This window comes from Homalodisca vitripennis, chromosome 3 (assembly GCF_021130785.1).
Source record: "Homalodisca vitripennis isolate AUS2020 chromosome 3, UT_GWSS_2.1, whole genome shotgun sequence".
NCBI lineage: Eukaryota > Metazoa > Arthropoda > Insecta > Hemiptera > Cicadellidae > Homalodisca > Homalodisca vitripennis.
This window is the reverse complement of record NC_060209.1, coordinates 32,747,693-32,819,781: the sequence shown is the minus strand read 5'-3', so window position 1 is coordinate 32,819,781 and position 72,089 is coordinate 32,747,693. Positions and strand designations below refer to the sequence as shown.

At 34.4% G+C, this 72,089-nt stretch overlaps 1 protein-coding gene across 1 annotated transcript; it reads left to right on the top strand.

Annotated features, from left to right (window-relative positions):
* The first annotated feature begins 15,091 nt into the window (after nt 1–15,091).
* LOC124358138 (cilia- and flagella-associated protein 61-like) lies at nt 15,092–67,095 on the top strand. The gene is made up of 25 exons (XM_046810432.1): nt 15,092–15,219; nt 16,387–16,559; nt 18,441–18,575; nt 19,721–19,878; nt 21,936–22,074; nt 22,178–22,310; nt 26,963–27,153; nt 28,644–28,918; nt 30,152–30,311; nt 31,465–31,576; nt 33,765–33,835; nt 34,770–34,952; nt 37,191–37,407; nt 38,892–39,139; nt 39,470–39,664; nt 41,769–41,909; nt 42,694–42,818; nt 44,538–44,680; nt 46,551–46,749; nt 48,005–48,174; nt 51,123–51,326; nt 54,182–54,292; nt 54,998–55,186; nt 61,069–61,146; nt 66,943–67,095. Exons 1-25 carry the CDS (start codon nt 15,109–15,111, stop codon nt 67,093–67,095), a joined length of 4,014 nt encoding a protein of 1,337 aa, XP_046666388.1. The 5' UTR covers nt 15,092–15,108.
* Nucleotides 67,096–72,089: the final 4,994 nt, after the last annotated feature.

The following is a 72,089-nucleotide window of genomic DNA, read 5'->3' as shown; positions in this document are numbered from 1 at the left end:
TATTGGAAGTTTATTTTTATTTAAAAAATATATATTTATAATGTTTTTAATTCCTTTTTTTATGATCAGGTTTTATTGAAATTTTACTTAATTTTGTATATAGGTCATAATTGATTGTAAACAATTCATCCCAATAGCATCAGTGGATCCTGTGAAAAAAGTACATAAGTAATAAAAAAATGAGTTTTCGTAAAATCACAGTTAAAGCAAATTAATTTTACTTATGTGTTATTTCTTCTCTTATAGCGCCCAGATGAGTAGGAAGGGATGTCTGGGTCCTCTTGTTTATTTGTATAACGCCTCTAGTTTTCTTACTGAAGCTGTTCTAGATTATCGTGCACTTTTTGTAGCTCAAAAATGTGTTTCTCAGCTTTGCGTATTCTATTTAGGTCTTTCAACTCCTAAACACAATGTTTGCTGACATTTATGCCTATTTTTCTAAAACAACAAGCACTTAGCAAGATTGCCTTTATTAAATGTAGCAACAGCGTCAAATGCACCAAACTTCAGGAAGCAATCACATTTTAAATTTTTGTAAGTATAACTAAAATCACAATTCTAACAAAAAATAACATTAACCATATTTCAAGTCACAACAAAAAATCAAAACAACTCACAGATGTGAGATCTGCTCAGTATAACAGGTGGTCATTACCAACAATAAGGAAATAATACCCTTTATCAGCAAAGTGATATAGAACAAAAAATGCCGTGGTCAATCTTGTCATTGCAGTTATTTAAGCTTAAAACTGTATGACATTGTTGCTCAAAAATCTATCCAAGTTTTTATACCAAAACTTGTTCAAACATAAATACACGTTACATATTGTTCCTTCTTATTGGTAATTTTAATCCTCACAATTTTAAAAATATGTCTCATACTTGAATCTAGCAACCACCCGTATATGCATAAACTACCATATTGTTAGATCCATAAACATTTTATAAATCGTTTTAAATTCAGATTGTATTATTTTATTATATTGTTATTATTATTGATACATATTATATAATTATATTATATCTGATTTAATTATTGTTAATTCTATTGATTAGGTATCACATACAGATTGTTTAATTTACTAAATTTGTTGCTTACTTTATAGTTTACTTGTTTTTTGATCAATGATATGTTTATCATTGTTATTATTTAATTTATGTAGGTCCTAAGCATGCTTTGTCGTTATTTAAGTTATGATTTTCTAAGTATTAGTGTTCAACAATAGTTGATGATTACTTGTTATTTTCCAATATTATTTACTAAGTTTGTTTAATGCAGTAGCGTTGCCGTTGAGAATTAAATAAATAAATATGTTAATTCCTAAATAGTGTAATAATTGTACATACTTACTATAAAAGTGCTAAAGAAAAGATTCTAAAAGTCAATCTGAGAAATAAAAATGTAAAATTAACATATATTTTCTTTTTTTTTTCAAAACATACAATGATATATTACTAAATTATTCACAGTCATATTTGTTTTTGCGTGCGACGATACAAAATACAATTCTCACAGGAATCAATAAATAATATATCTATATTTTAATATTCCCTGTCCTTGCAGGCAGTCCTCTGCCCTCTGGCCATTCATTGGTGGTGGTTCGGAAGACACGTTTAAACCCATGGTCCCTAAGTGTCGACTTTTTAGCCCTAACTTCGCCTGGTGAAATAATACATTTCTGACCTTTTACCTTTATAATTCAGCTCTAGTCTGGTATCCTCGAGTTGCGATCTCTTTCAGCTGGTAAATTTTAATACTGTCTTATAAAACGTACGGGATGGAAAATTTCTGAAAGTTATGTCAACACGTTATATGTGCGTCTCATCGTATATCTTAACCTGGGCGGACTTGTGAGTTAAATCGAGATGTTTCATTACTGACCTATGCTTTTACTGCAACTCCCAAAAATAGTTTCAAAGCCCACAGTGCCAAGTAGTTACGCAGGTATAAATTAGACGACAGAGGAGCTTGCCAAAGAGGCGAAGATTACTGTCATCGCCGCTTACTTCGCGGCCTAGTCATGGAAGTTCCTTGAATCTGTTCGTAGTATTTTTTTTTTCAGACGAGTGGCAATATATTAAAATTAAAATAATAACTAGAGACCTCCAATTTTACACATTTTTAATGTGTTAGCGGAATATTCATGCTAAAAAAATAAACAGAAATTTATTTGTAAAATGATAAAAACATGTTATCATTTTTGTAATAACATTGTTATATTTTGAAACGCATATTTTCTCTGGTTCAGTTCCCCATTCAAATTATTTAATCACATTAACATGACGGAAGAAATGCTAAGAAAACTTCTAAGGGACTTGTCCTTATGTATATAAAAGTAATTTATTTTCACTTTAAGTTAGAGTTAACAAAACTTATTATTGGAATATTTATAAATTATAAATTAGTATTATTTAATTATTCCTATAGTAATATAATTACTATATGAGCTTTTTCTATGGTTTTTAAGGACCAGAGTAATTATCGGTTAGTTCCAATAATTGTTCAAAAATTCTTAGATAATGAGTAGATTATTATCGATGTGAATCGGTTTTTTGTTATGCTATGTACAACTTTTTGTTAAACTTTAAAGTAAAACATTTAAACTAAAAATTAAAATAATTCTTCAACTGAACATGAGTATTACTACTAATAAACATACATAAACTTCCACGATTAATAAGTTAGTATTTTTAGTGATCTTCAGTCATTACCACAAGATTTTGACGCTACGCCATAGAGAGGCGAATGCAATCGATTTGCTTTACTGCTGCTTGCCTAATATCTATGGTGAGTATACGAGAACTACGAAATTGAATGAAAAAATAAATATTCATTTGTGTTTATTTCTGCAACAACTGCTCCTTTTAAATCTCTGCGGAGATCCGTTTCCTTTTTCTTTTATTACACATTTTACTACACTTTTATGCTTTATAAGTGTCGTTGGGAAAATAAAAAATTCCATTGTCGCTCTGCATGCGAAGGTTTCGACTTCGCATGAAAAGGATGAGCTTTTCATCGTAACCGTACATGACGGTGGACTAAGAACACCGTCTCTACGCAACGATGTTCATCATACTCCTTGGATTGAGTGCTGTGTTGTTTCAAACGGCCCGTTTGCAGCACAAGATTTGGCGGTCTTCGAAGGCGGGCAGGTCCGATGAGCCGTACTTTTTTACACATTCATTCCATCAACCTGCGCTGATGCATTTATTATTGAACATAAAAGTTTCTAATTTATATTATAAATAACAGCATAGTCTTGAACTGAAAAAATAGTGGTTATGACTGTGTCGTTTTTTTTTTTCAAAATTGAATTTATAAATTTAAATTTATTTAGGCAAATTAAAATTGATCATATATTTTGAACACAATTAAAAACATAAAATTCTTAGCAAACGAGTAACCGTTTTTAATTTTTTTTTGTTAGGAAAAACATTTCTGCGGAAAAGTTTTACATTACATATGAAAAACTGACGATACCCCACGCTGGACGCTCGGCCGCCCAGCCTCAATTATCAGTTTGGCGGAAACTCGTTATACAAGCTTTCAGGTATTGTCATTATAATACACTAATATAAGTTTCATAGCCGCTGTATGCTTGGTGATTGCCACCCCCAAGTAATCACTTCCCTTAGGAGCACGCACAATATTTCTAAACATAATTTTTGAACTTATATTGCTCATAAATTCTAATGGAAAGAATTCCTTGAATGTTTTAATATAGAACCAGCTTTCATTTTCTGAGTTCAAATAATTCATACGACTCAAAAAAATGTTTATAAAAATTAACATTTTCTGGTTTAATTGGTTTTTTGAAACCAGTTTCTTTAGTTTCTCGAGACTAAAGACATTAATTTCTCGAGATATTAATTTAAAACCCAAAGCATCCACATTCAAAGCCTGGCACAGTATATACAATATCTACATAATCGGCCATTATCAGAGGTGTTCTCGTAAACGCTCCAATTCCGGAACGTTATGTGTGGGGGTGGTTCATGCAATCTCACGGAAAAAAACGGGATTTCAGATCCTCCCGTGGGAAAATTTTGATAACATAACCTCTAAAAACATGATTCTATCCATCCTTAGAGGAAGAATTAGAACTATAATACATTGTACATGTTAAGATTTGTTTTAATAAGTTATTTTAGTACTGTCAAACTCTAAATGATTAAACAAAAGTAAACAACCTCTGATATGAATAAGACATAACGATCTTAATACTATTACAAATATCAAACTCAACAGTTAAATTGCGTATTATTATGACTGGAACATTTTATACATATTTTAAATGTTTCTTCCAAACATACAATTTCTTCAGTAAGCCACTGATCAAATTCGAGCATTATTAGGTTATCTAATAGATTCGTAGGCCGTTTGATGAAACAGTGTTCTGGACAGACGGGATTAGTGGTTTGAAATCTATGTGAATACACCTTCTGGCAAGTTGTTCTGCAAGTTTTTAATTGATGCTTGTTGCCACATGTTTATCTTGCTTGTTGGAATTGCTTTGTTCTCTAAGGATAGAACAATACAATTCACTGATAGTTAATTTTGATTCTAAAGTTTCATTTTCAGGCTTTTCTTTATGGCCTTGAAAAATGTACACTTTTCCTATTTGGCTATATAGATCACAATTGTTTGCAGAGATTCTAAGAGCATAGACAACTCAGGTAGAATTTCGTATAGTATTGCTAATTTAAGTGACATAATGCAGATGAAGACAGATTACATTGCACGTTGTGTAGAATCTCCAGTTGCATCACTTTTGCTGATTCAAAGTATAATAGGATTTAGGACGTATGCTATCTTTATATGTTACAAAATGTATAATGCACAGTATGTATAACACTGGAAAATGTCCGAAATCCTTTATCCTTTCAAACCTTTCATCGAAAAAACATACTTCAGACAAAAAATTGATTCAAAGAACTTATACGTCCAAAGTTCTTCTTATTTCCAAAATACCAAAGTGGTTACTAAAAAGGCCCGTAGTTTCCTCAATAAAGTAGGCTGTTCTAAAATTATTTTCAATTATCATTAACTGGGTATTGCATGTATCTTAAAATGCATCGTTAATTATATATTTTTTAGCTTCAGAAGCGATTCTGTCCGCAGTTGTGTGACTAAATGAATGTTTGTGCTCAAAGAGCTTTTGTCTTAAAGACGTTACTGAGCAACTGGTACGTTGAAAATTGCCTAGTAGCTTCCCATCATTTGAACAATTGTGCTATATTTTTCTGTTTACACTGACAGACAGCCGCATACAATGACGAGATGAGAATGCGCTCACGTCGCAGTGCCGGGCCAACACTAACGAACCGACTGTACTCCGCGCTCAAGCAAAACAATCATTCGAATTCAATTTTGTTCTTGATCAGTTAAGTATTTATACGCTGACACTTGAAACAACAGAATTATAATGAATGAAACGTATACACCATAATATAATACCAGTTCCTTAGTGATTGGAACACATTTTACTTATAAATTAATTTTTTCCTCCACCAGAACGGAGGTATACCCCCAGTCATTGGTAGAGGCACTTCGAGTGTCACGCTTTTTCCCCTTCCTTGGGCGGCCAAACCACGGCAGTGGACCGTTTACAGAGCCGAACTGCAGACAGAGCGCATAATCCAAGGAGTATATCAAATATTTATGCCCAAAACATTGAGGGGTCTGGTAGTACCAAATCTAACCCTAAACGTATTTTTATGTCATCCAGAATGCTTCTATAAAGCCTTTCATACTATCCAATCTAACATTATAGTGTCATAACATCTAAAGAAACAAGCAAAAAAACCCCTATAGAACTTAAGGAATTTTAAGGACCCAAAAGGGCCTTCTTAAAATCGTTTAGTTTTTTGCCATAGGTTCCTCTTTACTTAAGGAAGAACCTAGCGTTCAAAGGTCAAAATTAAAAGTAACAATAGTATTCTAACATATTAAACATTCATCTTATTGATAAACATACAACCAATAAGAAAATCATAGAATAAATCAAATATAAACAAATTAAATACAATCACATGGGGTTTAGTATTTTAATATATTATCTAACACATGTTATGAACTTTGTTGGATAGGTTATTAAGACTATCGTTACATTAATTTAGTAACGTCTTTCGATTGGTACTCCGTAGTATCGATGTAATATTATAAATTTGCTATTAAACATACATTAAATATCTTTTACTTCGCTTTTCGCATAGGTTAGTATGATGAGATAATCATGATGCAGTGATATGTGTATATTTGACACCCAGATATAGAGAGTGCTTTTCGCATAGGTTAGTATGATGAAATAATCATGTTGCAGTGATATGTGTATATTTGACACCCAGATATAGAGAGTGCTTTTCGCATAGGTTAGTATGATGAAATAATCATGTTGCAGTGATATGTGTATATTTGACACCCAGATATAGAGAGTGCTTTTCGCATAGGTTAGTATGATGAAATAATCATGTTGCAGTGATATGTGTATATTTGACACCCAGATATAGAGAGTGCTTTTCGCATAGGTTAGTATGATGAAATAATCATGTTGCAGTGATATGTGTATATTTGACAACCAGATATAGAGAGTGCTTTTCGCATAGGTTAGTATGATGAAATAATCATGTTGCAGTGATATGTGTATATTTGACACCCAGATATAGAGAGTGCTTTTCGCATAGGTTAGTATGATGAAATAATCATGATGCAGTGATATGTGTATATTTGACACCCAGATATAGAGAGTGCTTTTCGCATAGGTTAGTATGATGAAATAATCATGATGCAGTGATATGTGTATATTTGACACCCAGATATAGAGAGTGCTTTTCGCATAGGTTAGTATGATGAAATAATCATGATGCAGTGATATGTGTATATTTGACACCCAGATATAGAGAGTGCTTTTCGCATAGGTTAGTATGATGAAATAATCATGTTCCAGTGATATGTGTATATTTGACACCCAGATATAGAGAGTGCTTTTCGCATAGGTTAGTATGATGAAATAATCATGTTCCAGTGATATGTGTATATTTGACACCCAGATATAGAGAGTGCTTTTCGCATAGGTTAGTATGATGAAATAATCATGTTCCAGTGATATGTGTATATTTGACACCCAGATATAGAGAGTGCTTTTCGCATAGGTTAGTATGATGAAATAATCATGTTCCAGTGATATGTGTATATTTGACACCCAGATATAGAGAGTGCTTTTCGCATAGGTTAGTATGATGAAATAATCATGTTGCAATGACATGTGTGTCTTTGACACATAGATATCGAGAGTACTTGTCGCATAGAAGGTCGATTCCTGGGGAAATCTTTAAAGTGTGTAAAAAGATAAAACTATGAATTATTTAGATATTCAATCTTAGAGCCTAGTCCTACTTCAAAATTAGTCAAAACCCTTCTTACACTGCCTTTTTATTGTGTACTATAACTAGCAAATGGCTCATGATGATCTGACTGTCACTAAACGTATTTCTTAATGAGTTTGGACTCTATATTCAAGCTGCCGAAAGGAATCACGACAAGGTCATTCGAGGATCAATGAAGCGTTGAATTTTTCTGTTTTGAAAAGGAAATTGTAAGAGTGTGTTGAATCAATCCGTTTCCTGTCGTATATACTGTATGGGATTCAAGTGAATTCATAAACTAGGTCGGATCTGAGTTATAAGAATTTATTAAAATTATTTAGTGTGAAAATCAGACGTTGAAATCGTAGAACAACTCGAGACTGTACTCTAGTACAAGCTCGTTTGTACGGTACAGAACGCGCCAATGTACGTCTGTCATACTCACATACACAAGTATAAATACTACTTACTAACTGTCGTTTTGTTATGGCTAGCCCTCATATATTGCGCTTCAACCCGACGTGTATACTTCACTGTGTAGTGCTAACTTTAGACTGAGAGATGTGACTTTCTGAGAATACATAAATCTTCGTTCGTCAGTAGGCGTTATATTTGTAAATCATTTGGGATTTGTCACAAATAGTATGAACAGTACAAAGCGTGTGGTCATCTTATATATTTATTTCATTTCATATTATCGTTATGTAAATATAAGCTTTAACTTGTTTAACCTTAGTATTCCATGTGGATAGTTTACCCAGTGCGTACTAATCATGTTGTTAAAACCCACACTTCATGTCAAAATAAATATTAGAATGCAGTAATAACAACGACTGCACAACATCATAAAGCAATAAGATGATATTAAGTCTAGGTTAGGTTAAGGTTATTGAATGCTATAATCAGAGTTGATATTAACTTCGTAATGTTTAATATACGGTGTATCCATAAAATCATGGCCCACATTTAAATACCATTTTTACAATAGTATATACGGCAAAGGAATGAGATTAACATTGGATTAAAGAGTACTTTAAACAGTTTATCTGTGCGCGTCATGAGCAGCATGAATAGTCCTGCAGAGGTCCAAGCGAACTTTCCATACTTGGCTCAGAATTTCTGGGGTAACAAACCCAATCACAGCTCTGAGTTCTTGTGTTAAGGATCAATATTTTGAATATTTTCACTACAAACTTAATTTTGATTCAGCCCCCAAAAATTAAAACCTAATGGGATAAAGTCAAGTGAGCGTCGTGATAGGCAAGCCTTCCATCCACCTCGGTTTTAAATTTATTGATGAGCATAGTGTTCTAGTATATCAAAATATTATATCAATCTGCTAATATTGTTTCCAACAAAGAAAATGGACCAATAACACAATCTTGGGAAAGACCACACTAAACGTTTATTTTATGTGAATTACGCTGATGTTACAAAATATGTAACTACACATTACTAAGTGACAATTGTTAGTTTAATTAATTAAAACACAACTTTATAAACAGCTGTTTTAATCTATATATGTTTTATAGATCTGTGATCAATATTTTAGTAGTTATAAGCAATAACAAGTGTAACGACTTTGTGACACTGTATTAGCAATAACTGCCTGAGAAACGCGTGTGTCTCAGTAACCGTGTGCTTTAAACTAAATTAAGAAGCCAATTGGGCAGAGCCCTATAGCATAACATAGAGTAATCCAAAAATCAGACTATCTCAATTGCACAAAAGACACATCTAAAGTGTAAGAGGTTTCAATTTATCCAAAATATGTATATAAGAGAGTTTTAATTTTAATTAACACTGAATCTCACATGTTTATTAAAACTAATTTTAAACAATCACTACTCCAGCGGGTCCTTACCCCAGATCACTCACGGAGTGTGCTACTGCTATACCACAGAGCCCTTACTTTTTGCCATTCGGTTATTTTATATTTAGCCGTTTCTGACAAAGATGTACTTAAATAACGAAACTAACATATGATCAGGAGACCAAATATTTGTTAAACAACTTTTTTAAACATTAATTACATATTTCGTATAAATAACAATAGTCTAAATTAATACGAGACATATCATGTCAAGCCTGGATTGTGACCAATAAACTATTTTTTATGCACTTAGGCCTGAAATACAGGGTTTAAAATTCGCATGAGCGTGAAAGATTAGTCTTACTATGAAACTAGTATAAAATTATTTACTGAGATCTGTTAACATCATTATAATAGTAATACCAAACGGACAAACTTGCAATAATGTGTGTGTTGTAATATATAAATTCCTGTACTAAAATGTACAAAACTTTAAGGAGTACTTTTTATAATATAAATAGCAAATAACACTGCGAGGCAACACAACGAATATTTTAACGCCTATAATTACGTTTCCACTATATACCGAATGTTTTGTAGAACAAAATGCATCACAACTCTGAAGGCGGGGCAGAAAATTCTGACAGTACATTGACTTTAAGTACTTTTTATAATATAAATAGCAAATAACACTGCGAGGCAACACAACGAATATTTTAACGCCTGTAATTACGTTTCCACTATATACCGAATGTTTTGTAGAACAAAATGCATCACAACTCTGAAGGCGGGGCAGAAAATTCTGACAGTACATTGACTTCACACTTTTCTTATAAAAAAAATATCAAATGTCTTAATATTTGTATGTTGTAAATACATCTGATTTGGTAGCACAATAAACTTTTGATGAAAAACTACTGAACCGTTTGATCAACATTTGACTTCTTTGCAAGTTTCCTTCTGCTTTGCTTTTATTTTCTACTTCTGTTTTAACTCTGGGATATACTTGGTTAAGTTGCAATTCTGGGATAATGTTGCTTAATTTTAATAGAATTTGTTTTTTTCTACACATGCAATAACTTAGTTTGAGCACCGTCAGGCCCAACCACATTCAGTCTGACTTTTATATGTGGGGAAAGTCACGTAAATGCTTCACGGCCTTTTTAAAGATTTTACAGACTGTTTTATTAAACCTAATGTGAAACGATTCTGCAAAATTTTCTTCTCAAGAGATGTTAACCAATATTAGTGTAGAGCCATGCAGTTCAGATTTTTCTTTACTCAAATCAAAATCTCTTACAAAATCATTTACCTCAGCCTATAAAACATATCAGGTTTTATCTGGCAAACGTCGGAAGTCATCAACATCAGATTCAACTTTTTCAGATTCAACTTCATCAGGTTCAACTTCATCAGATGCAACTTCATCAGGTTCAACTTCATCAGATTCATCTTCGTCAGATTCAACTTCATCCGGTTCAACTTCATTAGGTACAACTTTATCAGGTTCAACTTCATCAGGTTCAACTTCATCAGGTTCAACTTCATCAGATTCAAATCTCATCAAGAACAGTGTAACTAACGACCTGTGATGGCACAGGGGCCGTAGTGCTGGACTATTATGGATTGATCGGCCGAATTGCTTGAGGAAGTTTAGGATAGACAATTAACTATTTTCTGACTGTCACAATTATATCCAGTAATATCAATTCTAAAAATTAACCGTCTGAATATTTTTGGCTCCCCCATATCACGTGGACTGCAAAATCTATCTATAAATCTGGTATTTTCTTTTATTGAACTTTTCTAAATGTTTCAACACAACATAACATACCTTGAGTTGAACCTAAGTGTTTTCCTAATCACCTATTTTTATTCAAAAATACTCATAATTTACCTTTCTACACACTTCGACATTTTTTAAATGAACATCTACTACTTCGTTTTTGAAAACAAATCAAATGACTATTTGTATCATATTGTAATAAAGGGCGAATTTAGGGTCATAAGGCTCTGTCTTACAATTAACCCTAATCCGTTTGACCCGTTTTGGTACGTCGTTTAAAATGTATCCTTACATCACCTTTCTATACTGCAGGGAATCGTGCGTAAAGCCGTGTGTTACACCTAGTTTCAAAAAACTCTATTGGCAGCCTAGTCACTTGAGGAAACTATATAAGGATCGACCGTAAAATCGGATAAAGGTTTCCCTCATTTTCTCTAAATTGAAAAATGACGATCATAATAACGTACAATTAGATTTCCTACTACCATAAGTACATAGCAATAACGATAATTTTAATTTGTCTATCTTTGCATTTGTTTAAAATGTTTATTTCTAGTGTGCGATTTCTCCACTATAATATCAAACTACAGGTGATTATTGTAAACAATTTTTCAACATACAACTTTCTTACTTAACATAAATAACAAGGTGAACAGTTTGTTTGGTATGTTTAGTTTAATTTCTTATTTTCAAATGCTTAAAGGTATTTAATTAGACTGATTTTAATAAGCGGTAAGACATGTAAACTATTATTGAACAATGTTTTTATTTTGTATGTGCTGTTAGTTTTGTTTTCCTTACTAAAAGTTAGGTTATAAGAACTGTTTGGACTAAAAATCTTAAAGAACAATAGTTAATCAATAATAAGTATACTTTGTTTGAAGTTTGTTTTGTTTGTTTGAAGGATTGTGGAGGAAACAGGATTTTTTCGGACATTAGCCATCGTTCAGTGATACAGAAAATCATCTAGTTTGTAATTATGTGTTAGGTTAATTATTTACATGAAGAAGAGATCAGATTTCAGATCTCGAAATTTAGTGTTACTGATGTTTTTGTCTCAGTGAACGATGGCAAATGTCCGGAAAAATCCTGATTCCTTAATAAGGGTACTTTGGTATAAGAGTTTTCTTACCTAAAAAACTATCTTAATAGAAAGGATACATTTTATTTCACTTACTATGAAAAATACATGTCATTATGACGATCGGTTCTTGTTTTCTACTTCCCAAAATGAAGCAATGTCGGTGAGAAGGAGGTCACTCTGTATCTGTCTAAATTTTGTTTATTAGGCTGTACATACGCATTATAAATATAAAGATTTAACGAGCACTCACGCCATTTTAGCTTGAATTTAAATAATCGAGGGATGTTTTTCTACGCCAAAATGCGGGTAGGCGCCACTGACGTCCGCATTGATGGCCAGGGGCATTTGGTATCGGTACTTTCCCGACCTCAGATCCCGTTCCAAATGGACCAACGTGATCTGACTTCGACTTTGGACGATCAGGGACACCTTCGGCCCCATCCTGAACTTCTGACGAAAAAATAAAATTATCCCTAAAGATAGTACCGAAAGTCACGTGACTACTTAATATCACGTGAGCGCTCGTAAAAGTTATCTTTAAATTTGTTACTAGTAAATATTAATGATAACCTGATTTAAACCTACTTATATCACGTGATAAAGAATATTATGACGTAATTTTCGTCAGTCAAAGAGAGGTTTTTTTCTAATAATGTAGTTTTTAGGTCACCATTAAGAAAAACTCTTCCTAAAATAGTGGCCTCTGGATAGTGACTAAATAAGATAGGAACTCTTTTTTTATTTAGTTATTGATCATACATCCTGACTTTACTATCATCTATGTCGTTGCGATGTGTGTTAAACATTAATAACATTAGCATTTATACTTTTCTACTCGGAAGCCACATTTACACATCACGATTCGGCTTTAGCACGCAATATTTTTACAACTGAACCTTTCACAAAATTAAAATCACGCCGGATTTATTGAGTTAATAATAGTGAATGTACGGGTGTTTTATTCCATGTTTAACACAATGAGTACAGTCGCTGACCCTCATTCGAGGCGATAGCATATCCTACAGCAGTATTATAACATAGGAAAATGAGGGAAATAAAGGAACTCCCCCCTACTTCCCAAAAGAGCCCTGAATTAAATAAAATATTCAAATGACTTATAAAATATTCAGTCCAACTTCTCTGAAATGCAGAAGTGTAATGTTCAACCTTCTATTAGGCTTATCTAATTATTAAAAATCCAGATTCATTCCATACAACCCGGTGTGTTGTACTCATCAATAGATCATCCTCATTCCCTAAAACCAAGTCCTAGTAATGCCACTGATCTTCTAATTTGGTTTATTCCCCATTTCAACTACTATTTTCTCCAATTGGATATCAGATCTTGCGTTCACCTCAGAATTTGTAATTTCAAATGACTTTACGCACAGGAATGGTGACTGAAGGCGATGACTAATGACTCATTTTTGACGCGGTGAAGCAATGGCTCAACCTTGATTGAGTCTAAAGCATCCCAGATAACAACAGAAGATAATAAAACTAGCATAAAGAATAGTTTGGATAGATTATTCGCAACACGGTAATCTAAAGTAACAGCTGCAATGTGCTGCAAAGTTAGCTTCCGTTGCCGTCTCTTGGCAGCCCTCACGTTAACTATGATTGAGAGCGCATTAACCTAGACATATCGTTTTTCAAGGCGAAGTTTCACTATCTTTTTCAAAGCGCATAGTGGACTATTTCTTTTGCTTTTTGGTCTTTCAAATCAAATGACATATTCCTTTTTAAATAACATGATTAGTTTTACTATAATGTTCTTTTAATATGGAAAGCAAACATGTTTTCTCTTTATCTTTCCACTTATCATACTATTCATAACATTTCGAAAAAATTAACTAAATTAATAAAACTATTTTTAGTTAGGTACAGGAAGTCCATACTTCAGTCGAGTCTAATATATATTAATATTTTTTCTAACTCAATACATTTCATCATAAAATCAAAGTGAAAAGAATTTGGCATAAATATTATAGCATATACTGTATTTCGTGTCCAAATATTATTAAGAGCAGATTTCGGTTGTCTTTTGAAACTAAATTAAACTTTCGTTCGATGTCCCTCAGGGATCTATTCTAGGACTCCTCCTGTTTCTGATCTTTATCAGTAGATTGAATTCAATTAGTTTGAGAAACTAATTCAATACTACAAATGTATGGCAGTCAGTTTTAAAAACAGATCAACTCAAGAATTCTAAATCAATTTGTACATGAATACAAGCATTCAATTCACCTATAGGCTAAATATTAGTATGAGGAGATTTCGCTCGTTCTGTCAAAATATATTAAACTTTCACTCGGTGTTCCTCGAGGATATATATTAGTTCTTTTCCTATTTCTGAAAAAATCCTTCTATTTAGTTTTGAAAATTCAACTTATTTGTGAATCAATTCGTACTTGAAGATAAGCATTTAATATTTCTCTGAAAACGGACTATTAAGATCGAATCTCGTAAATTTCACTCTTCATCAGTATGACGCTCTTTTAGAAGATGCTAATTTCGCAAAGGATTCAGAAAATGATCCTAGGTAGGAAAAGGGCTAAGCTGAAGCGAGTATGTTGATATGGTTTGTGCTAGAGTTACCTAAGGGATCTATGCCTTGCGTACTCTAGTAGAGTTCTGTTCCCCAGGAGTTTAAAAATAACAATGGCTAAGTCTATTGACATTTTGATTATAAAGCAAGACTTAAACGAGATTGTGACCTAAACAAAATCGAGCGAGTTATTATGAAAGGCTCTCAGAATTAAATCTAAATTGTATGCTGACCACGAATAAAAATTCGTTTACAATACTCGTGATAGCAAAATAATAAAAGTCTTTTGTGTTCTTAAGTGGATTCGGAAACTATAAGTTGGACAATGACAAATTATTATTAACAGCAATACAAGATACAGATATAAGAATTCTTCTTTTGTACTCATTAAACAATGTTATTTTCAATGATAAGATAAATGATAAACACATATTAAAATAAACCTTTGAGTATAAGAATGTGTTCGTATATTTTCTGTGATTATAGAGAGTTGATTATTCTACTAGACAACCATGGCTGATCAGGCAACTGAGAATGCCGCATCGGACACTGTTTCGAATATAACCAAGTCAGAAGTGTCTGAAGGTGGCAGCAAATCTACGAGTATGTTGTCAAACATAAGGGTAAGTTATCTTTCAATCTGTAATTTTCAAAAATTCTGTTATGAAAAGGCCCTGAAGTTATTTATAATACAACTATAATAATAATTTAATAGTATCCATGGTTAGCCATGACAGCGTTGACTACATCGTTTTAAAAAATGGTATAAACATGATTAGACGTGAGCCACTGAAAATATGTGTAAGTACATAACACAGTCAGGAGACATTTCCTATAATTATGAGCGGAACAACAAAACAAGCGCTCATAAATATATTATTATTCTTCATAAGATATTATATAGTTCAGAAATATTATTTCCACGATACTTCATGATACTAGATTTTTTTGTTCAGATAGTTCAAAAAACCTTATACAAATCAATTGTTTATACGTAACGCAAGTAATCTATCAGGTTCTTTTCTGTTTTTGAGAAGTTATACAAAGTAAACTATACTTCTGTTACATTCCTGCATAAGCTTTGACCGTAACAGGCAACAGACATAGCACCCATAAGCGGATTGTGCGGTAACACTAGTTTAGAAGTTAGCTGGCCAATAAATAAACCTTGTGCTGTAAAACTAGTTTATAAGTTTTCATGGCTATCAAAGAAATGTTGTGCGGTAAAGCTAGTTAAGAAATGTGTTTGACTATTAGAGAAACTTTGTGTTGTAAAGCTAGTTTATAAGTTTATTCGGCTGTCAATAAAACTTTTTGTGGTAAAGCTAGTTTTGTTCGGCGATTTGGTGCTTCCTTGTGTAATCTTTTTTTACTTGCTATCAAGTTGCATCTTTTACAAGTATTAATGACTTCATTTGTACGAAAAATGTGTTAGGTGTTTTATTATTGTTAGACTTTACTCAAAAATAACATGAATGATACTTTTCTATCATTCAATCACTGTTTACATTCGTTATTGCTAGACAGTAAAATTTTAGCATTGGATCTTCTCACAGACTGATACATAATCAAATACGTAATATTATCGATCTTGTATTATTAAAGTATACATAAATATTGAGGAATAATGAATTCAAATAGGCCTACAGTGTCACTATATTATGTTCTATAACAGAGTTTGTATATCATTTTGTATAGTTTTTAGAATTAACAACTCAATTGACTCAATAAACTTCGTCTTTGCATTACGTTAGATCCTACAAAGTAACTAATGACGATAAGTTACACAGACAATTTACTCTTCTCTCCTGAGCACATCCACTGGTCCCTTTCCCGTCCCCGACCCCGTCCCCGAACTCTACGCGTGTCGTCAGGCACTAGTGTCGGACATCAAGGACATTGAGACTCTGGAGACCGCCTTGACCAGGGCAGTATTTGGAGAGGTCAACCTAGCACAGCTCATGTATGTAATTTGGCTATTCTCGTGTACTCATGTGACATTTTTGAGCTAGGCAGTTGTTTCATATGATTATTTTCATAAGAAAACCCGTGGCACGTGATAAAGGTCTGTACTTACGAGTACCTTTATGTGGTAATTTTGAATCTTTTATAATTACAAGGGCTTAATTTCAGAATAGAGATTTTTCTGCTGGTCTTGCAGACTTGCTAGATTTTCCTCCATTTAGGCGTTCTTAGTGATATATCTTGAATTTGAATGTTTAAACTTAATATTATATCATTAAACTAACTCAATCAGTACACATCATGACTTTTCTTGAAATCAATACAGGAACTTCTTCTATACAATAAATGAAACTTATAACGCACCAGCGATCACCAGTTTTTTGGTATGGTATATCATACCGAATTCAGTCCTACTTTTTTAATGGCCAGCTGTACTTGTCCTGCTCTCGTGGAAGCTCTCCTGACAGATGATTCTCCAACGCCAGGTTTGCACACAAAGAAATTCGTGTAGAGGAACTCATGTAAGTGTTAATACTATTAAGCTTCAAATAGTATTAATAACTGACTCATTTAATACAATACCTAATACACAGTCATTCTTGTTGGCATATACTAAACTCTTGATACTGTGACGTCACAAGACCAGTCCGACCTCTCCACTACATTCAGTGGAAATAAATGAGCGGTTTCATAGTATTAAATATTTCCTAGTTTTTTTTTTTTTTTTTTTTTTTTTTTTTGCAATCAAAGACCATGAAATTCCAAACTTGCTAGAGAACATATTGACTTTTTAAGAATAATTTGTTTATTAAAATAGGTTATATTTTCTTTTCACATTATGATTTTAAATTATATTAATACTTTTTAAACCTTTATACAGCAAAACAGTTGGTAGCAGACAAATAATAACAGATGATCGCGCGCTTCAATCAATCAGCTGTGATAAATACGTGAAGAGTACATGGCCGGCAAGACGAATAGTGTGACGTAACTAAGGGTAGTGGGGGGGGGGGGCAGCACTGTACTATAGACTAGTCAAAACTCCAGTCTTGACTAGTCTAATGAAACGAGTGCTAAAGCCTAAGGGCTCCCCAGTGCGGCTACTTCTGGCTGGTTTATACCTTCCTGCTCAACCAACAGTGAGTACAGCAAAAACCGATGTGTTGCTTAAATTTGGGCAACCTTACGGATGTCCAGGCGTGGCACATCACTAACCGCAAATATTGAGATTCTGGGGCGCAAGGGTAATTCGATATGCCTGATCTTTTGTAGGAGGTTACTGTTGGAAGTTGGTAGGGTTAGTTCACTAAGAGTTAAAGCCAGCCTAGACATAAGGGTGTGCATCCCCCTGCCTGCTTTGACTGTAGAGGCTGGTTCAGAGCTCGCCTCTCCTTCTTTCTAGGGGACATGACTTGAGATTAGTGCCCTAAATTTCTCCTCGTGAATCTCAACAGGAGGCGGCCTCTACCCCCAACCTTACCCATCCAGAATATCCTGTCCTTCCGGAAGCAGCGCAAATGTCCTTATAGTCAAAGGTGAAATTTTCTAAGCTTCTTGTACTACGAGAACAACAAACCTAAGGGATAATGCGGATTATCGTTGCAAAACATATTGACATATCAACAAAAAATGGATTGATGACATTAAGCAAGGTGGATTTTTTAATATTAATGGACGTATTTTATGAAACCTTTCATGATTCATATATTAGGAATTATTTTTATATCAGTGCATTAATTTCCCACAGACGTATAGTTTTCAATAAGAATATATTCAAAAATTTTTAATGTTTGTTTCTTGTAACTGTAACCAGATTACTATGAGCGAATAGCTTGTTTTGACAAAGAGTTATTAAAATGTTGTCATGCCTGTATTCTAGAGACAGAAATATCTGCAAAAGCCTATTAAATGTCGATAAAGAGTTAGTAGCCTTCATAGCAGTATTGGACCATCCCAACCTGGCCTTGTTATCCCATAAGTGCAGTTGGAAAAACTGGATCCGACGATACTACAGGTAATATAGACATTGATACCAACATAATACTTAAGCAATTTCAAACAATTTCGTCCAGTTACTGTGTCAAAGTGGTCTGAATGTGTATAAAATACTAACTGGTAAACAATAAGAGATGACATGGCAAAACTAGCTATTGGTATTCCCAGGACTTCCTCGTGAGCTTCGGTCTGACAAAACAAAACCTAATAAATCCTATGTTAATCATGGTGGTTGATGTTTTTTTTTTAATCTTTTAATAACCTTTTTTATGATTTTGTGTCCTAAGTTCTGAAAATAACTAGTGAGGGAACGTTTTATGTGCCTTACTTTAAATGTAACTTAAACTGTGGACTTTATAGAAACTTCAATCTTTAAGTGGCCATCAAATTTGATAGAGTAACATTAGAGGCCTCTAGTTTGCGCCAATCTTCTACTTTTTGTAATACCTTTAAGATGAGGTTTCACTTGAGGGTGTCTATTTAAAAAGTTTGACTTGCCCCAAAATACACCACTTTTGAGGGGGGGGGGAAGAGAGGAGTCAAATATTCTCATACATCATAAAAGTTTTCAGTTGGTCATATATACATCACTTAAAGTAAAATCAATCCATTTCTATTCATAAGAAAGTTAATTAAGGGAGTGGTCTTTAAGACACCCGGTATAGTATTTAAAGATTCAGTGACAAGAAATATTTCTCCTGTTTATAGCAATTTTTTAATAAAATATTTTAGCTTAACAGAATATGTGAAAATGTATATTTCGTATAATGTATGTACCTATGTAACCATGTTATATTGATAAAGGTTCCTTTAAATGAATATTATTACCCCAGTAAGCACAGAAGGGTCCCTACAGACAAGGGAACCATGGTGATTAGTCTGAGTGTATTGACCAATATCAATGAATACATAACTAGATTCATTGCTAATATTGATAATGTTGGTCCTCAGTTCTTGCTCTGGGCAACAATAATATTAGTGATAGTATCCACTTTTTATAATAAAACGTATTGCAACGATATATGCATATTTTCTACTACGTTATTGACAGTTTTCTATTTCCCGAATGTATTATAAGAGTGTTTACTAGAATTTTTAATTTTACCTTACAGTTGTAGAGATATTTTACCTCGTAATATTTATTCGTAAGTTTTATTTTTGTAGATTGGAATCTATCAATCCATGGAATTCTCTATTTATACATTATCTGGTTTGGGATAGTAAATATACCAATTTCTTGCCGACAATCCTGAAATCCTTGTATAAAAACTACGTACACGTTGAGAACATCCTGATGGTTATTCCACCTGGGATCAATATGTGTTAAGTATTTAAGTTAAACCTATACGCTTAAAACTTTAATATCTACAGGATAATAAGCTTTACTAAGTAACTAACCTTTTTGGTAAAATCCCTTATCTTTCATTTTGTTTTATCAGAGCACGAAAGTGTAATTTATTTAATTTTCATTGTTATAGGAACCAAAACACATCTACAAAGATTTTTTTATGTTTAATGCTCAGACATTGTTTTAAGAGGATATGTAAACAAAAAGTAGGAGAATGTATATCTTCTAACATCAGCTGATATAAAGTTTTCTCATTTCATGGCTATCTCTTTATTTGATACTTTGCTAGAGCGTTTAAAATTGTTTTTTATTATGCTCAAAAACAAGCTTGTGGCAGAAATGACTATCTTAGGACATTTTTCGTTGTCAGAACAGATTAAGGAATGCTCATCTCCTTGAAATTGAATGTCCGGCTGGACTGAAGGCTCAATATAGACAACTAAGACAAAGCATAGAAAACTTATCTCGCCTAAGGTCCAGGATAGCTGAAGAGACTATTTAGATGAGTGAATGAATGTTTATTCCATCAACTTTACATGAAATACACTTAAAAATGACAATAGCAAAGCACTAAACAGAATTGTTTTGAAAAGAATAGTTTACTAGTTATCTAGCTGAGATATTACTTAAATAATGAATGAGGAATAAAGCCTGCATGGGCAGATAGTATGAAACCTTTCTAATCATCAACAATATTGTATTGTTGATTTAGTATTTTCTCAGAATCGCCATCTAATAATGAGTGCTTATTATAATCTGGATGAAAAACTACACCTATGATAACATAATGTTGGTGGAACTAACAATATTTGCAATATGGCTTTTAAAAATGACTATCTAGAATTAATATTTATTAACGTTTTGACAATTATAGTAGTTTGCGATGATTTTTATATCAGTTAAGGAATCATTATGTTAAAATACACCTGGAGAGTAAATGCTATGTTGAATTTAATTTTAAATTGTATGATTTTGTTTTACTTATGTGTTGTTTGGATACTAGAGCACAAAACTGTAGGTTCCATTGTGGCATTAAATACTGTTTATGTTAACAACTGTATGGTCTGATCAGTAACTTTCAGTGTAACAACAAATAATACGGGTATAAAATGAATGCCTTCTGTTAGACCTTTGATTGTATGTTCAGATTCCGTTATATACCCCCAACGCTTAACCTTTTTTCAATGAACTTATAACGTTATAAAACGATGTAGTTGAGTAACAGAACTAACATTATGCCCCCAACGCTAATTCTTCATTTACGGATGACTATAATGAATTACAATTGGTTACTAGCTAAGAAAAGAGGGTACCTAATTACGTATTATATCGACCATACCTCTACATTTCTCCAAACACAAAAATTCAACAAAAACAACCAAATAAAAAACCGAAGGTGCTGCGGAAGCCCGCGCTGATGTCAACGAAAGAAAAACATTTAAAAAAGTTTAAGCGTTGGGGGCATATAACGGAATCTGACCATTTGTATTAGTTACACAGGAGATAAACCATTCTTACGGACGAGGTGAGCTGAGGTGCGGTGGATTATTTCAGTTAGTTCTTAGGTCTGACGGTAGGGCTGCGCCACATAACTTGATTGTTACCGTTAAAATTTACCATCCGAGTCTCTCACTACGCAGACGACAGTCTGCGAGCGCATTCTTTATCTGTGCCTCAATTTTTAGTATCGGAAGTTATCAAAGGTTAGAGTAAGTTAACATATCAATAACGATACGTTGGCATTTCGCAAATAGTTTATATTAAACAGTTAAAATATACACTAATAAAAGAAGTTCAGGATTTCCCGCCTCTTCTAAATAATTAAATAAATTACAGAACGCAAAGTAAAGAGTACAGCCTTCAAACTCACAGGTACAACTCAATTGCTTTGCATGTTTTCGCCATTATTTTGTTCACAAAGCTCACTATTAAATTATATTGTTACTTTAATAATATTGTTCGTGAACGTAATTTCAGTGTGGAAAAGTAATCAATATTAGGCATTAAAATGTATGTACGAAACCTTTTTAGTTCCAGAAATTTCCTTACACTTCACTCCGATCTTCCCGCAAGGAGAGGGCACTGAAAAATCGTTTAAGACCTTAACTCAGACCCTCTACCTCAACTTGAGGCTGGACGTTGTGAAAAAGCTGATCATTCGACGAGCTGGGTAGGTTTATAAACAAAGACAAGTTGAATTCTGTTTCAGTTATTGTTCTAAACTTCCACCGATTGATCATTGAATAGCTAATGTACAAATTTCAATATTTCAGGGAGGAAGACAACATCGACGTACAGCCTCTGTTGTTCCACCAGTACGACGTGTTGCGCTACGTATTCGGTGACTTCAAGCTGGGCGATGTAATTGACCTTGGTGACAAGAACAAATCCATCCTTGTTGCTGAGGTATGTTTGTGGGCCTACTCTGTGTAAATTTGAGTAGTCTTCTTAAATACGTCATTTGTATTCGCAATGAATTTTTTGCAAATCCGTGCGGGGAAGAAGACATCTTCGACTTTTAACCTTTGTTATTCGAACAGATACCTAAAACTCTCCTCTATAAATTGCCTTGACAAGCATACTATTTTGTATTCCTTTCTGAAAGGCAGTATTCCATTTCCTTTATCAGAACAAATCCTAGGGGCTAAAAGGAATTCTTACATACGAATCAAAGTTGCAGGATGTATTAGGGAATACAATTTAAATTTTTGGCCCCTTCGTATGAATCTGATTTTACTGTGTAGTCTGAAGTCAAGAAAATGTGGATTGAAAGATAAAAAGGGTGTTAGACTTTTACAATCGTTTGCGATGTGATACAAGGATGGAACACTAGATTGGAATTTATTCTCTTCCAATAGCTATTCTTGTAAAATATAAAGTTGGCAAATAAAAATATTCTTTTTTATTCAACCATCATCAATAGTTTGAATAAAGAAGTACATATTGTACTGAGTAGGGGTTTTCAATAATTAATAGAATTACTGCTTTAAATGTTGTAAATAAATATCTGTATAAACCTTGGCATGTTTAGCATTATCGTTAAGTTTTCACCCAAATTTCAATGATGTTATACTTTTTCAATTGCATACAATTTTTAAACTTATATAACCTTAACAAGCTTTTTTATTGTATACCTCTTAAGAGAATGTGAAAACATTCAAGGGTTGTTTGATACTAAAACGTATCAGAACCTACGTAAAATTATTAAAGTAAATCAATCGAATTGATTGTTGTTTATAAAACGATTTTCATAAAACAGAACCAAAAAATTTAGTGAATAATAAACTTTGGCCTTTCCACAACTCACCGTTACTTTTTACGTAATTTGAAAAATCCTAAAAATATATTTAAATACATATAAAGAATGAACTAAATGAGGAAACATAATGTGTAATTTATCAAATTGGCATTTTATCCTCCCCTTTGAATACGTCATTCAGTTATAACGGTTCTCAGCTCAATATGCGATGAAAACACCATCATTTCGTGATTAATGAAGTAACGGTAGGAAGGGCAATTAAAGCAAGTGTAACGTTTGTGAGAAATAATCTGCTGAGATGCCACGGCACCGCGGGCAACTCACTGGTATGTTTTGAATAACGAAGTCGATCATATACATGTATTCAGTACAATCAATATACATGTATATACATGTAAGTTGCAGGATTGCTGTATACAGGATAACGCTGCAATTAATTTATCAGCCTTGTTTCCGTCAACATCCACATTAGTGCCAATGGTGATGTGCTAAAACCAAGTATATGAAAATATAATTACTGAATGGGAATTGAACAATAGTCTGTTTTATTACTTTACTAAGAAATAAAATAGAAACCGCTTTCTTTTCGGTCTCTTTAAAGATGTGAATAATAATTTACAGTGAAACTCAGATAATTAGAAACTCAAGGAACCAATAAAAAATATAATTTGTCCTAGATTATTTTGAATTATGCGGATTTTATTTTTACTGTGCAGGAATTTCAAAGGACTAGGAAATAAGATTGTACTATCCAAAGTGTGTAATAAAAATAGTTTTACTATAATATAGTGACGACCTATTCTAACTACACAAAGTAGTTAATTAATTTTGACAATGATAATGGCCTCTATCGCAAAATTTCTTCGATACTCAAAAGAACATCCTAAATTAAAGAATTCGGCCTCACGTGGTTGGAAATAATTAACAGTTCTAGCTGTTACCCGCAGTATCGCGTAGGTGTGTACTTTTCTAGTGTTATAACAGAAGCCAGTCATACTATTTCAATGGCATCCTAAACGTATATATCACCGTACCCATGGCATTTTTTTTTTTTTTTTTTTTTAAGAGAGAACATTTCCGAATTAATGCAAAGCAAATGACAACATCCATTACCTAATTAGCATCGTTGGTGAACGCCTACACAACATTTCACGTTATTTACTTCAGTTTTTTTGTGAACTTTAGTGACCACTATATGTAACGTAAATTCATGCAAGCTGTATTAATTTTTTTCAGACATGAACTTATCTATTTTCTGAGATTTAAATTATTTTTAGTCGAAACGAGTACTGTCAGTTGGTTACAGCAATGAAGGTTAAGATCTAACTTTATTAGTGATTTCAAAGTCCATGCACAATTTATTACATTTATTATACATATACATTTATTTGGGTAGCTTAAGATGTATTTCTTAGCTAATCACTAACATGGATCGAAAGCTTCGTTCCAACAGTTTTGTGAAAACTGTTTTTTACAATACTTAGGCACTGATTACTTTGTTCAAAACTATAACACAATGCTTACAATTGTATTTAATTAATTATTGCTTCAAATACTGTTAACGTTTATGATTGTCTGAATAAACCTCTGCATATTTAGCCTTGCCGTTAATCTTTCACCTAGACTTTTTATGATTTTATTTTAAAACATTCCCTAGAATTTTTAAATGTTATATGTCGTTAACAAGCTTTTTGATTGCATACCTCTTAATAGAATATGAAAATTTTTAAGTGTTGTCCAATACTAAAACATATCAGTACGTAACATTACTAAAGGAAATCAAAGATAAGAATTGATCGTTGCTTATAAAACGATTTTCATAAAAACCAAAATAATTTACTAAATAATCAACTTGGACTTTTCCAAAACTCACCATTACTGTTTGGTTTTTAAATTGCTAAAAACACATTTAAATAAATCTAAAGGATAAGCTAAATGAGGAAACATACTCTGCAATTTATCAAATTGATTTTGAAAGCTGTGATTAAGAATGCATCAGCCAAACAAAGAAGGTTAAGGAACATATAGTTTTTTTTATACGTCCAAGAAGAAAGATCGGCCACGTAAAACATGAACTTAAAATTTAACACTGTTTATAAAATCTAAAATTATTAAAGGTACCTAATTCAAAATTTAAAAAAATCCTCTATGCTTATGAAATGATTGTTATGAAGAAGATCCAAAATAGTTTATTAAATAATGAACCGGTGCTTTTCCTAAATTCACCATTACTGCCTTCAATCTATTTAAATATTTATTTAATTCTTGACATACTACATATAGCTGTCCTCGTTAAAAACCTGTACCTAATTCTTTTTTTAGACTTGTTTTTATTTAAGTAAAAATGTGTTTGTTATTATCAAAACCACTTTTTTCAGTTAAGTGGGTCTGATGATATTTTCCTTCATACGAAAGGCTTTTCAGAAGTAGAATGTGATGTTTGGAGGAATAGAATTTTAAATTAACTAAAAAACAACTGAAGAATATTATGCGTCATTACTACACCACTTGAGCGAAGAAATTAAAAAGTTTAATATTTGAACAAGATAAAAGTCCTCTTCTGCCAATACAGTGCACGCGTGCTCAGCTACGTATTTTCAAAGGCCAAAAATGTTAAATTTAAGCTTGAATTATTACTTCATCACCGTACTTACCGGATTTGCCTCAAATGACGTTTTTATTTACAAACCTAAAAAATGTTTCGGTGGCTAACGATTCATGGCAAATAAGAAGTTCATCTCATAAACCGCTTTCTACTTTCAGGACGTCCCAAAATCATACTTTTTGTATGGTTTATAAATTAAAGAAACGTTTGAAAAAGTGTGTAAAACATATAGAGGGTTATATTCAAAAACATTTAAATCTATAAATATAATTAGTTTTCCATCTTTTTCTAAGTATTTATCAAACTAAATCCAAGCTAACATGATAAACACTATATTCTAGAATTATGTTACTTTCTTTATTGATGCTGTTACTTAAGGTCCAAATGTAGGGTGCCAATCCATTCAAGCTATTTAAAGTTAGACATTCAATGTTTCCAAAACTATTGTACAGGTGGGATAATCTTCCAGAGAGATTATCATGAGTTTTATACGAGTGCCCGGAAGAGAATTTTTTTAATTGTCTTCGACGGCCTTGTTTTACTGTGGGAAAGTTCGAAGCCGCTTGTAACAGCTGATAAAGGATGACTTTAAAAGGAACTAGTAGAATTGAGCTAACTGCTATATCTATTATTTTAAAAATCCGTAATTTTTAAGGCAAATCTAGAGTGAAACTATGACATAACATGTACTAAATCTGAAATATACTTTTTTTTAATGGCTTCATGAAAATGGAAGATTTGGACTATCTGGCACGTGACCTTAGGTCGGAAAAGTACCGATATGAAATACCACAGTTCATCAATGAGAGCTTCAGTGGCGTACTTCTGGTGAACAAAGAGACGCATTCCTCGAGATAGTACCTAAAATTAAGCTAAGATCACGTTAGCGCTCGTATAGGTTACTACTAACTCATTTTTGATAACCAAATCTAAACTTATTTGTACAGCCTAATAACAAATATTAGATAGGGACAAATTGGCCACCTTCTCGCCGTCATTACTTCATTTTGGGAGACATAAAAACAATCATAAAAACGTCACAATTGCATTTCACTTGTATAAAGGTAAATAAAATCTTGTATTTGTAATAACTTATATTTTTGGTCCCTGGTAAGAAAATATCTTCCAAAAACAGTGGCCTCCGGATAAAACTAAAGTACAAACATTTCTAAAATCTTTCAATTTGTGTTGTAGAAGACTAGTGAGGTAACGGTCGGTGCCATGGTGGTGACGACGGATGTTGACTATCACCACATCAACGAGTTTTTCTACTTACCAGTAGCTGACGTGCTATGCCACCTTGATCAGACCCGCTCCGATATCAGCAAGCAGACTCACGTCTTGGATAAGAGAGACTTTTCTATCGTTTTCACGAAGGAGGAAGAGTGAGTAATACTTCTTCCCATCACTATTTTCATAGAACCTCCTATGCAAGAACGTAGCCAGGAAACATTTGGAGAGGGAAGATCCAGACAACTAATATTTTCTAGTAGTGGATAAAAATTAAAGAACCCATTTTATTCCTTAAAATTTCTTGACACGTTTCTTTGTTGGAAACGATCTGAATTATTTAAATAATAATAACCGTTTACTAAATAAAATAATTGAAACTCCAACGAACTAGACTTGCCTCCTTGGTAACATACCCATATTATTCTTCATAACACAATGGTTCTTGTTTTTTTCAACATAATTTTTATTTATTTTACCTTTGAATTTTTTGGCGTTTTAAGATACAAAGTTTGTGGAATATGAAGTTTACAATCACCTCCCTAAGCAAAATCTGGTGCATTTAAAGCCTTTTTTGAACGGATAGTTATCGCCGCCACCAGTTTGTTGACACATGATCGTAGCATAGAGAAATACAAGAGGAGGTCGTAACTTTCATCGAAAGAAAAACGAGAAATGTAATACCATGTTCTGGTCCCATAATTTTTGACATGTTGACTCCCTCGAACAGTTCCTAATTTATTTCTCCACTTCCTGCATTATATTTTACTTTTTATCACAATTGTACTCTATTGCCTTCCGCTTGTTTACCTCTACATTTAACTCTCTTATAAACACTTATATATGATCACATAGCTCCTATTTCCCTTTCGTTTTGCAGCGTAGTCTTCGAAAAGTCGGATCATCTTTATTATACCTTCAGATCCCATCCGAACCTATCAAATCATTTAGGTTTTCAGATTGGTGTCTGCGATGAGCAGCTTTATGACATTCTGAACCTTAAACTATCTCAAAAGAGCGCCCAAGAAGTATTCCATTCATTTTTATGGAGAGATGTCGGCACAATAACTGGAAGTCAACTATTGATATTGGTGGTTCTTTTCATACACCAACCCGGTTTCTATAAAGGTTTACAACCTCATATGCCTATAAAGGTACGTTCCTGAGTCTCTAAAGTGGTAACATACTACCTGAGACTGACAGATGAGAAATTCTACTGCTTCAGCAATCCAAGCTTCCTTCGCTTCTTCTGATTCTCCTTCTAGAGGAATTTCAGCAGAACCCAACCCTTTGCACTAGCGAAGATTTCGCTGCAACCACCTACCCACTTGTGCTTGGGGTTCTATCTTTGGAACATTTGGGCGGAACCTTCCATCTTGCATAGATTAATCCCAGTGTACCTCTTTTCTTATTCCATTTACATGATATATTCACCAGGTCTATAATGGCACTGAGCAATGATATGATCCAAGCTTATTTCTCTAGAACCCTTGAATATTATATCCAAAATAACTGTGACTTTTTGGATCTGTGAAACAATTAACTAACAATTACTATTGCATATAATACTTACTTTTATAAAACAAATTAATTAAATTAAATTATGGAAATGAACAGGTCACAATAAGTGATTTTTCATTTTCAGTTTACTTTCACTGAAACCAGATGTTTTCCGTGAAGAGTCGGAGGAAGATACAGAATCGGTTGACAGATATGTCCCGTTTGGCGGAACGGATGATAAATCCGTATCCTCTATTTACTTGTATGACGAAGAGAGAGAGTTCAGAATAGTGGACCCTGCCATGGAATATCTGCTGAACAAGACAAAGCGGGGTTTTCTAGAGCAGCAGTCAAGCATTGATGCGAACTATCCCAGAGACTCCATGGACTCTTCATCTTCGGATATTAACGCCTACTATGGTTAGTAACAAGATGTTTCTTTTGTTAATGCTATGCAATAAATATACAAATACATTAGTTCCTTTAAGCTGTTTGTGCATCAAGCACATACTACTTTTAGCACCTATTGCTTAGTATTTCACTCAAGGATATTTTTATACAGATTCAAGATCTTATCGACCTGATGTTTAGGTGTAAATAGGATAACCTTTACCCAGAAACTGATTCTAAACGGATTGAGATATGGGTGTAAAATTTTCATCACACCTATTCAAATACTTGTTTGGACTTTTTGGAGAGTAAAAATATTTCGCTCCCCTTTTTCAAAGGGGGTAGAGGGCGGTCACTTTAAATTTTCAAATTGCAACCCCTATATTGTGACATGTAATTTGAAACACAATGACATAAAAAAAACATCTCTCGTCGATCCTGGCAAAATTTATGGGCAAACAACCCATTACATCGAAGGGTGTAGTAAGTCTTTATACGCCTGGACATACTCCAAACTCATTGAGATAACAATGTACAACCTTCACCATACTTATTAAATTACTTGTTTAGATGTTTTTTGGGTAAAATAAATTCAAAGAGGTGTAGAAGGGGATAATTTTAAATTTTCAACTGCAACGCCTATTTTGTTAGAGGGTTTTCAATAGAAACACAATGATACTAAGAAATCACCTTCAGGACTTAATTTACACCCATGTATATACAATATATCGTATGAAAATTCTGAGATTTGATCAATCGTGACATGTTTTCCGAAGCCCCTGAATCATGTGAGCTCTCTAATCTTACAGCTGAGTTTAATGTTTCCCACGTTAAGCAAAATAACCTAGTATCTTCCCGATACAAACATCTCTTTCAAGAAATGACCTTTAATTACCTCAGAAGCGGTTTGAGCCTAATATTATTTTAAGAAGTCCATCTCTAGCCGTCCCTCCTTTTTTGCCGCCATCTTGTTTCTGCCGTGACGATAGCCATGTTCTATTTGGTTGGGCGGTGAGTGGGCCCCGGCATAATTTGTTTACTTTAGCCTAGATTATAGTTAAGTATTAGATTCTTCATTCACCTGAGGAAGAGATCAGTTTTAGATCTCGAAACGTAGTGTTACTGATTGTATTGTATCACTGAACTATGGCATATGTCCGGAAAAAATCATGTTTACACCTAATATTAATTGTAAACAAACAATTTAAGAACAGCTCTTCGACCATCCCTGTCCTAGGAGAAACTCATTTACTTATTGTACAGGAAGGCCAAGCTGGTCTGTGCACACGGAGAAAAAGTTTACTGCTCCTGTAGCTGCCAAAGACCACCCTATACCCATACATAAGGAGCGGCTACCCTATAACGGCCCCGAGGATGGCTTCAAGATATCTTTGTTCGCTCTGCATCCAGATCTGGATGACAGGTTACCCGAAAAATTATTTTTTCATTAAAATAATATTATATAAGTTGCAGTTACAGCTTTGGAAACAATATTACTCCAATTTTTATTCCAAGCCAAAACAAATTCAAAACTCTTGTAGACATATTGCTATGAATGGAAAATTCAAATAACCAATTGAAAATTTACTTAAACCAACACTTACTAATATGGCATCGTATTTGTCCCTCCGTGAAATTTGGTTGAGCGTCATTGAATCGTATCACTAAGGAGGGTGGCAAAGTTCTCTTTTTAGCTGTCTGTATGTGAACTAAAAATTATTTTTACATGATTATCTGTACGTCTATCTACAAAACGTCTCGATGATAAAGGATCAGTGATTTTATTTTTTGTTTCAATAAACGATGGTAAATGTCCGGAAAAATCCTTTTTCCTTCACAGCCCTTCCATCGTAAAAATACACTTCTAACAAAGAATCTCAATGAATGATGACATGTATAAAATTAAACTTTTGCAAACAACATCATGAACACGTTGTCTGGTGTACTCCTAATGTTTGTATTTTATAAGTATGCATTATTACAATGATTTTAGTATGTAGCTTGTGTATATGTATTTTCAAAATGGCGGCCATTTAAAATATTAAAACCAAAATAACTTGAAAACCAACCGTTTTTTAATGGCCGCCATTTTGAAAATACACAAAAGATTTTTTTTATATATATTTTTACAATTTATGTTCATGTTTATAATATTTATGCCAAGTTTCAACAAAATCGGTAAACCCGTATTGAAAATAAAATTACTTGTATGTAAAAAACAAAATGGCCGATCTAAGGTAAACGAAGCTAGATAGGACTATACATTATATGACATTTTTCGTTCAGTTTGACCTCCTGAACAATTTGGTGAAGTTTGGTCCTGTAATTTTGGGACACCCAGTATATATATTCTACAAACTAGAAATGATTTCCAGATTATTTGTTTGAATATAAGCTAAATAAACTCAAAATTTGGAACAAAAAGTAAATTTTCGATTATATTTATTAAAAATTAGCAATACTTAATTATTAATAAACTTAATTAATAATACTATTGACGAGTTATATTTCATAAAAGGGGATAAAAAACTTATTTTGAGCTTTGAATCGATTTGGATAATAATATTTTTATACAGGTACGCATTTGATTTGTTGGAAACTGCATTTGAATGTTACCCAGACAAACAATACTGCCTGCTATCCTTGCCTACTTCCTACCAAGGTTCACCTCTCACTCGACATTTCGTCGTACGTAATCTTTCAATTATATATTTTATTTATGTACTTACTAGTTCACTAAGGAAGTACTTATGTATTAAGGGAGGAAAGTTTCACATTGCCACCAGAGAGTGAAGACAAAATGAAGCTGTGCCGAGGGTTAATTTTCTTTTAATGTTAACAAGGACTTTCCTCACGTGATAAATACATAGTTCTCCCCACACCTACAATGTTGATAATAAACCACATAATCATGTTTATAATACTAATGAATTCCTTAAATATCATTCATATATGCTGTAAATACAATAATTTAGGCAATACTTGCACCACAATATTATTCATAAGGGATGAACATCTTTACTTCTAAGTAAAATATTAGAAGATTGAGATTATATTATATATTTATTTATCACTAACTATGTACAAAGTTTGGTGTAGCTTTACTCGGTCCTTCTAGATATATTAATGTTTTATTTACAAACCAAATGGTTGCTAACGATTAAATAAAACATTTCTTAAGCTATGTTTATAGGACATTTTTTTTAAGATGAGTATTATCAGCCACAGAGGTTTTTGACACCCTTTTCAGAACACTCTGCACAACAGAACTGTAAAGAACTGCAAACAAGAAAACTGTAAATGCCTTGGTATTATAGAAATTGCAAGCGTCATTTATGGTTATTGATTTTTGTTATAATTATATATTATTAGCGACATTTGTTATAGATATTATTATTGTTATTATTATTTATTATCTGTGTGTGTGTGTGTGTGTGTGTGTGTGTGTGTGTGTGTGTGTGTGTGTGTGTGTGTGTGTGTGTGTGTGTGTGTGTGTGTGTGTGTGTGTGTGTGTGTGTGTGTGTGTGTGTGTGTGAGTGTGTGTGTGTGTGTGTGTGTGTGTGTGTGTGTGTTGTGTGTGTGTGTGTGTGTGCGTGTGTGTGTGTGTGTGTGTGTGTGTGTGTGTGTGTGTGTGTGTGTGTGTGTGTGTGTGTGTGTGTGTGGTGTGTGTGTGTGTGTGTGTGTGTGTGTGTGTGTGTGTGTGTGTGTGTGTGTGTGTGTGTGTGTGTGTGTGTGTGTGTGTGTGTGTGTGTGTGTGTGTGTGCACTACTTTGATTCTTTGGAAATGTATTTATTATTCGTTTTCTATAACTTTTCAGATATTTATATAAATTGTTATCCTTTCATAGATATTAAATCTGTTATATTTTTTTTTCTTCTAAATATTTTATTTTCTTTTGTTGTTGACTGGTAACTTACGGATGTTTGTTTTGATATAAATTAATTATGTGCTTGTTTGTAAGTAATACGTAGCTCCTAGTCACTCATCAGTTTATGTATGTTAGCCACCACTTGTAAATTTCTCATTGTATGTTTTTTTGATGTATTGGGTTTCTCCCGTAGAAATAAATAAATAAATAAACAATAGATAAGCAATACATATGTTCTTCTATTTTCATTTATTTAATACTAGCTGTTACCCACGGCTGTTCCAATTGATTAACAGTCTCTTGTAGTTTCCAAATGGCTTAATTAACACTTCTGAACATAGGCTATGGTCACTGAAAGATATTTCTGTATCCTAATCCGTTTCATAATAATTGGGCTTTAAGTTTAAGAAGCAATTTTTTGTCAGCGAGTGAAAAAAGTGTTATGATTATGAATGAAATACACAAAATACTAATTTTTAAAATATTTAAATGATTAATTCTAACTATTTTAGGACAAAATGTGTTTCAAAATTTTATCGTAGAACAACATCGGGAAGTTGAGAACAAAAATATAATTTTTCTAGGGATGAAAAAATATTTCCTCCGCCATGAGTATTTGACCGTCACGAAAATGCTCTAGTTTTACTATTTAAGCCATAAGGCATACGTGTACCAAGTTCAAACTTTCTGGGAAATCGGGAAGAGGAAGAATTAGTAATGAATGAACGAGTACGGTCTTTTCCTTTTATGTTCAAAGATAATGGTGAAAAGATTTGATATGCATTAAAAAGATTTAAAATTTGAAGAAGGAAGTACCGTACATTTTTACGCAGAATAAAGGCCAATTAAAGCCTTTTTTGTTGGAAAAATAATATTTAACAACTCACATTATTAAAAACGCGTAAAAGTTTTATTTATGTACAGTTACATGTTTTGTGTGTTTTATGTTTAGTGAGTACCGTGTTTGGCTTTATTTCCGAAAATATTATTATTACTAATGTTCGCAGAGGTTGACGCCGAAACTGTGCAGAGACTTTCCACACGAGTTGTACATGGCCCATCGTAACTCAGTTTTCAGGTAAATATAAGGCTACACGTCCACAATCAATACTGTATTACTGTATGGCTACCAACTTGACAATAAAAAAATCGATAATCGTTTTCTAAAACTACTTTATGCACAAATATTAAGAGATGTTTTTGATACTTATGATGGTTAAAAAAGTTATTTAAACCATCCTCGAAAACACTCACTATTCTCTCACAGTGCCTAAAGTTAAACCGATTTAGGGTTTTCGTGCATAAAATTGAAGTAAGAAACAGTATTTTTTACTCTGATAAGATAGAGAGTATACAGTGACTAGAGACATACCGTCAAAACTTACTTTCACCCATTTCATTATCCTGTTATTCCATTTACTTTTTTTTCTCTTAGCACAATAAACTTTTAAATTGCACTTAGTCCTATAAGAACCTTAGCAGTGCTTACGGAGTGACAGGATATTCAGGATAGGTAAGGTTAGGGGAAGGAGCAGCCTCCTATCGAGATCCAAGAGGAATAATTAGGGCAGTAATCTCAAATTTATGTCCCCCCGGAAGAAGGGGAGGCCGACTCTGACCCTGTCAAAGAAGGCAGAGGTGGCACATCTTTGTAGAGGCTAGCAAGAATCTCTCATACTTAGGGAACGAATCACACCAACTCCAACAGTCATCTCCCGCAGTATACTAGACCTATCGAATTACCCTTGCACCACAGAATCTCAACATTTGTGGTTAGTGATGTGCCGCTCCTGGACATTAATAAGGTTGCCCAGATTTAAGTGACACATCGGGTTTTGCTATGCCCAGTGGTAGTTTCAACCGGAGGGTGTAACCCAGCCAGAAGTAATCCCTGCTTGGTATTCGCATTTACTTAGTAAGTACATGTTTGATATCTTAAAGTTTTAGTGTACAATCGTGTATAAAGGTTACAAGATTAAAAGTAAGTGTATTAACACAACAGTAATTTTCAGTGACTTCAGTGTACGACCGTTGTCCTTAGTGGACTACGACCCAATCACAGAGTTGGTCGAACACGTTGCGAGTGGAAGGAAGGTCAGGAGAGCGATCGTCAACTGTCAGATAGATGACAGCGACGGCAGTGTAGGCTACGTCCTGGAGTGTGAAGGCTGCATTGTGGGAGTCGCTGTTATTTCGTGAGTTCACAATCGAAGCAATCGTCTATGTGGTATTTAAAATTAGTGTTGCTGAATGTCTTACCTTAATATAGTTTAATTTATTAAGTTACAATCCACTGAAATTATTACAAATAACAAAGTTACACCCATTTCCTACCATTGTCACGTTTATTGGACACTAATTTCAAAATTGTATACTCTATGTTGCCTACTAATTTTTTAACAATGTTATGTATTCCCATAAAATTACATTGTTACACAATTATACAATCCACTGAAATTATCACAAATAACAAAGTTACACCCATTTCCTACCGTTGTCACGTTTATTGGACACTAATTTCAAAATTGTATACTCTATGTTGCCTACTACTTTTTTAACAATGTTATGTATTCCCTCAAAGTTACATTGTTACACAATTATACAGTTACAAAGTTTATATTAAGACCAACAAACTAAATAAAATTAATTTTTGTAATTATTATAGATATTTAGGTTGTACTCTTTTAACTGTACAAATTAGTACTTTAAAATAATTGAAAATAATTTGTCAATGTACCCAAAAAAATTAGGGTGTAAATATTTATAACATTTTACTTCAATTTATTTTATTTCATGTATCATTTGAATTTAGGGCGAATTTTTCAAAAGCCTTTTTTTCTCAGTGTATGTGTGCTGTGTGATAGATTTAGCACCTAAATATAGTTCACTTTTGCAAATGAATTACGCTCTCTTTTCACTATTATCTCTCTTAAATTAATTTATCTCCATCTATCATCATATTTACTGGTACAAGTTCCCCAGGTCCAAAAACTGAGAAACAGCCCCAGAACGGTTACATTTGGGTGTGTTCCGCAAATGGAAAAAAGTGCTTTGGAGATATTTTCTCATCAGCACCCTCCGCACGTATTTCACTCTTACTTCCTACACGCTTCATATCGAAACATCATTTTTGCAGCCCTTCTTAGTCCAGTATTTTGATTTTCTTATCGAGTTTAAGCGTTTTTTTATGATTTTAGTCAGCAATTGCTTTTTTCACTGGCCGGCGAGCTGGTCGACCCTCTTCCAATGAACTGTTTAGTTTGAATTTTAGTTTATTTGGCTGCCATATTTTTCTGAAGTCAAAACTTAATTTGTTAATCTTACTTTATAAACTTACTGTAAACTTAATATACTGGATCAATCTTACTTTGCCTTAACAGGAAATCGTCGTTCATGGTAGTAGTTGTTTATTTTCCTCCAGCTTTTTGTAAAAAACTAAATGCTCGAAGTCATTTTCAACATGGCAGACTTGCTTTCAGCACTTTGACTCACACCCACAGTTACTGGTAACCTCCCTTTGAGTTTGTGAAGTGTTTTCACAGTACAATAGCCTACCTCTCTTTCTTAATAGCTAAACACAAACATTACAATCTGACCTAATGAGCAGAAATAAAATGGCATTTCTGGGGGGGAAACATGTTAGAAATAACAGCTGTTCACTTCATTGTAGAAATCTGAAATAAGAAATCGAACAGTGTTGCCAAACAATAAAATGTCAAAATTAAAAATATTGTTGCTTGATTCCACATATTTACACAAGGGTACATAATTTTTATATCTTGAACAGTTTCATTCTTGTTTACACTTTCGAGTATTACTCAAACATTTTTAATGTGAACATTTTTAAATCTTCGTTTTGAACATTTATACTATTAATAAAACGAACATCTCCGAAAAGCGCAAAATTTGTTGGCTTTTATTCTCTTTTCAGTATGCTAATTAATTAATAATTGAGAGAGTTGCCATTTGAATATTTGGAGTTTAGGGACTCACAAATTCGAGATTCTTCTTCTGAGAATTGCGGATAGGCCGATAGGTATTTAAGCACTTATAGAACTTTCATCATTAATAAATGATAAGAAGAGAGAAAACAGACTTGTTTTTCACAGTATATGCATTGTATCAAATTTCATTTATAAAACTACTTTCCTCTTTGAAAATTAAATTCTCACATTAACTAGTATTTCTCGAAAATTTAATGGTTCTAGGATCGTGAGAGGACTAGACCTTCATGGACGATTTTCGTTTGCCCTGAATACTATTATAAACATACTTTTATGACTTCACTCAATACGTTTGCCATTTCCATTATTTTGTTTGTCGAATATAAAATGCGAGATTTGTGATTGATGTCAACTGACAAACCTGTTATTTATATCAATTATAACCATACAACTATGTGCATCTGGATCATGAATAGTCGTGTTCCTCAGAAAAGACTTCGCGCTGCAGGAGATGCAGCCTCACTACAGGCTGGAGGAGGTGCTGTCTCTGAACTGCTACGGGTGGGAGAGACACGGTCTGCTAAGGCACGTGCTCGTCAGCGTGGCGTTCCTGAGGGCGGCACCGTTCTTCCTCAGGCAGATAATGCACCAAGAGGGTCTAGACACGCTCAGCTACTGTCTGCTCACCACGGACCTCATCACCAAGGTCGGTATACTTCCTAACATTACTTGATATTTATATTTCAGATTTTGAGACTGACCACTACTATAGCAATAGGTGTACAGCAAATACTTTCACTTATTCCTAAATTTTGCCTTATCCTATATCTACTCAAACAGTACAACACATAACGTAAAATGGTTGGAAGGGCTAGTTCAATACGAATGTTAAGCTCCAGTTCACCTTTCTCTTGGTTCTTACGCTCACACATAGATTTGACTCCATGAATCTGAAGAAATGTTCGTCTGAAGAGATAAACAAATATTGGGCGAAGGAGAGCTCAAAATGAACTCTTTACATCGTTTCAACGTTAGAGACACCTTGACTGTAAAATGTAGTATAATCTATAGGTAAACCGCTTAAAAAAGACACTAGACAATTTTAGGGCAGTATACCCCTCCGCCGCTGTAATGCCGCTCTCTCCCTGCATCCCCACCACTGCTCGGCACTCGCCCGCTTGCTCTATCCCCTGACCTGGCTACTGCTGCTTAGCGGCTAACCTCACACCAAAACACAAGCTCCCTGGATACGTCTATGGCTACATTAGTCTGTCCAATCAATATTTTACGCTTTTAAAAACCTTCACACAAAAATACAATATACTTATAGTATAGGTAAGAAGTTGCAGTGTAAATAAAATGGCGCGAGCGAGACACGATCCACACAGCTGATAAAACAGAGACGATGAGATGCTTGTCCCTCTCCCCACCACAGGAGAGCTCCTGCTTGTCCCCCTCCTGCGCGTGGCTGCTCAGATATTTGCTTCTGCGCAGGTTTCTTTGCGAGCGGTTTATCTATAAGTAAAGCGGCCTTCTAATTATCTCATCCGGTGCACAATTGAGTGAACTACGATGATTTAAGACACAATCTCTAAATACGGTGGAGCAATGTACTTATATATATATATATATATATATATATATATATATATATATATATATATAAGTATATATATATATATATATATATATATATATATAAGCCGGGTTCGACTCCCGGCGGAGCAAGTACTTTTTGCGATTCAATGTTTATTGAAATTAAATAAGGCAATGTAGCCATTTATACAATTTAATGTAAATAAAAGTCGTTTGACAGGTATTTGGTCTTCCGATCATATGTTAGTTTGCTTATTTAAACGCAAATGTGACAGATACGGCCAAATACAAAATAATTGAATTGGAAAAAGTAAGCGCTCTGTGGTGTAATGGTAGCACATTCACCCGGCAAGTGAGAGATCCGGGTTCGACTCCCGGCGGAGCAAGTACTTTTTGCGATTCAATGTTTATTGAAATTATATATATATATATATATATATATATATATATATATATATATATATATATATATATATATATATATATATATTGCAAGAAGAGGAACCGATGCTGCCTGTTGCCAGGGGAGGAATCAACGAGAGCCATCTTGGTGAGCCAAAACCAGAACTTAACTATCAGATTGCTGTTGTACAGACAGACATATCCTTGGCGACGGTAATGAGCGAGCTGTGCCCCGTGCGGCCCAGGAATAGGATCCAGTACCACGTGGACTCCCTGGATGTCGTGCCAGAGGAATCAGTGACTAACAAGGATATCGACTACGCTCTATTTGTCACCAATGAGACCCACCTCAGTGTGCCTAAACTGGAACTCAACTACCGGATTGTTGTCGTGGGCTCTTCTAATACAGCACTCTCATTCTTAGAACACCTTATTTTTAAGTAAGTACCCAATAATCATCGGATTGTCCAAAAAATTTAAATATATTATATATTGATTTTTAACGGAACAAGTACGAAACATCCCTGCTCGCTTCATGTCCAAGCTCACGTTTAGAATTTTTACTTGTTTTTCTTTTCCTTTCTTTGTAAATTCTCTTTCGCAGCCTCGTATGCAGCCTGCAAAAGAAAAGTTTGATGCGTCGTAATCATCCGACACAAGAAAATTATTACTCAAAGTATTAATGTCATTCCTATAGTTTTGTATCTAAATACTTCAATTACCTCTTTTTTGCCTTCTTTTCACCCCTAAAGTTTTATTGTTCATTGCAGCTCAAGTAATGACCATATAAGGTACAACAACTTGACGCTGATATCTATTCACGGATTGCCAAAGACTTTCTTGTCCCATCAGGCGGGAGACATGATGTTGCCTCACACCGGTTTGTATACCAGAGACTACATGGCCAGGCTCAGTTTGCAGACACACGTCAACATCCTTTATGGTGTAGTCACTGTCATTAATAGGTAAGACATTTCCACAGCTGTGAACTTTATCTTATATCTAGCTTAATAATATCTCATTTCTAATATAGAGTCCCATATTACTTAAGAGAAATAAAAATCTCAAGGCGCTCTATTGAGGGTTTCTTCCGCAAACTCACTCGCAGCTAATGTATGGCTCTGGCTCCTACTACAGAAGAGGAAATTGCCAGAGTGATGAGAGATCTTCCTTCAGAGAACTCAAAGTAATTGACTATTTGATAATAATGTATAATAATATAAAACATATAATAAATATGTATATATATTTATATAATATATTTCAATGTTCTCTCTCAAAAAAGCCAAAATCACCCAGATTTAGAAAAAAGTGACCCCAAAGTCCGTTCAAAATTATCGCTCCATCTCAATTTTACCGGTTTTAATCAAAGTTTTTATTAAGATCTTTTTCAGTCGACTCATGAATTTTTTGGAATTCACAGTTTACAATCATCAAACCATTTCGGTTTACGAAGTGGGAAGTTGACAATAGACGCAGTCGTTGGGCTGGTCGTGATGATAGTAGAGGGGTTTGAAAATCATAGAGACATACATAGTGTTTCTTGACTTATCAAACGCATTTCACTGCTTTGATCACAACACCCTAATTCACAAAGTGGAGTATTATGGGATATAAGGAGTGCCACTCCTGTGGCTTGAATCTTATCTCAGTAATAGAACACAATTCATAAAATTTTCTGACGTACGGTCGGGAGGGGTGAGCTGGGTCATGGAGTTCCTCAAGGCTCCATTCTCAGTCCGCTACTCTTTGTATCGTATGCTCAACTTTGCACTAAGGACGCCGATGACAAGACTCTCTGTTTCAAAGTAAAATCAAACACAGAACTTGAAATTACAACAATCACTGAGCTCAACCTTAAAACAAACCCGGCAAAATCGGTTTTTGTTAAATTTCGTTTGCGGCCGACCATCTCTGATCCAAGTCCAACAGTGGTGTTAGAGGAGACTGAGGTCGAAGAAGTCTACTCGACTAAATTCTTTGGAATACATATTGATCGAGGGTTGACATGGGACATCATGTAGACAACGTTTGTTCAAATTTGTCCTCAGGCATTTATGTTTTGAGGCAGCTATCCAAATATTGCCCAACTCAGGTACTGATGACGGCGTATTATGGATTGATATAACTCCCCCTCTCCCAACTATCATACGGAGTGGTCTTGTGAGGAGCTTTTGCAAATAAACATTTCTCTAGACCTTTTATACTCCAGAAAAAAATCCTTTCGAACAATTGTAAAACTGCAATGGAGAGAGTCATGCAGACCAGCACTCAGAAATTTGAACTTTTGACATTACCCTGCTTCTACATTCTAGAGACGTCTCTGTTTTTCAGATCAAAATGCGATCACATCAGAGATAGTGGTATACACTCTTATGAGACTAGGGCACGGACAACTACCGATCTGGGAGACACAGGACGGTAATACACGAGCGTTTGCATTCTCAGACAGGATCTCAGTTTGTCAACAAAAGCCGAATTTGATTAAAGGTGACGCAATGCCTAAGGCATTTAAAACTCATCTGAAAACTTCATTGATCTCAGAAGCTTTTTACAGTACAGACGAGTTTCTGGCACATGTTTGGCTGATTGACGCTGGTGCTAGGGTGGGAAATTCGAATGAATGAACAGTAGGATGGATGGAAGATATTGTATGAAAGTAATCTAGATGTCATGTACGAGTCCAAAATGTTAGCATACTTACTTGCTTGACAATTTCTATAGCATTTACATGTTCGAGAGAAATACAATTATTATTGTTATTATTATTATTGTCATTATCTAGTGTGTATCTCAGGCCCTCCAGATTATTGTGAGTGTTCAATTAAGATAAATAAAAATCTACTACGGTATTATTCAGACATTGCTTATCGTTTTGTTGGTTTTATTACATTTTGTTCCCTAAATTCATTCTTAGCTAACCTCGTGTATATCTCTATAACTTGAGTGATTATTTTGAGTGCTCCAGGTTGGATAAATAAAAAAAATTGCAACACTGATTCCTCTTGTGATTATGTAATGAATGTAACACATGGCATGAACGTAACACAGCTGTAATGTGTGACACAGACAAGAGAAGATGATCTGCCTGAACGACCAACACTGGCTGCGGTACGACTACCTGTACCTGTTCACTGGTGTGCAGTACTGCAAACCCATGCCGGCTACCGCTCACGTAGACGCTGACACCTGCCAGAAATCTGTTGATGTGCAAGTATCTAGCATAAATAACTAATGATAATGGATTACCCAACAGAATGTAATCAAAATCTACCAACCATTCCAACAAATTAACTTCATCTTAGGTTTTATTGCGACATACGAGTATAATAAGAAGTTTCATACGATTCTATTGTTAATTATAACCTATTTAACAAAATTGTATCACGCTAATGAATATTGTTTAGTTTGGCCTTTAGTTTACCATTAAAAAAATCTATTTTGAAATGAACCCAGGGTCTTTGTGCTCCCGTCTGTCCGCCTAGCCTATAGTTCTTGATAGAAAGACTTAGAAACTTTGATACATGCGTTCCTCTTAGTCAAAGAAGAAACCCTATCGATTTTTATTTTAAAGGGTTAAAGGCCAGTTCGTATCTCCATCTACCTGTCTGTACGATAACTTTTGTTAAAGAGGTCCTACAAACTTCAAAACTTGATGCAGATATTTCTCTTGGTGTAAGGAACAGCCCTGTTGATTTTGCTTTAGTGCCAAAATATCAAACGAAAGTCTATCCGTCTATCTGTCTGTTCAACAACTCTTTTGCTACGTTCTGTTGAGTCTTTTGATTATTCCAAGTTAGTTTTATTAACTTTTTCTTTTTATTGAATTCGTTACCGGTAAAGAATTATTTTTACAATTTTCAATGCTGAGATTTGTATGCAAAATTTTTATTTTAATCAGGACAAAGGGAAACAGGAGTTTACTGTCGGTAAGTTTATTACATGATGGTTTTCATTTAATTAACGGTGTACGTTCTTTCTGGCGGGGTTTCAGACGGGAAATTCACACCAGGGAGGCCAGAGAGTTGGGTGAAAATATCTTCCTAATTAACACCACAGCGGATGCCGTCATAGCCCTGGGCACATTGAAGAAAATAGTTTTGGCGTCTAAAAAGTCGGGTTAGTTTTATTCCACTTAGTCATTTTGTCTTTCAAATAACATTAATTAAGAGATAAAACCTAAATAAAAGAATTCAAAGATTATTAAAAAACAGTCAATTTTTCATACCATGAACCAATTTTGTTTCTTTAAAGTTTGCTTTTGGATATTCCGGACATTTTCCATCGTTTAGTAGTGCAATAAATTCCTAAAAACTGCATTTCGAGATCTGCAATCTGGTCTCTTCCTCAGGTAAATAACTAAGCTAAAACACAACTACAATATTAGTTAAAGTATTGCTCTGTGAGTATATGCATAACGCTCTGTTATGATTTGTTTACTTTAACCTAGAATTGGTTATGTGTTAGATTAGTTATATAGCTGAGGAGAGATCAGATTCCAGATCTCGTAACGTAATGTTACCTGTTTATTTTATCACTGAACGATGGCATATGTCCGGAAAATGTCATGTTTCATCCATTTCCATAATTGTACTTTTAAGCATTAACATTGCTGCCACATAATTATTTAACTTGGAATCGTCCATATAAAAAACGACGAGCAATATATTGTTGTTTAGGAGCAATCTCTTAACAGCATTGCAAATACTAATGTTTGATTCGATGAAATTTGAACAAAATGTCTTCCAATAAGAACAATTTATTATGGATGAAGAAATTGGTGTTGGCGGTGTTCGGTTGGGTTAATTATTTTATTGACAAAAATTGTCATTCCTACCTCTTTAAGATATGTTATGGAGACAAGAAGAGTAGAAAATCTTGTTCTCCATTCGATTAGGAATTGTGGTCATTTAAAGCCATATTTGAGGGTGTACCTACGTATCACAAACAATGGCTAAATAGTAAGTGTATTAAGTTTTTACAGCATTTACATAAAATATGTTTTAAGGAAGTAGTTTTTTATTCATCAAAAATGTAACTTTCTTAAAAATATTTTTATATTCCTGAAGTCGTTACTCATATGCATACGATAAAAATCACATGTTTATCTTAAGCTTTTAATAAAATGCCTATAAATCCTTGTTGAGTTATAAAAAATGTGTTTGTATTTTTTTGTTTCAGAGAAGTTGACCTAAAGCAAAATTATTCACTTTTTTCAAATAAATTTAACTGAATCAACTTGTACCATAGTAAAAGTATAATTTAATTCTGGTTCTCGATCGATTTTCGATAACACCGTGCAACCCTCGACTCGAACACTCGAAAAAACGTCTGTTCTGTTTAGGTTAGAAAGGTCCCTATTTAACTCCGATAGGAGATGCTATAAGACCAATTGCGTTATTGTCATTTATATTGTAAAATGAAATATGCTTGCATTGGTCACGAGAGTGACCAAACATTTGAATAACAAGCCACATAGGATAGCTCTATATTGTGTAGTAGAGTGAATTGAGGCTAATAGTTTACTCATCTGGCACAACCACTTTAAGTAGAATCTGATGTATGGTAAAAGTGTTTTATACCAAATCTCGACTATTTTGAGATTATTTACAAGAGGTTTCAGTTATAGCCATAGCAGATGGAACAATATTATCAGCAGAGTTACAGGAAATGGGCACTATGGGTCATATTTCCTTTCTCCTATTTTCATCCTTTTCCCACCCGTTTCCGTTTATGTTAAGAAAATTGAGGATACCCGGTTGACGGACTAGAAAATGGTGATTTTTATTTTTATATCCTCCATCGCACTAAAGTTTCTATTGATGTATTTTTATTTAGGAAAAATTATCGTACACGGTGGCTGCATAAATATCTACACCTGCACACAGTCCTTACTGACGTTCGGGGTGCCAGGTCACAAGATTGTCATAGTCGAGAACTCTGATACGTGCAGGCTTTGTGGACTGGACACCAACACTACGGTAAGTGAGATAGGGAATTTACTTAAATACAGTAAACGTTGTCCGTCACAAATATTTCTATACCTTATTGGCTCATTATTAAAGACAGAATTGAGAGCCATTTTTACCTTTATGTGGAATACACAAGAGATGCATTGCAAAAGTAGAGAGTGTTATTTTAATATTAGAGAATCAAATTCATCCAACCTCACTTCACATTCACTTCCATTTCAGGAGCCGGGAAACAATTTGTATGTACGAGCATTCAACCTGGTATTTCTTTAAATCGATAAAGGAACTTCCCCTACGAATTAAATATATTGTCAGCCGCACTACGTTTGGTGGGGATTGAAACTAGAGGATATCAAAAGGGATAAAATTAAATGAAAATATTTTTCTCAGGTCGTATTTTTTTAGCTTGACACACTTATAAGACCAATGGCGATGTGTTGTGGTGAGGTAAAGACTATATGTGGCAGTATACTCGTATGTGTATTATTTAGTCTCCAGAAGTCTAAAACTAACAAGAAGTAAATAAATCTGTTACCTACAGTAATTATATACAGACCCGAAGGGATAATTTTCAGTCTCTATCCAATTGTCTTTCAATCTTATAGCTATTATTTATGTGTCTGACAGCCAATAATAATTATATCACAGTAGTATAATATAATCTTAGAACAATTATTGTTTATTATTTTTAACCACTTCGATGCTAAGTACATTTAATATCATCTATAAGCAAAATGAATAAAATAGGAGATAAAATATATCCTTGGGGAATGCCCACCTCAATCGTCCACTACGGATTCAGTAAAGATGGTAATTCTTATCAATTATACTTACAGTTTTCTTCTCCCTAAAGAAAGGTTTACAAATGATTAGTACAGCTTTGCTCAGTAATAATACAAATTAATTTAAAAGTTAGGTTTATTTATTTTCACTTACATAAATGAAAAACAGGAGAGTTTCCCTTTTCGCATTTTTAGTCGATAACTTAAAACCGAATTGTTCAATTCAGTCAATTTAGGAATTCCTATACGATCTGACTATAAATTTTGAAATTTCAAATTCTATATGTTATAGTACCAAATATATTAGTACCGCTAACCATGTAGTGTTATTCTGGATTGATAAGATGTGTAAGCAATTTAACAATTACTGATTATCTACAATAGGTGCTTCTATATTTATTTTTAATATATAAAGTCCTCTTTATATTATAAATAACAATATTTCTTATTAAATTTCTGCGTTGAAAAAATCTGCTACAACCGTAACTCTCTGGACAAGGTATACCGCGTTATTGTTCAGGTAAATACAAACATATTCCCTCATATGAAAATGGGTCTCCGATGCTCATCTATTTTTTTTAGTTTCCCATCTATCTGTCGGTATGTGATTTTTATAAAAAATTGATATCTTAAAAAGTAATAAATTAAACTATTCCAAATTGCGTTTAAATGTTTATAATAATAAGACTAGTTACTGAAAAATATAATTAAATAATCTTTAGTATTTTCAAAATCGCGGCATTAAAAACTTTTACATTTTTACTATCTTAAAAACTAGCATTTTCACTCAAGAATTGCAAGAATAACAGATTCAGAGGGGTTTTCACAAACCTGATGACACAAAAGTTATTTAAATCGATTAATAAATTACTGGTTTAGAGCATATTTACAGTGACAAGACATGACCCACATTGAGAGCTACAGTTTAGTCAGTTTTTGTATTGTTGGATATCCGCTGAGAACCTCACGTTTTATACATTTCTCCAGAGAATTACGTGACACCCTGTATATTAATTAAAGATGAATAAAACTTTAATTTTACTTAAAATGTTGTATGAATACCACTTTGTATGACAATTCCACCGTGATTTCTATAGATAGAGAAGACCATCATCCGCTCTCTACAAGAGCTTGGAGTGGTGATCTACCATGGTTATCATCTGGTCAACTGGAAGGTGAAGAACTCGCAGATCCACAAAGTGTTATTCCACACGGACTTTGGCAGTCCGCTCATCATCGACTGTCTGGCCTTGTTTTACTATGGACGCAGAGTCACGTCTGCTAAGACCTACTCAGGTTCATATCTAAGTAGATTTGGTTCATTTGCTTTTCTCTCCCTCTTCAAAAGTAAAAATCTAAGTGGTTTAAAAAAATTATTGCTGGAACGTCTGCTTACCATCGTTAACTATTTAAAAAAAACCTGTACAAAACTTTTTTGCATTCGCTTTGTCTGGTTTTTCCTAAAATGAGTTTAACATTTGACAAAACAAGATGAGCAAAGCAACTCAAGGAAATATGCTATGTTACAGAACACAAAATTTAAGATGGGTGATATGTGAATAACCCAATCGTTGACTTCAAAGTATTATTTTCTACCTCATGATAGTCATGTGCAAATCAAGAAGATTTCGATCTGGTTTAGGCTTTATTTTGTACCGAATGGACAAAACACATGAGGTTTTATTTAGATCTCTGAGGTCATTATAATAAATACTCGATTTGCAATGTTTACTTATATGTTTAATTTTGGCAAATAAAAACTCCCAAGTACCTCTTTAAGATATGAAAATAAAATAATTTCTTGCCACGTCGCTTCCAAAATAGAGTAATACTGAACTAAAATGATATCTTGGAGGGTGATCTTAATGGTTTCAATGTTCTATGGAATTTTGCTTACGAACTTAATCAATTAATAAAACTTTAAAATTGACTTTCCTTCACATTGATCTTGACTCACATACCGAAATTGCTCGAAATTACTCGAAGTTGAACAAGATTTAGTCTCGGAGGTGTGCTCAAACTAATTGGTACTTGGTCTCATCTTAAAACAAAATCGCGACGGTATTAGCCATTTATCGAGACAACTTATAATCACGACAACGTGGTCTCGACAAAAGGACATCACCATATAACTAATATCCGCATTAATCTGACAAATAAAACATTATAACAGGTGAGTTACTTTACTGTTTACAAATTTACTTTATATTACATTCGAAATAGATGTCTCTCATGACATGGCTAACTTATAATGGACAAGGCGCGCGAGGATTTGCTCGGCAGCAAGAACTTAGCTATAAAGTTCAAGAGAGGAAAAATTAATACGCGTGCCAATTAGGTCATTATTCCGCCAAGAATGTGGATACTAACCAGCAATGAGTAAATGGGTTGCGAAAATTTAGATACTATAATATATGATAAAAATAATAATATCGTTACAAGTTTTCATTTAGTTTTTTTATTTAAATAGTTATAAAGATTATTGTTATAATAATGGTAGATAGTGATTAATGCTTTTATTTCATAACAACTTATGTTTATTGTGACACAGCACTGGTGGGGTCTGGTATCGTCTATAATGACGGCATCATTATTAACAGCAGATTCCGCACTAATGACCAGTTCATCTACGCGGCAGGCCCGGGGACCAAATACAGTGGTAGATACCAAAATGCCCAGGCCAACCACTCCTACTTCAGCTCCAGAGAAGTAGGCCGCTTGGTGCGTTGGTGATTCGCTCATAAGTATATAGATATCCTTAATGCTGTTAAGGTTGGATGGATATTGTATAACCCGTTTAGGTTTTGCAATAGCGAAAATTTAGTCCCATGGGAGTTTCATCATTTGTGTCACCCTACAGTGATTCCACCCAGTCCGGAGGCTTTAGCACAGTCTATTACTCACAGCTCAGAGTTGCAAAGGCTGTGTTAGACTATATTTTTACCTCTATGTTAGTTCATTTGCTTTAGGATTGGTTTTAGAATGATTTTAAGAAAAATACCGATGATATCACATACGATTATAAAACAATGTTTTAAGGTCCACGGGTATCTATCACTGATGCTATCCATATTTACAGCTGATTTACCCTTGAAGGTGAGATCATTTATCTTCTAAAAATATTGAAAATGAGCGGAAATCAATAGGTAAATAGTGTAAGTCATAATCTATCTATCCAAAGAAACATTTTTCATTCGACCTCAAATGATTTTGAAAAGCTTTTTACATGAACAAAGTGTTTCACCAGGGGTATCCATAAGCTGTCAGCAATGACTCCTTTTTATTACTCGGTGATACCAATATCACTGATGCTACGAGTTTAAAGCCAATGTTTGCATTGTGCATGAGATCACACAACCTGGTTTTTCGCGAATCCATAGATTAATTTCTCCAAAGAAACAAATCGATCATCAGCCGTGCCAGTTTTCGAAGGGTTGGAAATGGTACTGAGATTAATCGTATGTAAGATAGTGTTTGATTAGCTTGCCACTCAAACCACACAGATTGGCGGAAATTCCTTTGTTGATTTCATGAAAAAGTAGGTTATCTACTTATACAATGTAAATTGACTTTTGTCTCGACTGCACAGCATTAAAGAATATTTTAGTACTATCGTAAAAGTCTGTATTACTAAATGTTACACTAATTATATGTAAAATATATTATAAAATAAATAGTCTTTATTAACTAATACTCTTTAAAGAGCTACATTTTTATTCACTGTCGGAAATACCTACTACTACATTACCTACGAGTTTGAGTGTGTGGATCCTGATGAATCACTAATGACAATGTAGCTTCTTGTAACAAGACGCTCTTCGTTAGCCTTATTGCACTGCTCTCAGTTGGTAGATTGCCCCAACGTGTGCCACAAATTAAATATGTATGTTATGCATCATCGCTTACTTATTAATGCGAGTTGGGCGCCTCTGCTTTTCCTTATTTTGAAGGCATGTCTAATGAAAACGTCCAACCAAAATTTCAACATCAAATTTACTTATTGATTGCAAAAGTACAGCATTCCTCAGTCCCGCCAAATTTTAATAACAGCCCATACATACAGCTTGTGTCTCATATCCTTGTTCTGCACTATTCCTCACTCGATCAAACCGTCAATCATGTTGTCAGTAAATAATTATCTTAACTGCAAGCATTTTCAGGACTTTGCACATGTTTACCGGAAAGACAATCTTTCCAAAAAAGTCTTAGACTTATTTGTCCACAATATAAAATTTGCTGAGCTACCACTATCAGCAGTCTCTTATAATCATTTAACACCCAAACGCCTAAGTACGCTTGTTTCTAGCACAATATAAGACTTTCATAAATTCCGGATCCAACCCCTTCCACAAATTCTCTCAGTGCTTGGAATTGTTTTAGTTATTACTCTATTCAAAATCATCTTGGATCATATATCTGCTACTTTTAAAACCATTGAGGAAGTGAGCGTTATATCACTGTTCACAATAGGCAGGATAAAAAAAATATTTAATGTAACTCTAAGTCGTACTCAAGCGTGGATCTTTTGTGAAGTTTTAAGTGTCAATCCAATGAGAGGTTTGGTATATCACCTTAAAGGTCATCGCAACCTGACTTCCGGATTGATATCATCACTTCCTTGCTCTTTACCAGCCAGCATTAATCTTGTTTTCTGCTAGCGAGCCACGAGTTACGAGATGTTTGTGAAATTTTTAAACAATATTTTAAGTTCAATCGGTCAAAACATGCGATGACTCGTATATTGTTGAGGCATTTGTCTACCGCTGCAGCAAGACGATTCCTGTCCAGTGACGAAAGCTGGGTCACTATGGTTAATCAGATTAAAAGCTCAGCGGAATCTACTATTGTATACTCCAGTAAATCTTTTGGCTATCCCTTATACGTACACAACTCACCGATCAAATCCATTTTTTCTTAAAAACTATCACTGCACTAATTTATATCTAAAAAATTAATACATTCTGGAAAAATATTTTAAAATTATATCGTTGGTTTAAATTTGTACGTCAGAATTCGAAGTTCATTCCCTAGAAGAGGGATTGCCAATCACTGAGCAGTCTAAGACGTCTGACTTTAGATCTAAGTTTGAGATAGCTCAGGTTCAAATCCTACCTGTATCCGTGCCACTTTTTATACAATGACCTTGTACTGTACTAACTCTCCTTATTCTGTTTTGTAAGATCCTCGCATAGCCCAGTAGCCCATGAGGACGGGCAGAACATAGCTTAAAAGAGCCCCGCTCCTCATAAAATAAATTAATACTGATTATATTGTTTAATGTCTAAAGTAGTTGACTTTGTTGTGCACACATCTTAGACAAAACAATACAGTATGTTATTATTATTACTATTGTTATTACTATTACTGTAAACGATCGCTCAGAATTTACATCTTCTTGGCAAGTTCCATTAATATTTTACCGTACAAGTTAAGTGGCTGCCGAGAAGACTACAGTTTATAATGAGTCCAGGTATGATAATCTCTTCGCACCAATAGCTCAGTTAGGACTAACGACACCTATTCTCAAACTTTTACCTCCTTATAAATTTTAATCAAAGTACCACGTCATCAGCTATGTTAACACGGAGTTTAATAAGACCTTACATATCGTTTTAAGTCATAACAAGCCTGGGCTGACTACCAGTTAATGACGGCGGTTTGGGGCACAGGCGAGCGAGATGTTCCGGGAGGTGATGGAGCCGAAGCCGCGGGAAATGGAGGACGACCAGTCCACTAATGTGGACCTGTTGCCGAAGATGAGCGACCCGGTGGTGCTTGTGGCTCAACTTCCGGGGGACTGGAATTACGTGCGCATATCCGCCCCGGGCATTCCGCTGCCGCTAGAGTGTCAACTGCACGGCCAGGGCGAGAGTGTTAGTATTGTTCTTGCATAACTTTACTGTACAAGGTAGGAGTACCCACAACACGTTCAGACTAACAGTATTCGCTGAGGATGCTTGCTAAATCTTATATCTACAGGTCATTCAATTCTCAAGATGTCGTGTGGACGGACATACATACTGTGGAGAAAGTTTTGTAGTTATAGCCTTTTACATGATACATTCACATTTTTGTCCATTAAGTTAGGTTTGATAGCATAGTGTTATTTGTAATAATATAAGTTCCAGTCAGCTAGGGAGGGTACTGCAATGCAAGAGTGCGCTGAAATCCATTCGTGTCACCTAAATTTAATTTATTTTCCACTCTATTATTTTGTCGTGAACCTCTATGAATAACAATACCACATGTAACATTTCATATGATTGTACTCAAATTGAGTACTATTATATCGTTGCCATCATGGTTACCCATGAGATCAAAGTAAATATATTTGCTAATGCTAGGCCAATTCCTATGTAGTGACAAGCACCATAATCAAACGCAGTGCTACATGTATATAAATAAAGCTTCAAGCAAAATTTCAGTTCCTTTGTGAGATATCTATGAACAGATATTATATGAAATTATATAGAAATTAATGATATTATATGGGATAAACAGACAGAAATTAAATTTTTCCAGTCTCATAAGTGATAGGCTTTGCTGACGCTCAACCAAAGTGGAAAACATACTTTTAGAACCAGTGAAAAATATTGTATTCAGATTACAAGAGGTCGCACTACTTTTTCACGAGGATAAATTATTTTCCCTATAATCTGTGGTCAAAAATTACATTTTTATTTCAGCTTATAAAGTTACAAAAGGTTCACTTTAAACACGTTAGTTTATGTTTTATATCTTTTCACTAATAGAGCTGCCTCTCTTGCTAGTGTTACAACTTACTAATGGAATGGTGTCAGTTGTGGTGTGGAATATAGCAACGCTTTAAACCTCCTGATATAATTTTATGAATGAAAGAACAAATTCTAGACAGGAAAGTCTACAACTTTGGTTTATATAATCTAAAAAAGGATTTATGCAGGAAAGAGCATGGAAAATGCCAGATCTCTCATTGACAGAGAATGCATTAGCATTGTTTTCATCGATACAAACATTGCTCTTTCAGAACCATCACTTTTTTTCACCAAACAGTTTTGGTCTAATATTTCATTAAAAATATATAATAATAATAATAATAATAAACAACAGCAAAACATACAAAATGGAAAGACTAAATATCTGTCCTAGCCTTTTGGACAGAAAGTAACAAGTATATTATTTTTTATTAGAAATGAATATAAGATTTATTACCAAACTACCATTATTAATCAAATTGACTAAATATATTTTAGTTAATTACATAAATCAATACAATCACCTAATTATATTTCATACCGCTGATCTAACACTGTTTAAAGTTATTTTTTTAGAATATATAGTTACAACAATCTATTGTACTTTTAAGCAGTATAAAAAAACGTGGTACTTTTACAATTCAGTAGTATAAGATCCAGGGGTATGTGTTGGTCTCTGGGGAGCAAATGGATACCAGGGGTTGGAGCTGTTCCAGCTGTCCCTGTCCGTGTACGGCATGATGCATGAGATAACCTATATCTCTCTAATAATAATGTTATATGATATAGGGACCTGTGCTGGTCACTGGAGATCCAATAGATGCCAGGGGTTCCAGCTCTCTTTTTCCGTGTACGTCATGATGCATGAGATAACCTTTATCTCTCTATTAATAATGTTATATGATATAGGAACGTGTGCTGGTCACTGGGGATCCAATAGATGCCAGGGGTCCCAGTTCTCTTTTTCCGTGTACGGCATGATGCATGAGATAACCTATATCTCTCTATTAATAATGTTATATGATATAGGGACCTGTGCTGGTCACTGGGGATCCAATAGATGCCAGGGACCCAGCTCTTTTTTTCCGTGTACGGCATGATGCATGAGATAACCTGTATCTCTCTATTAATAATGTTAAATGATATAGGGACCTGTGCTGGTCACTGGAGATCCAATAGATGCCAGGGGACCCAGCTCTTTTTTTCCGTATACGGCATGATGCATGAGATAACCTATATCTCTCTATTAATAATGTTATATGATATAGGGACCTGTGCTGGTCACTGGGGATCCAATAGATGCCAGGGGACCCAGCTCTTTTTTTCCGTGTACGGCATGATGCATGAGATATCCTATATCTCTCTAATAATAATGTTATATGATATAGGGACCTGTGCTGGTCACTGGGATCCAATAGATGCCAGGGATCCAATAGATGCCAGCTTCTTTTTTTCCGTGTACGGCATGATGCATGAGATAACCTATATCTCTCTATTAATAATGTTAAATGATATAGGGACCTGTGCTGGTCACTGGAGATCCAATAGATGCCAGGGGTTTCCAGCTCTTTTTTTCCGTGTACGGCATGATGCATGAGATAACCTGTATATCTCTCTATTAATAATGTTATATGATATAGGGACCTGTGCTGGTCACTGGAGATCCAATAGATGCCAGGGGAGCTCTTTTTTTTCCGTATACGGCATGATGCATGAGATAACCTATATCTCTATTAATAATGTTATATGATATAGGGACCTGTGCTGGTCACTGGGGATCCAATAGATGCCAGGGGACCCAGCTCTCCTTTCCGTGTACGGCATGATGCATGAGATAACCTATATCTCACTAATAATAATGTTATATGAATAGGGACCTGTGATGGTCACTGGAGATCCAATAGATGCCAAGGGGACCCAGCTCTCTTTTTCCGTGTACGGCATGATGCATGAGATATCCTATATCTCTCTAATACTAATGTTATATGATATAGGGACCTGTGCTGGTCACTGGAGATCCAATAGATGCCAAGGGTTCCGGCTACTTCCAGCTTTCTCTGTCCGTGTATGGTATGGTGCGTGAGATTGCCTGTCTTTCGAAAAAGGTATTTTTAAATACATATTGCTTATTTGTTATGTTACTTAAGAAAGGGGACGAGTAGTTTTTCAAATATATTATAATTAATGTTTAAGAAATCAATTTTTTATGCTTTGAATATGTATGTGTGTACATCTGGCACCGTTTTGTCACATAATCCATATTTAAAATAGTTGCTATTTTATATAATTGTTTTTTAATTATTATATAATATTGTTCTAAAAAGTAGCTAAAAGAAACTAATTCGTATGTGCTTACTTAATATGCTGCTACCTAGAGTATAGAGTATTTTTCAAGAACTACGAGATCTTGTAGTTAACGAATATTATTTTATTTTTGTTGTCTAAATATTTATTTTTTTCTAACCTATACTATAAATATGTTTTAAAATATTTTTGGGTTTCGATTACCTAAAGTGTAGATATTAAGCACACATTTAGGTAGCTAACGCAATGAATATTCCATTACGTAAGTCACATTTTTAGGAATTGTTCACTTAAGTACGGATAATGGAGGGATTTCTTAAAACTTAGCTTCTATAAAAGGTTTGTGACATTCATATTTTTCGTTGTCAGTTAGCTATTTGAAATAAAAATACAGTCTGTCCTTTTTTATATGTTTAGGATAAAATACTTGCGTTAATGAGCTATATGTTGGGTATCTATAAGGAAAGATAACTGCAGTCTATAACAGCAGATGGCACTGTTGGCAGGAGATACCTCACGACAATCTCCGGTGTTTGTACGGTAAACATGAGCGGCTCCTGAACAATCTCTTGGAGCGTTACAACGTCGGTCTAATTACAGATCTCTACGCCTTCTTCAACCAGCCTTGGGCCTACGCATTGTACACCACTGGATTCACCGAACTGGCGCGAGAGTGTGCAGATATTTATCAGACAGTGAGTATAAACTGTGACAGGGTAGTGAAAAATCTGTATAACTTCTTCAACATAATTAATTGGTGGCTGTAAAAGTGTACTCACTAAAATACTTGAGAATCAACAACTCTTTCTAATATCTATAAACGTGGATATAAAAATGGTATATATGGTACTATTGAGAGCTTTATTATTATGCAAAAAATTTTTGGTTTTTTCGTGTGTGTGTGTTTATATATATATATATATATATATATATATATATATATATATATAATGTTATATAAATGTAATGGTAGCACATTCACCTGGCAAGTGAGAGATCCGGGTTCGAGTCCCGGCGGAGCAAGTACTTTTTGCTATTCAATTTTTATTATATATATATATATATATATATATATATATATATATATATATCGACACTTTTTATTAAAAAGATATTGTTAGCTTCTTTGTTTTTAATAGACGCTCAAGTCTAATTGTAGGTACCAAGTTAAACTGTATTTGAAATGTGCATATTGCATTGACATAGTCATATTCCTTTAGTGGAGAAGCGACAAAAAAAGTTTTTAATTCGTAAATGTAGACTGATTATAAAACCCAGGATAATCTTGGTAATCCAAAAATGTGGGCATTGGGAGAGATGAATAAAGATGTGAGTGAGAGCTCTTTCAATTCTCGTATTTTGTGAGAGGCCACAAGCGTTTAGTTGAATATAACAGACTCGCTTCAAACGATGAGTGGGTTCTAATGCTGTGAGTTTCGAAATTTTTAGCACATACCTACAGCAGTTTCTAAATCAGTGAAATTTGCGATCCTACTCGCACATCGGAGAGCACACTCGCAGACGAGGAGAACACTTTTAAGACAGCATAGATATTGTGCCTAAACTGTAAAAACCAGGCTATACGTGGAAGTAGTTCATACAGTTGCCAAAAGAATGCGTTTTCGGCAACCCTCATGCAAATTAAAGTCCGTGTTAAGCTCCATTTTAATGTGACTGTATCTTGAGTTTGAGGTTAGGTTTAGTGGTTTATCTTACAGACACCCATATTTTCATAGATGTTAGTAAAGTTGTGAACATAGGTAATTTTTTAGGACAACTGCATTTGCACTTATTCGTTTCTTAGTTATTCTCACACTAAATTAAATTTTGAGAGGTTAAAGTTACAACTAGATTTCGTGATATTTCTTACAGACTAGTGCCAAACGCTTATATTAAGGATTAGTTTTGAAAAATAATAATGGTAGTTTTTTTTAAGGTTGTTGTTTGCTTCATTTGTATTTAGTCTGGATTTCACACACAATCTAGAGTTATTAATATCATATCTCGAAAATATCAGTAAAATGTGCACGAAATTGACCACGCTCTTAAAATATTAGTTTAAGAATATTTTCAATTAGCAGCCAAATAAACTGTAAACTGAGGTATATAACTTACTGTTGTATTTTTTAATAATACCGCAACAATTATCGATTAATTTCCACTTGGTGGTAGTAAAAATTGTTGGATATTTGGGACGATATCGTAATTAGGTATGATCCTCGAGAGAAATGGATCTAGCGATTATTGCTTGTACATAACGGACGATGTTGTTCAAGCTACTATGAACTTGACTGCTCTTTGCATGTGTGACTGAATGAATAAATGAAATGGCATTTATTTCCAGAGACGGAGTTGGGACTGTTGAATCTCTACCACTCAATCTCAAAGCAGCATCAACAGTAACAAAAAAGCCATTTTAACTTTTTTTATGTTTTAAACAGCAACATAAAAACATAAATAAACTTAACAATTTCTTACAACACAAATTAAACACTGAAACTATAGTAAACAAACTAATAAAATAAAACACAACACTTGCAAAAATTAATAATTATTTAACTTATCTTCCTTATCCACACTCAACCTCTCACCACCTCCAAAGCACCACCTCTAACGTCCTCCCACTATGCAAAAACTAATCTTTAATCCTGGCTCCAAAGCCAGCGCGGTTCCAGTGCTTTTGATGGTACCAGAAAAGGAGTTCCACAGCCTGCAGGCAGAAACTGTGTAAGAGTTGTTGAACACAGCTGTTCAATGACAGGAATAACGAGTCGAAAAAACCCATGCCGGGTATCATGCGCACTCACTGAAAACATAAAGACGAGTCGCTCCCATCCGACAGGTGACTAGAAGATCCGTTTTAAGAAATGCGCGCAGAAGAGTAAGAGTAAGGATTTGACATTTACGGAGCTACCTCAGTTTAGAAATAGATAATTGTTTAAAATATCAAATCACATGATCCCGTCTTGGATTTAAATGAAACGAAGAGAGTAATTGTTTACACGTGGACTACTGAGCGAACTTGAACTTGTTAGACGCTGTTGGTGGTTCGAGTCACCTTCCTGACTGGTTTCAAGGGCCGGTGGTTGGATAGGGTAATATAAAAGATCCTTCAAATTTTAACGACGAAGAGATTAGACTCTTACAAGTGATTCCTTTCAAACAGCCACAACCTCAATCTTAGCTGTCAGGTTCTGACGTATTTACATGAATCTAAAATTATACTACAGCTTTACATACTACAGTGCATACCGCAAGTGGACATTCTTAGCAAAATAAGAGTACAAAGTACGCCTAGAAACGAACTCAATAACATAACACTTGAGAAACACCTTACTGTATAGTAATCATTCACGTACTTTGCTCCACTGAAATACGGTTTTTAGAGTTCATAGTCACTGATTTTGGGTCCAATTACTTTAATGTGATGGATTCCCAGGCAAGTTTAATCGGTGTCTTAATGAAATTTGACACTCATCATTAACGTTAAATAAATAAATGCCACAATTAAGAAGAGTGTTTGAAAGAAACTTGTTTTCAAAGACTCTAAAATATATATATATATATAAGGGAGAGCCGGTGGCTGAGTGGTCTTAGACATCAAACTTAGAGTCTGAGTTAAAGATAGCGCATATTCAAATCCTTAAAAAATGGATCTGGCTCTCCTTTACAAATATCAACGGTAACTAATTAGTACCTAATTAATTTGGTGACGGTTTCAAAACTTACCGCCTCGTCTCAGCACTAATATCAGTTTAAACTTGTAAAGATTACTTATTACAGGGTGAGTTTTAAGTCCCTTCCCCCCTATTTATTTTTAAACCGTATAAGTTAGGAGGTTTAAACTCCGTACATATTCGTTAGACCTAAATATCTTGTTTTTCATCGGTTCATTGACTCTCCACCTCCAATGGGGGACGGTCCACGAGGAGTAAGCCGAGATTCTTAAATGTAAGCATAGGTTGATATGCACATCAAATTAAAGGTCTCTGTACGTAGAATACAATGCCGCAAACCGGACCTCAAAAGGTTAATCCTAATGAAAATTACAGGGTGTTAAAATGTACAAAAATAGTAATGTGCTATTATCTGCGTTTTTATCGCGCAACTTTTTAAAAGTTCGTTTCAAAACAATTTTTTCTATTGCTGTTTATTCTTTAAAAGAAACTTTATTTTGTTGTGTTTTAATGATTTTAAGGGATCACTGGAAGTCCGAGATCTAGGAGTTAACTAAAGGATTTAATAAGAAGTCGATCATGTGTTGTGTCGCCTTGTAAGTATTTTATTTAAAGAATTGTTGTCTTACAAAGGTTTTAGACCCATTTATTTTTATTTCAACAGCGATTCCGGTTCTAATATTGTACGATTCCGATACTATAGTAGATTGTTACTTACCCTTTTATTGTAGTAGATGCTCAAACTGATTGCCTGTTACTTCCTGACAGTAGTATAGTCTGTTAACAAATTCACTCCTTACAACGGGTTAGGATTTCTGGTGTTACTTTCCTGCAGGCCTCAGTAATTCTGTTCCGAAGATCTTCCACACATGCGAGTGGTGTACAATAAAATCACAGACTTCAAGTGTTCCCACAAAAAAAAAATCCAGTGGGTTCAAGTCAGGGGACCGTGCCAGCCATTCTATTGCCCCCGCGTCGTCCTATCCACTTCTCACGATAATGTACATTAAGGTAACCATGAACATTAACATCGTAGTGTGGAGGAGCACCGCCCCGCTGGAACCTTACTTCTTCTCGATTAAACTCCCCCACCATTAGTGCGAATTGTATTTTTCTATTAATGGATGAATATTATTTTGGAGCATATGTAAAATAACTTTCTCCATTTAAATTTCCGTCAATAAACAGTGGTCCAATCACGTGGTTACCAAAGAGACCTGCCCAAACATTTTACTTTCTGGGGATACTGGGTATGATGTTCTCTGTGAACATGGGGAATTAGAGTTATCCCAGTATCTGCAGTTGTGTCTATTCAATAAACCATTTACGTAAAATGTAACTCTCATCACTAAAGCAGATATTATTTACGGTTGTTGGATTTGATATAATTAGTCTATCCATAGTTTCACAGAAACTGCAATCTTCTGTCCGGGTCATCTTCATTTAATGCGTGATGTAGCATAATTTTGTAGGGATGAAATTTGTGCTTCTTCAGGGTTATTATTGCTTTGCGTTGTGATACCCCGATATTGTCTGCTATTTGTCTCGAAGAGGTTTGAGGATTTTCACAACTGTACAAAGAACCTCAAAATCAACTTCTTCTGACAAAGGAGGGACGGCCTGAACGTTTTGCATCAGTAACGCTACCAGTCTCTCTAAATTTTGTTATTAACTGCCTTAAATAGGTTCTGCTAACAGGTCTTTCTGGATGGTTTTCATTAAATCGTCTCATTGTTTCGTGGTAATTATTCCCAGAAGCGCCAAAAATAAACACCATGTCAACTTTTTTCTTGAAGAGTGCGAGACATGTTTCTAACTTTAACAGCACTAAAACTAACAAGGTCAGTAGCCACACTGCAACTAATAAGGTCAGATACTTAATGGCCCAAGTAACTGAAACCAAACATAACAAGTCTCTGGGAATACCCAGATAACATACAACTTTAACTTTTTACAACGACACAGGGACTATGTCAAAGATTACATTTAAAAATGCAGACCACAGATTCTGAACAAAATTATTATTAACAAAATTACGAATTATCCTTTTTTTTAATTCAGATTGTAGCACAGTTTCCAGCGTTAAAAAGGCAATGTTAAAACGACACATCACATGACCGACTTCTTATTAAATCCTTTAGTTAACTCCTAGATCTCGGACTTCCAGTGATCCCTTAAAATCATTAAACACAACAAAATAAAGTTTCTTTTAAAAGAATAAACAGCAATAGAAAAATTGTTTTGAAATGAACTTTTAAAAAGTTGCGCGATAAAACGCAGATAATAGCACATTACTATTTTGTACATTTTAACACCCTGTAATTTTCATTAGGATTAACCTTTTGAGGTCCGGTTTGCGGCATTGTATTCTACTTACAGAGACCTTTAATTTGATGTGGCATATCAACCTATGCTTACATTTAAGAATCTCGGCCTACTCCTCGTGGACCGTCCCCCATTGGAGGTGGAGAGTCAATGAACCCATGAAAAACAAGATATTTAGGTCTAACGAATATGTACGGAGTTTAAACCTCCTAACTTATACGGTTTAAAAAAAAATAGGGGGGGAAGGGACTTAAAACTCACCCTGTATATAGCTATTTTTAGTGTGGTTTATAGATAATAAGATATAAATTGTCGATTTTCCCGTAATATTTACCGGATAGAAAATGCAGGCAAATAATTTGATTTCCCTTTCTCAGACACGAAAGCTTTGCGATAATAAATTATGCGTTCCATCCAGTTGCAGGTTTCTGGGTTAAAGCAAACTGCATAATCGTCAATCCCACTGAGTTTTCAAAACATATCCGAAATGTTTCAATTTGGTTCTTGCACCTAATATGTTCCTACGGTGTTGCACCTTAACTTTATAACTAATTAGTTGTGTCTAATGTTGACAGAATGAAGACGCTGGTTTAGCCACATCGCGTGATATGGATGACACCTACAGTTTTCTTCGATTAAGTGAAAGGTCTAAGGTAAGTTAATGGAAATTGTAATCAAAATGTTTTGAACACATTGGGCAATTCAAGCTACTTGAACGCTTTCGCTCTCGGTATATATCAAATTCTGTCTTACAAAAACATCAGAGTTTATAGAACACACATTACAAAAATCACGTGCTTATCATCACAAAAATATCAAATCGAAGTTCCATTCCAATTATAAGTATAACAAATGTTTCTCTACTGTTAGAAGTCCATTGTAGATGTAGTAAAGATTTACATTAATACACCATTTTAGAAATCTTACTGTGTGTTTTATTGCACCAGCTCTCTTAAACACCAGGAGGAGATATTGTTGGTGTATTGGTCGGGTGTACGTATAAACCTGGGGTTCAAGTACGTTGGTTAGCACCAGTAGCGTAGCCAGAAATGTCGTTCGGGGGGGGGGGTCAGTTTAAGTTTAATTAATGATAACAAAAATCGTCGTTCTAATTCAATCGAAAACACCACGTATACCTCAAACACTGAAGTCCAAATTAGTTGAAGGTCTAATCAGTAGAGTTTTCAAGTGTATTTTTTCCGACCGAAAGTGATTTTTTTCGATAATTATATACACGTTTACAGTTTAATGACACCTAAAATCAACGTCGTAACTTAATTCTAAGCAGTCAATTTTACGTCCCCAAGACGAATTTGAACGAAGTGGTCCCTAATTTAAACTGTTCGCCGTGTTGCGGTTCAGGTTACTTTGCGACGTCACGTGACCGCGCACTATAGAGAAATATCGTGATTACACTACACTATCCGATAGGCCGAACCCAAAAAGTATCGTCTGATAATATTTATGATTTAAACGAAAGGACAATTATATTTTTAACAACGGTCACTTCAATCAATTTAATGTTTGTAGACAAGTAATGTTAACTGTCCTTTTTTCTCCTGCTCCATGCTTTATTTTTTAATATGTCTTAAAATTTCGGGGGAGGTCCGGACCCCCTGGACCCCCCCCTTCGCTACGCCACTGGTTAGCACAAACTATAGTCAATAGTCAATAGTCAATTTTTTATTGCGGAGACAAAATACATTTGTATAGCAAACGTCAAATAGGTTAAAAAATTTGGACATACATACCACATCGAGCTCTCATTCAGACATACATTTGATCACTCATTCCACGTTCATCCATCGCAATAATTCCCACTTCGTTCTAGAGTCAGTCTTGTTATTGTGTGGTCTCCCAGTCATACTCCAGAAAACTCTTTTATATTGTAAAATGCATTTGACGCTAAACAGCTGTTTTAAACGAGTTTTTAACGCCTTGAGCGTCGAGGCGTTTCTTAATTCATTAGTCAATCTGTTAATAAAATGAACCCCTGCCTGTGAAGGCAAGCGTTCATAAACCACCGTCCTGTGTCTCCCAGTTCGGTAGTTGTCTCTGCCTCTAGTCCCGTACGAAGTGAATGTCTCGGCCCGTAATCAAGGCACATTTAGACATACAATACAACGTTGTTTGTAAAATGTAGAGGCTAGGCAGAGTTAACAGTTACAACCTTTTGGAAAGTTGACCTGCACGACTCTCTAAACTTTAATTTTGCAATGGTGCGGATCGCTCGCTTCTGTAATTTAAACACTCTTGAAAATTGGTTCCTTGCACAGGAACCCCATAGTACCAATCCGTAAGTGAGGTGTGGATAAAATCAAGCCATAATACGCCGTTATCAGAACTTGACTTGGGCAGTATTTGGCTAGAGACCTCAGAACATAAATGCCTGAGGCTAATTTTTGAGCAAACGTGATCGATGTGAACATTCATGTCAAACCTTGATCAAGGTAAATTCCAAGGAATTTTGAGGAATAGACTTCTTCTAGTATTGTATCCGCTAACATAAACGCTAGGTCCATACTCAAAGTCTACTAGGTTTAAAGTGAAATTTAAAACGTTAGATTTAGATGAATTTGTATTTAGATTGAGGCTATGAAAATGTTGGACACAATTGTTCATTCCAACAAAATGCGTTTTTGTTCCAAATCTGATTTCGAAGATTCGTTAAAACAAAGAGTCGTATCATCAGCATACTGCACGATTTTCCCGTGTGGTAGTGATGATTTTATGTCATTAAACATAAAGCAGGAAGAGAATTGGACTGAGAATGGATCCTTGAGGAACTCCATAACTCATATTTACAGAATTTGAAATATGATTAGAAATTTGGACAACTTGAGTTCTATGGGCTTAGGAATGAACTAAGCCATGTGAGAGGCACGCCTCGAAATGCCATGCGATTCCAGTCTGTCAAGCAGTGTAATATGGTCAACACAATCGAAAGCCTTAGATAAATCGAGAAACACACTTAAAGTGTGATTTCGACTTTCCAATCCCTCTACAATCATATCGACAAGACCCACAATTGCATCTATTGTCGATTTGCCCCTTTCTGAAGCCAAATTGGTCATTTGAGAGCTGATTGTGTTTATTCAGAAAACTGAAGCATTCGCACTAAAAAACAACTTTTCAAATAGTTTGCTTTAAAATAGGCAAAATAGAGACTACAGCTGCCTATGTACCTCATGGATACCAGGGGATGCTATAAAACGTTTTCACTCGTTCAATACTTTGTGCAAAAATGGGTCCAAGTTATACTATGTGTTTCATACAACGTACATCATCTGCAGAGAATAACAATAAGGTTGCATATATGTACAACTCCCCTGTCTAGAAATTATAATTAGGACAAGTTATATTGTGTGTGTTTCATACAACTTACATCATCTGCAGAGGATAACAAGAAGGTTGCATATATGTACAACTCCCCTGTCTAGAAATGATGAATAGGAAAAGTTATATTTGCTACACGAGGATATATGAGACCGTAATACGCAATGAGGAAGATTTGTGTAGTAAAACATTTTAAAACATTCATCAGTACAAAAATGCCTAAGGACACCTGATTAGGCAAACGCTGTCCACATGATTGTTCCAAGTCAAACCTCAACCAGGTGTATTCCAAGGAACGTCACTGAATAGTGAGTACAGTTGAAAAAGTATCTTTAAAGATCTCAAGAGAAAAATTAAGAAAGTTTCATTTGTTTTAAATTTGATTTGATTTAGTTAAGTTTTAAACTAGTTAATTGTTCAGAACATTGAATTTTTACATTTCAACAGTTTCTTTTAGAAAAACCCTGAAAAGTAGAGTCATGTTACCCAGGTCAGGTTACCCATGCTACAGAGATGAACGAATGTTATTCACACCCCAATAAAATATAAAGGGTTAATGTTTGAACCATAAGGGACACCACATTTCAGGTCTACTTTAAAAAAAAAGTTGGCTGTCACAACACCAACGTTTTTTGCCTTTTTTATAAACCGTTCAAGATGTCCACGATCAAAGTGACGAACTTTACTACAGCATCTTAAAACGAACTTGGTCATAAAAAAAATCAGTTAGCTTTACAAAAGAGTTTTGGAATAGTGATTAGAGACTTTACAGAAGACTGTTTTAAATTTGATTTGATTTAGTTAAGTTTTAAACTAGTTAATTGTTCAGAACATTGAATTTTTACATTTCAACAGTTTCTTTTAGAAAAACCCTGAAAATTAGAGTCATGTTACCCAGGTCAGGTTACCCATGCTACAGCGATGAACGAATGTTATTCACACCCCAATAAAATATAAAGGGTTAATGTTTGAACCATAAGGGACACCACATTTCAGGTCTACTTTAAAAAAAAAAAGTTGGCTGTCACAACACCAACGTTTTTTGCGTTTTTTTTTATAAACCGTTCAAGATTTCCACGATCAAAGGGACGAACTTTACTACAGCATCTTAAAACGAACTTGGTCATAAAAAAATCAGTTAGCTTTACAAAAGAGTTTTGGAATAGTGATTAGAGACTTTACAGAAGACTGTAAGTACTTAGATTGACAAGAGTAGTTTATCGAACAGGGAATTGTAATCAACTTTACTAGTTTTAATTTTAAAACGAAACTTTAGTATTTTAAGAAGAATTGATCATTTATGTAACAATAACAATATGTGAATAACATCTAATAAAGTCACATTTTATGTACAGTATACAAGTTCAGAAATGAGGATAGTAACAGGACAAGTTGTACATTGTGTGCTTGTTAAACCGCATATCTCTGAAAGGTCAGGAGAAGATAATGCAGAACTACAACACCTAGTTTGTGCCGTTGTATGTGGAGAATTTGATCAAGTACGTCAGTGAACACAAGCTGCAACTACATATATACATCAGATATGATCGCATCGCTGCTATATATATATATATATATATATATATATATATATATATATATATATATATATATATATATATATATATATATATATCGATCTCAATCTTCCAGCCCCTTGTTTAAGGACATATCTAAGTTATAATTTGTATTTTTTACAGCGCATGTCTCTGGAGGACCAGGAGAAGATAATTCAGATCTAAAAAAACTCATCTGTACAATTGTATGTGGATAACCTGACGCTCAAGTACTTCAGTGAACACAAGCTACAGCTACCTATGTACATCAGGGATGATCACATCGCTGCTATATATCGATCTTTTTGTATTTTTTTACAGCGTATGTCTCTGGAGGAACAGGAGAAGATAATTCAGATCTAAAAAAACTCATCTGTACAATTGTATGTGGAGAACCTGACGCTGAAGTACGTCAGTGACCACAAGCTACAGCTACCTATGTACATCAGGGATGATCACATCGCTGCTATATATCGATCTTTTTGTATTTGTTACAGCGTATGTCTCTGGAGGAACAGGAGAAGATAGTGCAGATCTAAAAAAAACTCATCTGTAACATTGTATGTGGAGAACCTGACGCTCAAGTACTTCAGTGAACACAAGCTACAGCTACCTATGTACATCAGGGATGATCACATCGCTGCTATATATCGATCTTTTTGTATTTGTTACAGCTTATGTCTCTGGAGGACCAGGAGAAGTTAATGCAGATCTAAAAAAAAACTCATCTGTACAATTGTATGTGGAGAACCTGACGCTCAAGTACGTCAGTGAAGACACAGCTACAGCTACCTATGTACATCAGGGATGATCACATCGCTGCTATATATCGATCTCTTTGTATTTGTTACAGCGTATGTCTCTGGAGGACCAGGAAAAGATAATGCAGATCTAAAAAAAACTCATATGTAACGTTGTATGTGGAGAACCTGACGCTCAAGTACTCAGTGAACACAAGCTACAGCTACCTATGTACATCAGGGATGATCACATCGCTGCTATATATCGATCTTTTGTATTTGTTACAGCTTATGTCTCTGGAGGACCAGGAAAAGATAATGCAGATCTAAAAAAACTCATCTGTACCATTGTATGTGGAGAACCTGACGCTCAAGTACGTCAGTGACCACAAGCTACAGCTACCTATGTACATCAGGGATGATCACATCGCTGCTATATATCGATCTTTTTGTATTTGTTACAGCTTATGTCTCTGGAGGACCAGGAAAAGATAATGCAGATCTAAAAAAACTCATCTGTACCATTGTATGTGGATAATCTGACGCTCAAGTACTTCAGTGAACACAAGCTACAGCTACCTATGTACATCAGGGATGATCACATCGCTGCTATATATCGATCTTTTTGTATTTGTTACAGCGTATGTCTCTGGAGGAACAGGAGAAGATAGTGCAGATCTAAAAAAAACTCATCTGTATCATTGTATGTCGAGAACATGACGCTCAAGTACTTCAGTGAACACAAGCTACAGCTACCTATGTACATCAGGGATGATCACATCGCTTCTATATAACGACCTCTTTGTATTTGTTACAGCGGATGTCTCTGGAGGACCAGGAGAAGATAATACAGATGTACAAGAACTCGTCTGTACCATTGTATGTGGAGAACCTGACACTCAAGTACGTCAGTGAACACAAGCTACAGCTACCTATGTACATCAGGGATGATCACATCGCTTCTATATAACGACCTCTTTGTATTTGTTACAGCGGATGTCTCTGGAGGACCAGGAGAAGATAATACAGATGTACAAGAACTCGTCTGTACCATTGTATGTGGAGAACCTGACACTCAAGTACGTCAGTGAACACAAGCTACAGCTACCTATGTACATCAGGGATGATCACATCGCTTCTATATATCGACCTCTTTGTATTTGTTACAGCGGATGTCTCTGGAGGACCAGGAGAAGATAATACAGATGTACAAGAACTCGTCTGTACCATTGTATGTGGAGAACCTGACACTCAAGTACGTCAGTGAACACAAGCTACAGCTGCCTATGTACATCAGGGATGATCACATCGCGGCTATATATCGATCTCAATCGTCCAGTCCTCTGTGTAAGGACCTGTCTAAGAATCGGCCGAAGCATGGACAGACTCCCGAATAACTAATGGTCTAGGAAAAATATGTCTCCCAACAGAAGTTTTCTGCAACGTTTCATTAATAAAACCAAAACTAAATCATAAGTTCAGTATCATTTAATGGAAAATTTTAGATTAATATGTTCAGAGTTGTGAATTAAGAAGTTTTCATTATAAATCTAATATTATTTGGAATCTTTTGAAGATTTTTGTTTTATAACGCAATATTTTTAATAATTATTTAAAATTTTAGAAAAGCAATCAATTTTATGCAGTTCGATTTTAAATTTTAAATAATTTGTGTATTTTGTAAAAATATACGACTGTACTTTATAACCATAATCACTGTTTGCTTATTTTAAGTATTATAATAGATTGCATTATGTCTGATCTAAACGGATTTTCTTATTAAAAATGGATATTACTAAAGAAGTGTTCAAAATGTTTTATAGGTCAAGCTTAGTGAGGATGCATTGAGTAAACAATAAACATTCACCGTCTCGTGGCTAAGAGCCGCAGTTACTTACAGCATTTTTGTAGGGGAGGGGTTAATAGGGCGAACAGATATATTATACGTTAACGGTAAGAACTAGATAAAAATATGGAGGTTTTTGCTTCATCTTTGGATTAAAACCCCATTTGTTATAATCTGTAAATGTTTATAATCGTTTGTAATCGGTAAAGCGATGCAAACCTACCAGATCTTGACTGCTAAAGTTGTTCCGAATCTTTTGAAAAATACTCAGGGATTATGGCAGTTATAAATTGTAAACAATTTTCTCCTCTTGTTAATTTCTTAATATATACAATTAATGAATTACAATATGTATTTTTCATTTGAAAGTTATATTTCTAACGACAAAATGAGAAGAAAAGTACATTTCATTTTATGTTATAAGTTTGTAATTGTTATTCACACATTTACTCACCACACTCCAGATCTTAAATAACTCTTATTGTGGATTCGGACGGTAGAATTGGGATAGGAAACTAATTTTAGACGATATAAATTTGTAATTATAACTATATTTTAACTGGATTGATTGTTTTTCAAAATTACAAGCGACGAACCACTTGAAAATCTATCGTACTCTCGTATATCTAAAATTGAAATTTTTTTAAAGATGCTGCAAACTATATAAGGATTTAAAACCCCCTTTCATTGTAGTTTTTCACAGGATTATTCTATTACAAGGAATTCAGTGTCCATTAGTTGATCTGACTTGTAATGTATTAACCAAGTAGCACGTTAGTATAATCCTACTAATATTATACATTTGAAGTTTGGGAGGTTAGGTCTTCCATCCCGCAAAAACTATTTATGACAATTTTTGACAGAATTAATTGAGATTAAAGATTAAGACAAAACCAATTAAGTCAAAAATTTTTAAGAAGTTTTAAAAATTGGAATATCATTATTATATGACTCCATACCATCAATACTTAAATGTCGGATTTACATGCATGGAGATAATTGATATGGAGAGAACGCTGAAATATTGGTCAACATTTAAAGTGCTGAAAGTAACACGACTTCTTATTTCTTTTTTAATGGCTCGGCTAATCCTTCTTAAAACCGTGTCGTTGCCTGTCCAATAACTCTTGACGGATAGGCCCCAGAACCTTAAACTTGATAAACAAGTCCCCCTCTGTCCAAGGAACAACTCTATTGCATTTTTGGTCAAAATTTCAAAGAGCTGCAAAATTGTAATTTTAAGGAACCAGAATTATTCCGGAAATATTCCATCATTCCAGACGAAATTTTTGGTGGAGATACCTTTTTTTCCTCATGGAGACACTAAAATAAATTAGTGTTTGTGCCACACTAGTAGTATTTCTCCTTCCATCCACCTCGCAATGGAAGTGAAAGTGCAAAAAAGCTTCCTTTTTGGGTTTGTGTATTTAAAGATAGGAATATCCTCAATATTACGGGGTTTTAGGGGGAAATACACGAAGGAAACGCATTACTATCAACCAAACGATTACAAAATGCGCAAAAGTAGGAGTGGCCTATTCGTTATTTTATTGAGCAAAGAGCTTATGCTCAGATACATTTAGTTTAAAAAGGAAAATTAAGGAAGTTGAATCGAATTTTATACTTTATTGATACTCTCAGTTAGTAAAAAACAAGTGCAAACGAAACAGAACAATCATTCCTGAGTAATTATATCAGAATAGAGATAAATTTGCGTTTTTAACGACCCCTTGTATGCCGGGATTATCGGAGAAAATGGGAAGAGTAGGTAGAAAATACATTAGAACCACGTTTAAAACATACAACACTCTTAGACAGTCTCGTAAAAACAAAGCCAAAAATGGCTCACAGTATTTAAAAAGAATGTTTTTAATATAAAATGTACTTGTAATGTGGAATGCATAGCCGAGACAGTAAGACCATTAAAGAACACAAATAAAAAACGAGAAACGAGCTAATAGCAGAATTTCAAAGATTGAGCATCATTGCTAATACGAAGATCATCTTAAAAATTGTGATGATGCCAACATCTTGAATGAGGTTACAGATCATATTGCAGATTTCGAAACGTAGTTTTGCAATTTTACATTTCTTTTTAACGAGTTTGTGTGTTCAGGTCCATATCTATAACCCCAGTAATCTCAAAATATTTAGAAAAGCTATTCACTACCGACTTTTTAACTTTATTGATAGGAACAAAGTACTGCTCCCATATCAGTTTGATTTCAGACCTGATTCAAATACTTCATCTTCCATAGCCTTCACTTTTAAACAGATTTTATCCTTACTAGACACTAGTGAACACGCTGGGTTTATTTTGGACCTAAGCTGAGCTTTTGTTGCAGTCGATCATTGCATCCTGCTAAAAACAATTGAATCATACGGGATAAGAGGTGTCACACTGGAATGGCTTCGATCCTATTTGATTGGCCGTGTTCAGTGTGTTAAATAACCAACAAGGGCAACATTCATCATTTGAACTACTTATTAGTCAATACAGGTTTTTTTACTTTACACTAATGATCTCTCTAGGTTTATCATAAATACTGCAAATAGGGTATTCTTATATTCTGGTCAGCAACCCTCACATAATACATGTATTTTTTCCAACATAGCGATCTTATTCCAGCACTATCATTTCATTTCCTCTCGACTCCTAGAGTGATTCACGACAAGCAAGCTATTTCTAAATATTTATAAACAAATCTTGTGAAATTTCATTTCCGAAAATCTCTTGACATCCTCAACTGATTTATTCTCAACACTCATAGTCTCAAAAATGTTCATTCTACAAAATTTCTAGGGTTCTGTGACTTTTCACCTAAGGTACCTTTCCAAATCTGTCTCCAGGGAAGCTCTAAGCCTGGGTTATTCGCATGTAAAGTTAGTTAAGGCATTATTTACTGTGGTTTCTACAGTGCTCACTCGTTCAGTATGATTTTCTACATCAAACAACGCCATTATTTGATGTTCGAGGCTGGAAGATATTTTTATAACCTTAAGGAGCCACTTCAGGAAAAGAAAACCAGAGGTCAGCAGGTAGCTTGCTTCTCGTGAATTTTTATTAATTATGTAATGCAAAGACTTGTGATTCTGTAGTATCTATATATATATATATATATATATATATATATATATATATATATATATATATATGAATTTTTGTGTGTTTGTCCTTTATGGAATCGCAAAATATTAGACAGACCATTATGAAAATGTGTATGTATACGTATTTTTCCACGGAGAAGGTTTATAAGCTATGCCCATTGATGTAACTCACCACCAAGCGGCGCTGCAAAAGATAAAAGGTTTCAAAGCCCTTGCATACTATAAACAGCATTTAGGAGACAGTTACGTATATTGCATAGCCAAACACTATTTGAAGGCGCTAAGTTATTATGTATATTTGTCTTTAAGATACATTTCTGATTGAACTTAAAGTTTGAGTGTTAGACCCCTTATTATAAAGTACATGTACGTGCACAATGGTTATAAACATAAACATATTTTCTTGATCGTGGCAACAAGGCAAACTCTACATCGGTGTTGTAAATATAATTCAATTAAACCAGAAGTTTACATACACGGGCAAAGCTTATGAAAAGCGTGCAAAGCCGTGGGAAACAGCTAGTTATCAATAAAACTAAAGCAATGCATATTTTACGAACGCCCAGACTATTTAATAAATATTAATAAATTCTTTATATTATGACTTGCACAAAAAAACTGTAAAGGTCGAACTGGGTTAATAAAGAAGTTTCAAATTACTGATTTCTTCATCATCGATCATTAACATGTCCGAAAGAATTCGGTTTCCTTCACGATCCTTCCGTCATCAAAACAACTTTAAAAAAAGAAAGTTCCGTGAGGACAGGCGACTACTACTGTCAGTCAGCCTACGCAACCTGCAACTTTCCACAATTATTAATAAGTATGTTAATAATTTTGCACCCGTGTCCTGTCGGGTCCGTTCATACTCCTTCGAATCATTTATTACTAACTAAATCTTTAGAAAAAATACACATTCAAAGTTGTTAAAGTTGCGTTATTAAAATTGCTTGTAATTTACACCTTGCTCTCTTAATAGAGTGTAATTATGTTTTAAATTAGTATAACCG

Excerpts from the sequence above, each read along its gene's own strand:
- LOC124358138 (XM_046810432.1), top strand. The coding sequence starts at position 15,109 with ATGGCTGATCAGGCAACTGAGAATGCCGCATCGGACACTGTTTCGAAT. Across the intron at positions 22,075-22,177 it reads CTGATCATTCGACGAGCTGG|GGAGGAAGACAACATCGACG; the intron begins GTAGGTTTATAA and ends TCAATATTTCAG. Across the intron at positions 55,187-61,068 it reads GTGCAGATATTTATCAGACA|AATGAAGACGCTGGTTTAGC; the intron begins GTGAGTATAAAC and ends TAATGTTGACAG.